The sequence below is a fragment of the Nyctereutes procyonoides genome, unplaced genomic scaffold, assembly GCF_905146905.1.
Source record: "Nyctereutes procyonoides isolate TBG_1078 unplaced genomic scaffold, NYPRO_anot_genome, whole genome shotgun sequence".
Classification (NCBI taxonomy): Eukaryota; Metazoa; Chordata; class Mammalia; order Carnivora; family Canidae; genus Nyctereutes; species Nyctereutes procyonoides.
In genome coordinates this window covers 24517657-24589745 of record NW_026575024.1, presented here as the reverse complement: position 1 = coordinate 24589745, position 72089 = coordinate 24517657, and the positions used below count along the sequence as shown (strand labels likewise).

The 72089-nt window shown below is 40.5% G+C and overlaps 1 protein-coding gene across 3 annotated transcripts; it reads left to right on the top strand.

Moving 5' to 3' along the window:
• Window positions 1-17610: 17610 nt before the first annotated feature.
• Window positions 17611-71118, top strand: ASIP (agouti signaling protein). Of its 3 annotated transcripts, none has more exons than XM_055305132.1 (4): window positions 17611-17695; window positions 66421-66587; window positions 67850-67911; window positions 70704-71118. In XM_055305132.1, exons 2-4 carry the CDS (start codon window positions 66431-66433, stop codon window positions 70878-70880), a joined length of 396 nt encoding a protein of 131 aa, XP_055161107.1. In that variant the 5' UTR covers window positions 17611-17695; window positions 66421-66430; the 3' UTR covers window positions 70881-71118. The 3 variants fall into 3 exon arrangements, with proteins under 3 accessions (XP_055161107.1, XP_055161115.1, XP_055161100.1); XM_055305140.1 differs by lacking the exon at window positions 17611-17695 and adding an exon at window positions 33317-33356; XM_055305125.1 differs by lacking the exon at window positions 17611-17695 and adding an exon at window positions 56181-56257.
• Window positions 71119-72089: the final 971 nt, after the last annotated feature.

The window sequence follows — 72089 nt, the reverse complement described above, 5'->3', positions numbered from 1 at the left end:
CAGAGGGGTTGCATGTGTAAAGATTCAGAAGTGGGAAGACAGCTTGAAATATATAGGAAACTGCAATTAATTTGAGATACCAAAACATAATACAGGAGAGGAACACAATGAGACAGGACTGCAGGTACAGTCAGAGGTCTGACTAAAGAGGAGTTGGGGGTCCAAGGATCTTGGGTTTAGTACTGAAAGATCAACATTTTGACTATTATCATAGCAGCTCTGCACTTATATATTTTTTTAATCTCACCTTTTTCTTTTTCTTTTTTTTTTAATCTCACCTTTTTCAAGGCATAATTTATATATAGTAAAGTGCACATATTGGTGACTTGACAAATATATACACTTCTATAACTACCACTACTCAATCTATAGAATTTTACTATTACCTCAAAAAATTTCTTTGTGCCCCCTTCTCAGGAGCAGCCACTATAGATTTCTTTCACTATAAATTAGGATCTTTTCTAAAGTTTAAATTAAATAGAATCACATAATATATGCTTTTGTGTCCAGCTCCTTTTGTTCAGCATGATGTTTTGAGATTCACCCATGTTATTATTTATAAAAGTAGTTAATCTTTTTTATTGCTGAGATTTCATTTATATCCCACAATTTGTTTATGTAGTCACATATTGGTAGACATTTGAATACTTTCTAGTTTCTGGCTATTACAAAGCTGCTGTATATATGTGTGTATAGGGCTGTTGTTTTTTTTTTTTCTCAGAAGAAAGATAATCTTTTTTTCTCTTTGGGATGTAAAACTGAGACTATGTAAGCTTGAAGATGCTGCACCTTTCTCCCCTGGTGGCATAGAGGAAGTCCTTATATGATAAAAGAGATTAAGAAAAATGCATAGGGAGAAGTGGGAACAGGGGGAGAGAGAAAGAGAATCCCTACATACTCCAGGAATTACTTATGCCTGATAGGAACACACACATTTAGACAGAATTGGAACTTGTAAGAACCTAATAAAGAAGGAAATGGAGGCTAGAGAAGGACACAGTGGAAACAACTGAAATTCATGAATCATGTTCTCAATGTCCTGAATTCCATAGTGTCAGCCTTTTCTTTGAAATTAGACATGAAAACTGCCAGCCAGAGGCCTTGACACAGAGGGATAAATCGACTTCTCACTGTGAAGTAAGGAGATCACTAAGACAGGGGAGGTGTTTCCCTACCACTCTCCTCTCCACCCATCCTCAATTCAGTTAAACAGATATGTATATATTTTTAAGATTGACTGATTGATTTGAGAGAAGTAGGGGGGAGGGGAGAGGAAGAGAGAGAGAGAGAATCTCTAGTAGGCTCCCTGCTGAGCACAGAGCCCAACATGGAGTTCATTGCATAACCCTGAGATCATGACCCAAGCTAAAATCAAGTCAGATACTCAATCTACTGAGCCACCCAGGTGCCCCTCAACAGATATGTATTAACATCTGCTTGTGAATGGACTACTGTGATGGAGTTTGGGGACATAAATATACACTCTCTCCCTTCACAAGACCTCACATTAGTAAAGGAGGGATAACTTCAGCCTAAAGGTGAGGGCAGTAAGGAGCCAAATCTTAGAGAATAAAATGAAAAAGAGATAAGAGTGCTACAGGCAGAGGTATAGAGACAAGAAACATTTAGTGTTCTAGAGTATATGGTCAAAGGGGAGTAGCCAGAAATAATGCTGGAGAAGGAGTTGGGTCATCAAGGATCCTGAATGCCACACCAAAAAGTTTCCATTTTATGTTGTAGGCATTGGGAAGTCATATTCATTTTTGAAAGATGCCATAACAGGGACGACTGGGTGGCTCAGTGGTTTAGCACCTGCCTTAGGCCCAGGGTGTGATCCTGGGGACCTGGGATCAAATGCCACATTGGGCTCCCTGCATGGAGCCTGCTTCTCTTTCTGTGTCTCTCATGAATAAATGGATAAAATCTTTAAAGAGAGAGAGAGAGAGAGAGAGAGATGCCATAACAAAGTACCACAGACTGGGGGACTTAACAGGAAGTTTATTTTCTCACAATTCTAGAGGCTAGAGGTCCAAGATCAAGGTATCGACAGGTTTGGTTTCTTCTGAGACCTTTCTTTGGCTTGCAGTTGGCTGTCTTTCCCCTCTCTGTCTTCATATGGTCCTCCCTCTACTTGTGTTTGTGTCTAAATTTCTCACTTAAAAAAAAATATTTATCTATTTGACAGAGAACAAGCAGGAGGAGAGGGGAAAAATAGGCCCCCGACTGAGCAGGGAGCCCGAGGCAGGGCTCATTCCCAGAGCCCCAGGATTATAACCTGAGCTGAAGGCAGAGGCCCAACTGACTGAGCCATTCAGGTACCCCTAAATTTCCCCGTTTTGTAAGGACATAAGTCAGATTGCATTAGGGCCTAATTTTGACTTAATTACTTCTTTAAAGACCTGTCTCAAATACAGTCATATTCAGAGGTACTAGAGGTTAGTATTTCAACATGTGAATTTTTAGGGGACAGAATTCAGCCCTTAAGAAGCCATTGAAAGATTTTAAGTAGAGAAGGGCATGAACATGGGCAGCCCGGGTGGCTCAGCGGTTTAGCGCTGCCTTCAGCCCAGGGCCTGATCCTGGAGACCCAGGATCGAGTCCCACGTCAGTCCCACAGGCTTCTCCCTCTGCCTGTATCTCTGCCTCTCTGTGTGTGTGTGTGTGTGTCTCATTAATAAATAAATAAAATCTTTTAAAAAGAGAGAGAGAAGGGCATGAACAGATCTCTACTTCAGCAATGTTACTGGTAATAGTATGGAAGATGGACTGAAGAAGGATAAGACTATAAAGGTATAAAAGCTTATTAGGAGGCTTTTGGAGTTATCCCAACAAGAGTTGATAAGGGCTTGAATTAGAGAGCCTATTTTCAGACTGCTATTCAGTTAGAAGACAGATTACCTGTGGAGAGAGTGGCCTGTGAATAGTTGATGACTCTTCCCACTAGGACAAATTCTATGTCCTAGAATTTGTAAACTATGTAAGATGTTTATTCACATAAGCTTTGAAGGAGAAGGGTAGGTAGAATGAGGCAGTAGGAAGTTCCATAAAGGATTCCTCAACCAGGGATCCCTGGGTGGTGCAGCGGTTTGGCGCCTGCCTTTGGCCCAGGGCTCGATCCTGGAGACCCGGGATCTAATCCCACATCGGGCTCCCGGTGCATGGAGCCTGCTTCTCCCTCTGCCTGTGTCTCTGCCTCTCTCTCTCTCTCTCTCTGTGACTATCATAAATAAATAAAAATTTAAAAAAAAAAGGATTCCTCAACCATATGGTTTTATAAGGTTCCCTAAGTTTGGATCATATTTCTTTAATCGTTATTGTTTCTATTCCTATTCTTAACTCTTCTTATGCAGATTTATTTTTGATGTGGTAAAAGATCAGAAGTTATAGAATTGAGGTCCTACTTGGAGCTGTAATTCTGGCAGTTACTAGGGGAGTAACCTTGGAAAAGTCATTTTATCACTCTGAACTTCAGTTTCCTTTTATGTAAAATGGAATGATAATAATATCTGGCTCACAGGTTTGTTGAAAGAATTAAATGAGATCATGCATGAAAAATATTTTCAAAAGAGCTGTACACTTATTATTTATTCTACTTGGTACCCCTAAAGGATATTTTTATGTCTATAGGTGGGAATGGGAAAAACAGAATCTTTACAGACCATAGTGATGGCTTTGATTTATTGAGTTATCTGCTATGAGCTTTAGATAGGAGCCCTAGAGTATCTTTCTTCTGGAAGAGAATCCCCAGCTCGTGGAGTTGTTGGGCAGTAGTTATACCAACATGTGAGAAAAATATGACTCTTCTATGGGCTATTTGGATCTGATTACCAGGAAAGAAAAAAAATGCAGTTTGTTTTCAGCAAATGCTAGAATTTGGGGGACATGTTTAATATCACTAAAACAAAGGGAAAGAAGCAAATGGACAAAAGCAGGTAAAAAGAGGTGAGAGCCACAGAGGGAGTATGAAAACAAAAGGCAAAATAAAAAAAGAAACTAAAAAAGGAAAAAAACAAAGACTTTCCCCAAAATGTGTCTTACTTCAGATTTCTTATGTTTCATTTCTTTAAGTAAAAGAACCTCAATCATAAGGAAATGAAATATTCTTTTTAATATAATTTATGTATGTGTCTGGTCAATATCAACTCATTAATAATACTATTGTTCACAAGAAACAATTCCTGGAAATTTTGACTTGGGTTTTTAAATATATAATAATGAATATTTATGTGTATATACTTTCTACAGTGCAAACATAGAATATATATATCCCTTGATGTAAGATTTTATTTAACTTTTTTAAAAAAGGATGATTTACCCCAGGACATAATTATGTCTCTGATAAATGTTTTGAAGTGAATAAAGTTTTAAAAACCCAAAAAAATAAAAAAGACTGTTTAGTTGATCAAATATAATGCTTCTAAAAACCATACTGCAGAAGGGAATGTTTCTTCAAAGAAGTCTGACATGTTTTCACATAAGAAAACTATACTTAAACTTGAAACTGAATACTAACAAGCCTCCCTGATAATCCACCAAGTTCTTATGAACTAGAAAACATGGCAAGAATTGGTTACCGGATGAGGAACACCTGGGTGGCTTAGTCGGTTGAGCATCTGACCCTTGATCTTAGCTCAGGTCTTGATCTCAGATCTTCAGTTCAGGCCCCACACTGGGCTCCATGTTGGATGTGGAGCCTACTTTTTTTAAAAAAAAAGAAGAATTGGAAAAAAAAAAAAAGAAGAATTGGTCACCAGATGAGATCAGGGATCCATTTGTCATTCATTCAAAGGTATATATTGAACATGGGGCTTTTTGTCGGGTGTTACGTATAGAGTGGTTGAATCAGGCTTAATTCTTGCTCTCATGGAGCTTACCTCTATGTGGGAGACCTAAACAGTAAATAAATTATAAATATATAAGCAACATATAATTACAAATTGTGATAATTTTTATGAAAGAAAAGAACACAGTGCTATGGATGAGAATTACAGTGGAAACTTGAATGTGGATGACTGAGGAAATGACATTTAAACTGAATCTCAAAAAAAAAAAACTGAATCTCAAAGGATGAGTGAGAGTTAGTTCTGAAAAGAATGAAGAGGAAAGTAGCCTAGACAGAGGTAACAACATGTTTGTAGCCCTGAGATGAAGATTTCTTTGGGGGTTCATCAAAGCAGGCTTGTATGGCAGATCTTGGGAGTCTAGTGCAGGTAAAGCTCAGTAAAAAAAAAAAAAAAAGATCCTCCTTTTGTTTTCCCATCCTTATAGTTCATGTTGACTAATTGCTAAGTATCTTGGGTATGGTCAAGGCTAAAATAACTGCTAACATTTGAAACAGAGGTACTCATGAGACCAAGGCTAATTCCATCTCTGGTGAGGACAAAGATTGGGAGTAGGGATCTAACTTAAGAATTGTTCTGTGCTGGCTCAGCCTATCAATAATCAATGTTGTGGTCGGAAAAGCCTTCTGGTTCTTATTATGATTGCAAAATGCCCTTCAGAAACAACCATCAGGAAACTGAAAAAATAAAAGTTTATTACTTATAGAACCTGGAAATTGTACAGCACACCTAAGGCCACACAGGAAGGTTTTGCTTAGAGAGCATACTGGCTTGAGGTTCTGCTTTCACTGGGGTCTTCGTGGGTAAGGGCTTAGAATTCACAGGCTCATGCATTCCTGGTGAATGTAAAACATAAGAATGAGAGTTTATTTTTTTTTATTTTTTACAAAAATTTTTTAAAAAGATTTTATTTATTTATTCATAGAGACACACAGAGAGAGAGGCAGAGACACAGTCAGAGGGAGAAGCAGGCTCCATGCAGGGAGCCCGACGTGGGACTGATCCCAGGTCTCCAGGATCACGCCCTGAGCTGCAGGCGGCGCTAAACCGCTGCGCCACGGGGGCTGCCCCAAGAATGGAAGTTTAAAGTGTAGGAAGAGAAAAAACAAGTGGTCCAAATGGTCAGTTGTCAGAATCAACCAAGATGTCTAAAACAAAAGAGACTCAGTTTTGGGGATATAGAGACAGCTTGGCTTTTTATCTTGCTGTGTGGTTGGCAATGTGTTTAATCACAATAGCTGTCTTTTATTATTTATTATTATTATTATTGAAATATAGTTGACATACAATATAATAATAGTTTCCATTGTATAATATAGTGATTCAACAACTGCATATATTATGAAATGCTCACCTTTACCATATTTCCAATGCTGTACTTTCCATCCTTGTTTATTTTTTAACTGGAAGGTTGTACCTCTCAAATTCCTTTCATAGAAAAAAAAACAGGCAAGTTTATGGAAGGCCTTGAATATTAGGCTAATGAGTTTTAAACATGGTTTGTAGACAATGAGTAGGTATCTGCTGTTTCTGATCCCTTCTTTTTTTAAAGATTTATTTGTTTATTTTAGAGAGAGAGAGAGAGAGAGAGAGCAAGTGAGGAGAGGGAGGGGCAGAGGGAGAGAGAATCATGAAGTAAACTCCCCGCTGAGCCGGAAGCCCGACACAGGGCTCTCTATCCTAGGGCCCCCAAGATCATGACCTGAGCCAAAATCAAGAGTCTGGCTACTTAAGTGACTGAGCCACCCAGGTGCCCCTCTGATCCCTTCTTAAAATTCAGATTCTAAAGAACCACCAGCTTTCTTTATATCCCGCCTTCTTCAACAAAACTAGAAAAGGTATTAATCTTTTTTTTAAAAAAAGATTTTATTTATTCATGAGAGACACAGAGAGAGAGAGAGGCAGAGACATAGGCAGAGGGAGAAGCAGGCTCCATGCAGAAAGCCCAATGTGGGACTCAATCCAGAGATCTCTGGGATCATTCCCTGAGCCTAAAGCAGATGCCCAACCACTGAGCCACCCAGGCATCCTGAAAAGGTAATCTTTATACTTGGTGACTAATGACCTACACTTGAGGTTGCTTCTTTTAATATTTGCATTTTAGCCAGCTTCTGTAATTTTACACCTCTTCACCCCAATAGTGAGATCAGTGGCAAAAGAAATGTTAGAAATCAGAAAGTCAAACCATAAAATTCCACATTCACATTCTTCCCAGGTTGACCAAACTGGAACCCTCCAAACTTGTTCCCTAGAACCTCCTGGGTCAGAGGAACATGTGTCTTCCTATTCCTCTATATTTGTTGGTTCCTCTGCTTTCTGTGGCATGAGCAGTCTCCTCCAGGGCCCTCAGCTACTCCTCTGAGAGGAAAGCCTAGGAAAAGCAATCCCTCTTCTGCCTTTATGTGTACTTTTCCTCCCCTGTCCAAGTCTCCAGTGTCTATTTGGTGCTATTTTAATTAACATTTAATGACATATTCATTCCACAATCTTTTTTAGCTGGCATCCTGTAACAATATCTAGTTGCCACCTCTATTACCTAGACTAGTAGTAAGGAGATTTTTAAAAGAGCCTTGTTGGAATTAATCCATTTTCTATAGAGCACTATTACAGTACCCAATTAATTGGCAATTAGTTATGAATGCAGTCATATGACTTCAGCTTAACATGGATTTACACACACATCATGCTTTTATACTTATTTCTAAACAACCTCCTGTCCATTCAATTTATACCAGAACCCCACATGGAGCTCTTCTAGTCACAGTTAAAGTAGCAACTTCCCAACTATATTCCATTGCCATTTCTAACTTCTAGATTTAAATGCCCTCTACAGACCCCCTTGAACCCCAACTACTAACATACCACTTGGATTTTTTCCTTTTTAAAATTTAGAATCAATTAATTAACATATTGTTTATTATTAGTTTCAGAAGTAGAGTTAAGTGAGTCATCAGTTCCATACAACACCCAGTGCTCATTACATCAAGTTCCCTCCTTAATGCCCATCACCCAGTTACACCATTCTCTCATCCATCCCACCTCCAACAACTAATGTACCACTTTGAAATCTGCCTGCAAAATGTCCAACTTACCATTTCCTTCCCTGTCATACAACTTAACACATGTGTTCCCACCATATTCAGGCCCTTTTCAAGTCTTTACAACTTTTTCTAAGAAAGCTTCTATCACCTATGAAGCATAGAGCGTTATATATTCTGTTGTTCTTATTGTCACCTCCATTCAAATGTTAGGATAAATACCAGTTAGGACAAAAACCTAAAAGACAATTATATTTTAATTATCTTAACCCTAGACAGACTAAGATTAGTCACAACCCATACATAAATCATGTATAATTGGGAGAGAAAGGTCTAGTTTTAGCACAAGAAGAGAGGCAGCAGGGCAGCCCTGGTGGCTCAGTGGTTTAGCACCACCTACAGCTCAGGGCGTGATCCTGGAGATCTGGGATGGAGTCCCACATCAGGCTCCCTGCATGGAGCCTGCTTCTCCCTCTGCCTGTGTCTCTGCCTCTCTCTCTCTCCTCTCTGTGTATTCTCATGAATAAATAAATAAAATCTTTTTAAAAAATCATGGAAAAAAAAGAAGAGAGGCAGCAGAGAAAAGGATAGGATTTTTGTCACATCCCTAGATTTAAGCTTCTTTTGCTAAAACTTCATAAAAGCATATGTCAAGAGAATTTAGACCATGATTGTCCTGGAAGTTGATAGCAGGGCTGCACTTCATTCTGGGCAGCTCACATCTGGGAATTAACATTGGAAAAATGTCTTTGTCTTGTCCCTCTTCTTCCTCACAGACATCTGCTTTTGAAGGGAGATTTGAATGGTGTAAAGTTTCTAAGCAAATGGGGAAGGTCTAGAAACAAAACACTTCAAAGTGCAGATCATGTTTTTTTGTTTTTGTTTTTTTTGTTTTGTTTTTCCTGATGTAGAGAATTCTATGAGATTTAAACTTTTTCCTCTCTGGAAGCTGGTACCAGTTTTCTCCCTTGTAGAAAAGCTGCAGCTCTTTAAAAAATGAAGAAATTCACTTTGACTAGAAAACATCTGAGGAGAGAACAGCTGGTCTTCAAGGTATGAAAAACATTCGTCAGATGTTCTTATGCCTTCCTACAGGGTAACTGAGCATTTGACAATTTCCTTCTTCCCGCAGCTGAGTCAAGTAGACATTAAAACACCAAACATAGCCACCCTCCTCTCCCACCCCCCACCAAAAGAAGGCCTAATAGAAAAGTGGGCTTTTTTTTTTTTCTTGCTTTCTGAGCTGTCCTTGCTTGTCTTCCCTCCTCAGGCTTGCTGGAATTTGACTACTTTGGTGTTAAATGTAGTGGATGGATTATGGGAACTTTGAAGCTTCCACTATTTTAATTTCTTTTTTAAATTTGCTCGGATTGTAGCTGCTCTTCTATGCAAGAAAAGAAAAAGAAAAAAGTCTTTGGAAGAGTATGTTATTTGAAATGTATATTCATCATATTCTAGGAATAGTTTACATTTTCTCATACTTTACATTTCTCAAACTTTAATAATAAGTTTAAAATTAAGGAATTAATACACTTATATTTGTCAATAAAAATTATCACTGCCAAGCTACCAAAGATGTATAATGTTTTAGCTGAAAATAAGATATGCAAGAAAAATATTTTCTTCTTCTAACTCATATAATGAAATATGAAAATCAAATTGGTGTCTCATGAATAAATAAAATCTTTAAAAGAAAAAAAAAGGGACACCTGAATGGCTCGGTGGTTGAGAGTCTGCCTTTGGCTCGGGTAGTGAACCCAGGGTCCTGGGGTCCTGGGATGGAGTCCCACATCGGGCCCTGCTTCTCCCTCTGTTCATGCCTCTGCCTCTCTCTCTGTGTCTCATGAATAAATAAAATATTTAAAAGAAAAAAAAAGAAAATCAAATTGGTCCCTTAGGAAAGCAAGATTAGAATTAGACAAGGTTATCATGTATAGATTTAGAAAGTAAATGTTTTAGTACTAAAACAAGGTTAGCACTTGGTCAGTGCAAGCAAGGCAAGGATTCCAAAATAGAGCCTAGGCAACTTATTTATGTACTGATTTTTTTACCCTTCGCATTATTGGCTGTGCCCTACCCTTAAGACTTGATCTTTCTCTTCAGTCCTTTTAGTGTATGGGGTCTATTTCCTAAAGATATTCTAGAAATCCTAGTCAGACCCAGTTCTGTTAGCCTAACAATATGAGAAGTCCAGCTCACTTTTTGAGCTTTCACCCCTATGTTTCTTTTTTTTAAAATTTTGTTTATTTATTCAAGGGGGGGGGGCAGAGACACAGGCAGAGGGAGAAGCAGGCTTCATGCAGGGAGCCTGATGTGGGAGTTGATCCTGGGACTCCAGGTTCACACCCTGGGCAGAACACAGGTACTAAACCACTGAGCCACCCAGGGATCCCTGACCCTTTATGTTTTTTATCCTCCAGTCCCCTCTCTGAGATGATAAGCCCCTCTCCATCTTTCTGGATTTCAATTTTAGTTTTTCCTCTGAGGAAGCTTCTCTAACATTCCCTCTGTGCTACCAGTCTGTTCTTCATACTTCACTCTATTTTAACACTTATTAAGCTGTATGTCGATCCTTGTTTATTAGACAGGGAATTCCCTCAGGGTAGAGGCTCTCATTCATATTTATGTCCCCAGATACTGGTATTTAAGTGTCCATTGAATGAATGAATGAATGAATGAATGAATGAACAATCAATAAGTCAATGAAGGTCGTTATACTAATGAAAAAAAAAAACTTTCTCTAAGGTCACCAGTGACTTTCAAATTGCTAGAAGACAATTTTCTGTCCTTATCATAACTGACCTTTCTGGAACATTGGACACGATTGAATATTGTCTCCTTTTTGAAATTCCTCTTGTCCCTTGGCTTTAATGACAGGTCTCTCTTGGCTCTCCTCGTCCTTCTCTTTGTTCCCTCAGTTTCCTTTACTGACTTCCTTCTCTGCAGCACTTTAAATATTAGAACACTCCATACTTATATTTTCCACTCTCTTTTTTGTTTGTTTTCAGTATGTGCTCCCTGGATGACAGACTCTGTAGCTAGGGCACAGGGGTACAAGAGCAGCTGGCTCTAGGGCTCCTAAACAGACTAGGTTTGACCACTCACTACTGACAAAATCCAAAGGGTGAGACACAAAAGGTGGTAAAACAAGAAAGGAATATTTCAGCAAGGCCAGCTCCAGGAAGACAGCAGACTAATGTCTCCAAAGTGCTGAAAATACTTCCAGGTTTATATAAGGAAAATGTGAGACAGAAGACATTGGGTACCTGCAGGTGAGTGGTGAAGGTCAAGTTGATCTTTGTCTGGGGGGTCAGTTATGGGCAGGAGTTTTGCTGGCTCAGGGCAGTCCTTATTGCTTGAGGGAATAGTTTTGGTTCCCATTAGGGGACACTTTGCCCTTGGGGTCTTTAGCCTGAATTAAGAGATCAGTTGGAGAGAAGAATTTAACCAATTAGAAATTTTGTGGTCAAAATGGAAGTAGATGAAGTCCTCTTTCAACTCTATATTCATGCCTCTGAAATCTCCATCTCTAACTCATTTATTCCCTCTGAGCATGAGATGGTTATATACAGCTATCTATACCCATAAAGACCTCATCCTTAATTATACCCTAAACCAAGCTCTTTATCTCCCTTATCCTGTCCAGCTCCCAGTCCATGTTTTTTTTTTCCAGTCCATGTTTTTGTTCATAAATCCCCCAACTTGGGAATGACACCACAATTCAGACTGTCAGCATTCTCCATTCCTTCCTTTCTAATTGTGTATCAAGTCTTGTTTATTTTATTTCCATGGTATGTTTTGACCCTAAATCCTGCTATTGGAGAGAGCCCACGTGGAGCTCAGCAATCTCCCTGAATTAAGAAGATGGAGCTAGAGATCCAGGGTGGCCAAACCAGCTAGAATTCACAGAGCAGAATTCTGAGAAGAGAAGAGGGCTGCACAAAGACAGAGCACTCCAAAGATCTACAGAGAATCTCCCTTGAGTCTTCAGCTAAATACTGATTAGAAGGAAACTACCTGAGGCTGGGTAAAGTACCATGGGAAAAGAACAAAGAGAATAATCCTGATTCTGATTGTAGGGGAGAAGGATTTGCTCTCTGATGGAAATGTGCTGCACACAAACACCCAGTGGTAAGGGAAAAAACCAAGATGTTAATACTAAATTATAATATTAACAACCATGTAAAGGCTACTATAAGAGTACCCAATTATACCTAGTAGTAGTCAGGAAATATGTGTTTTGGAAAAAAGTCTCAAACACTGGAGATACTGATTTAAGAGTCATCAATTTGTGTATGGGAACTGAAACCCAGAGAGTGGGTGAACTCACATAAAGAGAGTCTATGAACTTACACTTAAAGAGAATGAACTCACTTAAAGAGAGGTTGCAAGAAAATAGTGAAGTCATTGTTGTCACCACCATCACCATCATTATCATCCTAACCTTTACTGAGTGATTTTTACCATATGCTGGACATAGTGCCAAGAAATTCATATGCATTATCTCATTTAAATTTCACAAAAGCCTTACAAGTTTAGGTGCTCTGGAACCTTTGGCAATGGTAACATTTAGAAGGCTAAATTAAGATGCTTTCCATTAAGTGGATCTGAAAAGAGAGCCATCAGAGAAACAAAACAAGGAAAGAGTTGGGATCCCTGGGTGGCTCAGTGGTTTGACAACTGCCTTTGGCCCAGGGGTCCCACGATCGAGTCCCACATTGGCCTCCCTGTTTGGAGCCTGCTTCTCCCTCTGCCTGTGTCTCTGCCTCTCTCCTCTCTCTGTCTCTCATGAATAAATAAATAAAATCTTAAAAAAAAAAAAAAGGAAAGGGAAGATGTCATAGAAACCCAAGCAGAATCATGCTTTGGGAAGAGAGAGGTCAGCAATGCCACATGCTGCAAAGATACCAAGGAATCAGGGTGCCTGAGTGGGTTGAGCCTCCCTCCAACTCTTGATTTGGGCTTAGGTCATGATCTCAGGGTCATGAGATTGAGCTCTGCAATGAGGGTCAGGCTCCATACTCATGGAGTCTGCTTGAGATTCTCTCTCTCCCTCTGCCCTCTGCCTCCCTACCCCATCCACACTCATGCTCTCTCATACTCTCTCTCTTTCAAATAAATAAATCTCAAAAAAAGAAAAGAAAGGGGAGTGGTGGAGAAAAGAACAATAGAAAAGACAGACTGAAGAGCTTAGCCAAGTGTCTTATTTCCAGACAGAAGGTAAGAATAGAAGAGAGAGAAAGGATGGGGCCAAGAGGTCTAGTGGAAGAGTAGGTCTTGAGCAGGGGGAGGGACTCCTAGGTTGAAAGAAAGGAGAAGCAGAAGAAATAGAAGTTAGGGGAGTTTACTACTGAGGGTTCTGTTTTGGTCTTAAAAGTAGGAGGCAAAGTCATCTGCTGCAAATTAGGTGGGCAGGAGGCTAGAAGAGAGCAAGGAAAGTTTGTGATGTTGGGCAATAACTACTTAAATTCAAAACAATGTATCTGATCTTCTGGAGACTCTCTGTGGAGACTTTAATCAGAGCTGAAAACAGCATGAAATATATCCTAATAGCTTCTCTTCTTTTGCAAAAAACATGTACCCAGACTCTTTAGACGGATCCCTGCCTAATAAGATTTTTGTTATAGGGTTTTCTCTGTGGAGGGGGACAGGAAAAAGTGATATATAAAGGAGTAAAAATCATGAATACAGGTAGAGCAAAATCATGAATGAGTGTTGAGTTCTCTTTAACTTTTTGATACATATTGAGATGATTATATAGTTTTATTTTTTTATTTTTTTTAATTTTTATTTATTTATGATAGTGAGAGAGAGAGAGAGAGAGAGAGAGAGAAGAGAGGCAGAGACATAGGCAGAGGGAGAAGCAGGCTCCATGCACCAGGAGCCCGACATGGGATTCAATCCCGGGTCTCCAGGATTGCGCCCTGGGCCAAAGGCAGGCGCTAAACCGCTGCACCACCCAGGGATCCCGATTATATAGTTTTAAATTACATTAATAAATTTTCTTTTTTAATTTAAATTTTAGTTAACACAGAGCGCAATATTGGTTTCTGCAGTAGAATTCAGTGATTCGTCACTTACATATAACACCTAGTACTCATCACAAGTGCCCTCTTTAATATCCAACGTATATCTAGTCCATCCCCCACTGACACATAAAGTTTCTAATGTGGAACCATTCCTGTGGTAATATCCTTCTTGATCATGAAATTGAATTTTATTTGTTTATATTTTATTTGGGATTTTTGCACCTATGTTCATGGATAAGATTAGCTTGTAATTTTTTCTTCTTCTTTTACTGTCTTTGTTTTTTTACCTTAAAGGGTATGCTAATCCTATAAGCTAGCATGATGTATCATCTTTAACAACTTTTTTTCACCATTGCTTCTTGCACTCCCCTATTTCCTTTTTGGTTCCTTTATTCTGGTTTGAGTACATTCCTTAATAGTTCTTTCAGTAAGAGTATTTTGGTGGTAAATGTTCTAAGTCTCTGTAGGTCTTTAAATATGTTTATTTCACTTTCACTTCTAAATTAGTTTGTCAAAGTATAGACTTTTAGATTTACCCTGTCCCTGGACACCTCTGGACTTCATCAGTTCTAAACCCACTTTAATGTTAATTTCTCAGTTCAACATTCCTGAACTACATAGATAGTATGAATTTGAAACACATGGCTAATGTAGTGCATGCTTGGAGAAGTAGTTTCTCTCCAGTATCTATTTCCTATCCACAGTACTGGTTTATGAGCCATAATTTCCTTGTGACCCCAGGGTGCCAGAATAAAGAAAGGGTATAACTACTTTGGAAAAGTTTGGCAGCTTCTCAAAATGTTAAATATAGAGTTACCATATGAACCAGCAATTGTACCAAGAGAAATGAAAACACATGTCCACATAAAAATTGATTAACCAAGTATATAGTTCACAGTTCTGCCACTAACTAGCTGAATGAATCACTTAATTGCTCTGGGTTAAAGGTTTTTTTTAAATATGTAAAATGAAATATATATATTATATATATTAAATTATATATAGTTTAATATGTAAAATAAAATATATATTATATATTAAATTATCTCAAAGAGCTCTTCCAATAATAAAATTCTGTGAAATGGAAATGGAAATTAAATTGGAGATGCATTGCTTAGTAAAGGTCTCCCATAGTCGTATGTGCTCAAGGATAGAAGATAGAAAGCTTTAGCATGCTTATTTATCTCATTTGTCCTTAGAGGGCAAAAGTCTCCCTGGAATATCTTTCACCAGAGGAGCTAGAGAGCTCCTTGGCTGGTGAAGGAAATGACACTGTAAACTCCAGAATGCTGTCTGGACAGCTTTCAAGTCCAAAGGGAGGACTATACAAGTTAGTAGAAAGAAGGTAACTTACAGAGGGAAGAAAATTCTTTTATGTGCATCATGCTCTGTGCTAATTTTTTAAAAATATTTTGTTTGACAGAATGAGAGAGAGAGCACAAGAAGCAGGCAGAGTGGCAGGCAGAGGGAGATGGAGAAGCAAGCTCTCTGTTGATCAGGGAGCCCAATGCAGGACTCATTCCCAGGACCCCAGGATCATGAGCTGAGCTGAAGGCAGCCACTTAACCGATTTAACCACCCAGGTGCGGCCATGCTAATTACTTTCTATAGCTATATCATTTATTCTTTATGTATGATGTAGATTTACTGGCCCTATTTTTTAAATGTAAATTTTTGAATAGAGGGAAAACTGAGGCTCACAGAGTTTAAGTGATTTGAAAGCCCATATGGCACTGATGAAATGGTACTGATGAAATCCTAGTTAAGAAATCTGTTGGTCTGGAAAACTGTGTGGAGATTCTTCAAAGAGTTAAAAATAGATCTGCCCTACGACCCAGCAATTGCACTGCTGGGGATTTACCCCAAAGATACAGATGCAGTGAAACGCTGGGACACCTGCACCCCGATGTTTATAGCATCAATGTCCACAATAGCCAAACTGTGGAAGGAGCCTCGGTGTCCATCAAAAGATGAATGGATAAAGAAGATGTGGTCTATGTATACAATGGAATATTACTCAGCCATTAGAAATGACAAATATGGGGATCCCTGGGTGGCGCGGCGGTTTGGCGCCTGCCTTTGGCCCAGGGAGCGATCCTGGAGACCCGGGATCGAATCCCACGTCGGGCTCCCGGTGCATGGAGCCTGCTTCTCCTTCTGCCTGTGTCTCTGCCTCTCTCTCTCTCTCTCTGTGTGTGTGTGACTATCATAAATAAATAAATTTTTTTTAAAATGACAAATACCCACCATTTGCTTCGATGTGGATGGAACTGGAGGGTATTATGCTGAGTGAAATAAGTCAATCGGAAAAGGACAAACATATGGTCTCATTCATTTGGGGAATATAAAAATTAGTGAAAGGGAATAAAGGGAAGAGGAAAAGTGAAAATATCAATGAGGGTGACAAAACATGAGAGACACCTAACTCTGGGAAATGAACAAGGGGTAGTGAAAAAAGGAGGTGGGTGGGGAGTTGGGGTGACTGGGTGATGGGCCCTAAGGGGGGCACTTGGCGGGATGAGCACTGGGTATTCATGCTAAATGTTGGCAAATTGAACTCCAATTTAAAAAAAAAAAAGAGGGATCCCTGGGTGGCGCAGTGGTTTGGCGCCTGCGTTTGGCCCAGGGCGCGATCCTGGAGACCCAGGATCAAATCCCACGTCGGGCTCCTGGTACATGGAGCCTGCTTCTCCCTCTGCCTATGTCTCTGCCTCTCTCTCTCTCTCTTCCTCTCTCTCTCTCTCTCTGTGTGTGTGTGTTACTATCATAAATACATACATAATACATACATACATACATACATACCTGTTGGTGGCGCCTGGCTGGCTCAGTCAGTAGAGCGTGCAACTCTTGATCTCAAAGTTGTGAGTTGAAGCCTTATGTTGGGCACAAAGCTTGAAAGGAAGAAATAGAGCGGAAGGAAAGGAAAGGGAAAGGAAAGGAAAGGAAAGGAAAGGAAAGGAAAGGAAAGGAAAGGAAAGGAAAGGAAAGGAAAGGAAAGGAAAGGAAAGGAAAGGAAAGGAAAGGAGGAATCTGTTGAATTCTGGCTGTACCAGAGATCTGTCATGGCTAAGAGATGTTTCAAATTATCAAACTGCTCCGAAGCCATGAACAGGAGGCCCCTACATAGCAGACTTAACTCCAGGGAGACCCAGACAATGCCTGGAATTCAACTGCACCAAATCCTTTTGGTGTCCAAAATTAAGTTTTGTGCATTTTAATTTCAAGCTGCTTCCATATTATAAATGTGATAGAAAAGTAGCCTTAAAGGGCAGCACCGGTGGCGCAGCGGTTTAGCGCCGCCTGCAGCCCAGGGCGTGATCCTGGAGACCCAGGATCGAGTCCCACGTCAGGCTCTCTGCATGGAGCCTGCTTCTCCCTCTGCCTGTGTCTCTGCCTCTCTCTCTCTCTCTCTCTCTCTCTCTGCATCTCTATGAATAAATTAAAAAAATTAAAAAAGAAAAGAAAAGTAGCCTTAAAGCAAAATAAGTCACACCAGGGAAACTCCTGCTGAGTTGTAGCACTCTGGGAGGTAGAGATCCTTGAGTCAGAGGAGGCCAAGGAGCAGGAGAATTTAGAGGCCCTTTAGCCTTAAAAGTGCTGTAGATCTGGGAGGCCAGATAAAGTAGTCTGAGGGGTGGCGCCACAGCTTGAGGTTATTAACAGCCCAGTGTTGCATAAAAAGGAGTGGGAAGGCAAGGGATAACTTTGGTCAAGCTACCAAAGTCACCAAACCAAAGCTTGGTCTCTGATTTCACAGACCCTTCCAACTCAGCAATTTTCACAGGTAAGTCCAAAGGAGAATTGCTTCAGGAATTGGACAGTTTAACTCTCTTCTGCTAATAGAAGGATATCATCACTAAAATCGGAAAGAAAATGGACCAATGGTGATGACATGATTTACTAATGAGGTCAACTTATTTTTCTACAAGGAGCTTGGCAGAAATTCTCTAAAACAATAGACAACCCCCAAATCCTTTATATCTAACTTTGAGATTTGGGGTGGCATTTGGCAGCAGTAAACTTCCTCATTATGTTTAGCTTGGATTGAAAAGCAAAATGTGTAGTCTTTGGAAATGCACTGATTAATGAATGAAGGGAACAAAGAGGAATCAATTGCTTATTTAAATGTTGCCATTGATGATCCACAATTAGAAGGGGAGTCAAATAAATAATTATAGCCACAGACATTTGTTCTTTGTTAGAATCTAGGCATAGAGTCTCAGCACTAAACTAGGGTGGGCAGAAAGATTCATTGGTAGAAGATTTCTGAAATTCTGAAATCTTTTCCATAGCTGACTTATATCCTTTCAGAGAGGAGTTTGTTTTCAATCTTTGTTTTCCTTTGGCATCTAAAGGCCCTTCTCAAAAGAAAAGTAAATTCCCTGCTCCAGACTAGGACAAAGTATGTAAGGTTTGTCATTTTCATCTCTGCAAGGCTGAGTGTCTAATGATGGTGTTTTTACCTTTCTCTTAGGATAGCCTTGAATTTCCTAAACTGACTTTGAGAGACTCAGATTTTTTTTGAAAGATTTTATGTACTTACAGAGAGGCAGATTTTATGTACTTACAGAGAGGCAGAGATATAGGTAGAGGGAGAAGTAGGCTCCCCATAGGCAGCCTGATGCAAAACTCGATCCCAGGACCCCAGGATCATGACCTGAGCCAAGACAGAGGCTCAACTACTTAGCCACCCAAGTGCCCTGAGAGACTCAGATATTGTATTTTATAAATATTAGTTACAGATTTTATCTATCACTCATGTTATCTGTGCAAAATCAAGAAAATATATTTGAATGGATACAAACTTAGAGTACCAGTCCCTATGGCAGATAAGAAGTGATCCTTGATTATTTAAATACAAGGCACACCTGGAACACTTTATTAGGAGGGAACTAACTCAAGTTGTTTCACCACTTGAAAATGGGACAGGACCATTGCAAGAGTAAAGAAAGTTATTTCTCAAAAGCCAGATCTCCAGATTCAAAAGAGGAGAAAGCATTATTCTTTTCAAGGTTCAATCCTTAGAACTGATTCTACTTTGCTGGTTTATGGCATTTCCATACTTTGCCTACACTTTAGGTTGAGCCTGGATCGGTTGGAGGTGGGAGATAAAGGAAGTACCTTTTGGAAAACCTGTCTTCCTCTTGGGTTCCTAGGGTCATATTTGCATGATTTGTTCTAATAATAACACTTTGTTCTAATACCATTTTATTCAGTCAGCCAGCTCCAGGTATTTATTGAGCATCTATTATGTATGCCGTCCTATCCTAGGTGCCAGAGAGGATGCAAAAAGAGAAATCTTCAGCAAAATTTACAAAATGTAAAAGTGTTTACACTTGTAAAGGAAGTGAAATTGGCCTTTGAAAATTCTCTTCTTGGTTTTGTTGATTTACATCTAGTATCTAGTAGTCCCAGTTTTAGCTCCCACATCCTATGGCTGATTTACTATCATACATCAAAACTTTGGTTCCCAAAAGTTTAGGGCATATACCGGTGATAGTACATGAGATGACACTGACTTTAGGTGGTAAATGGACAAGCATAAAATAACAAAGAATTACATCATGAGAAAATAATTCCCTTGCAGTCCTCTTTCAAGCCTAGATTACCTGTGGAAGAAATTCTCATTTGGGCCTAATAGGTCATGAACATAATCCAACACTTACTAATCTCCTTTTCAACCAAAAAAAATAGACCTCAGGCCTGAAGTTTTTTTTTAATCTGGCAACAGTAGCTATTTAGAGCTTAATGACACTGCTTTGTTCATTTTTTTTCTAGGATTATATTCTTTTTGTGACAAATGAACTGATATGATATAAATTTTCTCCTCCTCCTAGCCTGCAGCCCTTCCTCAGCTGAGGCTGGTAGACTGCTGCCTTTGAGACACACAGAAGCAGAGAGACTACCTCTGGAATAGGCAGGGAAACCTTTGGTAGAATTGTCTGGTCCATTTTTCTGGGGCTACCCCTGCTTCTACAGACAAGCTACCTTGTCTACCTCTGCTTCTACAGACAAGCTACCTGCAGAGCTTCTGTCAGCTTTGCCACTGTCTCTCCACAGCCTGTCTAACTCAGAGTCACAGGCCAGCTCTGCTTTTAACCAGGAGTCTAGGCAAGAGTTTCAAGTCCCTTTAGGATTCCATTCGTCATGTTAACCCAGAGCTTCGAGTCAATAGCTGGGAATTTCCTCTGTGACACCGTGTCAGGGGGAAGTGCTGGGTGCCACATTGTGCCCATCCAATGGATTGAATCTGTTGCACCCTTGCATCATCACAATCACCCCTGACTTTACCAGGTGCTTTACAGAACTCCCCAGATGAGAACTGAGTAAGGTATAGATATGAAAGCAGTTGGTAAACTCCAAAGCCCCAGAAAAATATATAAGACAATTCTACCAAAGGTTTCCCTGCCCATTCCAAAGTTTAGTCCTTGAATCTCTGTCCTTTTCTTTATTCCTGTTCTCCTTGGGCAGTTTCATCTGTTCCCCTGGTTTTAATTATGGTCTATATGTAAGTAACACCCAAAATCTGCATGTCTAGTTTATATCTCTCCCCAAAATGTTAGCTTTTATTTTGAACAGATTCCTACATATCTCTATTTCTGTGTATCCCAGAGATACATTAGAGCAAACAGAACTCACCTCCTTCCTCACTAAACCCTGCTCTTCCTCTGGAATTTAGCATCTAATTGGTAATACTGTCAGCCACACAGTCACCTGAGCTAGACACTGGAGAGCGTTTCTTGATTTTTCCTTTGCTTCACCCACTTCCATCCAAGGCCCTTAGATCTGTTGTTTCTTCCCTAAACTCACTAATTCAGGTGCTTATTTTTCTTTCCCCTCTATGATTCTGCTTTAAGTTAGAGTCTTTTCTCTGTTCTCCTTGTCTCCAGATGTGTTATGCCAATCTCCCCTCCACACTTCTGCTAGTGGATTTGTAAAATTAAATCTGACCATATGTATCCTCCATTTGAAACCTTCAGCAACTCTACAGGATATGATCCAGGCTCCTTGATCTAAAATGTGTAAGGCCCTCCCTGTCTGCTTCCTCTGACCTTAGAGTCCCTCCTGTCCCTACAAAGGTAAGGGAATCTAATCATCATCTTTGGAATGGGCATCTCATCATCATCTTTGCTATTGCTGGCCTTTCTGTCTCAAATGGGGTCTCCTTCTGTTGTCAACCTCCTGCCCCTACATAGATACTATTCATTTACAATTCAGCTCAGACATCACTTCTTCTAGGAAGGAAGCCCTCCCACTCCCTGGCCCATTAGGTGCTTACATATCTTATATATATCTCTACATGCATCTCATTCATTAACGTTATTTATAATTTATTATAATTACACTATACTTATGTGTCTGTTATCCTGAACTGTAAGCTCTTTGCAGACAGAGACATCTTTATATCCTCCATTTCTAGTATAGTGCATGACATAAACTAAGTCCCTAATTGTATGAATGATTGAATGTCAGAAAAGTATTCTTAGGTTTAAAAAATGTCTTTGATAATAGAAACGGAAAAATTGTTTTTTATTTTTTTAAAGAACTATTTTTTTATTTTTATTTATGATAGTCACAGAGAGAGAGAGGCAGAGACACAGGCAGAGGGAGAAGCAGGCTCCATGCACCGGGAGCCCGACGTGGGATTCGATTCCGGGTCTCCGGGATCGCGCCCTGGGCCAAAGGCTGCGCCATCCAGGGATCCCGGAAAAATTGTTTTAACTAAACCTCAATTACCTGATGTTCTCGTGCTCCAAATCCCTGAGCATTTTAGCTAGTGAACTGAATTAATTTTTCTGAATATATTTATGCCAAAATTACATAGTGACATTGCAAAAAGACATTCTTAGACATTTCAGTGCTCGATTTGGTGATTACAGATCTTGGCTTCTCCTCTTGTCTCCACACTACTGGGTCTCCAAAGAGCTCCAGCTGGAAGAGACACACACATCTCAGATATTCTTCTCCCCAAACCAAGTAGGGGGCAGAGCTCTAGTATGGCCACCTGGGGGAAGTGCAGACTTGCAGATGGGTTTCACAGCTGCGCTTGGGGAGTCCCAGTCCCAATCTTGTGTGCCACTCTGCCCAGCAACCTTTCCTCCCACTTCCAGGGGATGTCCTTGGCTAAGTCTACCTTTGACTCAGGCTCCCATTGAATTGGTAAGGGAGGGACTGGAATAGTCATGTTCATAGAGCAGCATGCACACCCAAACACACATATCCTGGAACACTTCCAGCTTTGAACTCCTGAGAGGCAGGTTAAGAAATCAAATTGGAGGTTTCTTTGAGCCAAGAAACCTAAATACTTTAAAGGAAGGGGTGAGGCTGGTGTTAAATACTGTTAATAGGTAAAGTTTTGTCCCACAACATGTGGATCATGGAAATATCACATTTCTTTAGTTTTCTAGATTAAATATCCTTGGCTTCCATCCACCAGTGGGTAGAAAATCCAACCTTGGTCCTTTTTCAGGGGCTTATAGGTATTTGGGGAAACTCTCTAATCAGTGCCTGCCACCCTTGGAGCTCTTTGCCCAGAACAATTGCCTATTCTAGGACCTTTTCTCTAAGCCTAGCTGGGGCATGGAGACTTCTGCCAAGGCTCCCAAATAGCAGTGCCTTTGCTCACCTCCCTGAGCACATGGTCCTCCCCATTCAAGGTTTTACCCTCCCAGAGGTCTGTGGGAGAGTGGGAGCAGGACCTGGCTGCACAAGGAGACTGCCGTGCCCTTTAGCACCATTTACTCCAGAACCAGGCTCAGGAGATTCTCTCTTCTTTGCCCTCCTCTAATTCAGAGTGCTTCTTTTTCAGTAAAAACAGCTTTCTCACCTCTGAGACTTTGAACTGATTTTAAAAACAAAAAGCCTGTTAAATTTTTTTTGTTTCCCTGAAGTGAGAAAAGTCCTTGATCTCCAGAACAAAAGGCCCTGGTCACTCTTTTGGAATGGGGAGTATAAAGAAAGGTAGAAAATATTCATTCTTTCACAAAGAAAAAAATGGCTGAAACCACAGAAAATACGACCATTAATTCCCCAAGCAGGTTAGCCTGTCAAACACTGAAAAACAGCCTGTCTCATACTTTGTTCCCAGAATGTAGGGCATCTCTAGGAAGAGGCAGTAAGCCTCTTGGTATGGAGATCCATACTGATACTATACCAGCCTCAGACTGGGTAGTGTTTCAAGTTGGAAGTAAGCAGCAAATTTAGACTCTGCCATCTTCTGCTAGGTCCTGGATTAACTGGGGAGGGCGGCACTGGTACTCCCAGGTTCCAATTCCTGGGAGCTGTTCTGGTTTAGGCCTTCTCATGTCCTGATCTGAGGAAGGAGTTTGAAGAACCATGAGAGAATTACCCCAAGATCACATCTAACCCTTGAATAATTAGTTGGATAATGAAATAATAGAAGAGAATCCCTTTGGTCATTGATTTGCATAAATTTTTATCTTAATAATTCATTAAAATATTGCTTTATTGATTACCAAGATTTTTTGCACCCTCTTAAATTTTAAAGATTTTATTTATTTATTTATTTATTTATTTATTTATTTATTTATTTATTTATTTAATTTTATTTTTAGGTAATCTCTACACCCAATGTGGGGCTCAAACTCACAACCCTCAGATCAAGAGTCATGTACTCCAAAAACTGAGCCAGCCAGGCACTCCAGTATCCCCTTAAATTTTACACCCTTGAAAAAAAAAACAAAAACAAAAACAAAAATTTTACACCCTTGATGTGTGTTTTGCTTATCTCACCCTAGTCTGTCCATTGGCAGCTGCCCTTGCCTTAGCTACCTGGAGCACTTGTAGCTTGGGGGAGGTATGGAGTGGCCTAGAACTGGCTAGGCATGAGACCCCTGGTGGGACACAGTCATCTCATCCTGACCTTGGGTCAGCATTGGGGGCCCAATATTCTGGCCTAGCACTTTTCCCAGACCTTCAGCTGGACTGTATTGAGGCTTTACCTGTGAGGTACAGTGAGACCTCTGGGCATCAAGCCAAGAGTTCTTTGACTGATTTTTCTCATGGATGGAGAAAATTTGCTACCATACCACCATTCATCAGGAGTCATATAAGATTACTACAGAATCTAGGTTATTCTGTTATCATCATATTCTTTTTTTTTAAGATTTTATTTATTTATTTGACAGAGAGAGCCAGAGAGCACAAGTAGGGGAATGGCAGAGAGATAAGGAGAAGCAGGCTTCCTGCTGAGCAGGGAGCCTGATGCAGGACTCCATCCCAGGACCCTGGGATCACGACCTAAGCTGAAGGCAGATGCTTTAACCAACTGAGCTATGCCCCAAGCCCATATTCTTTAGCATGGCCTATAATAAGACCAGCCTTTCACCATTTCATTCATGTTTCTAGCTTTATCTCTAGCCATTTTGCTATGTACACTCTGCGCTCATCTCAGGGAACAACTTGATTTGCCTTCTGTTTTCCAGGTATAACAAATACTTTCATGCTTCCACGCTTTTGCTCATGCTTTTTCCTTGCCTGGAATATCCTTTTTCTTCCTCTCTGCCTGATGAATTCTTTACTTATCTTCAAGACTCAAATCATATGTATCTCTCTAGTTTCCCCTGAATATTCCCCTTACTGAATTCCATAACACTCCTGATAGACTCTGTCCCATTTTCAAGTAGTAGTTTTTTTCTGTGTCTCTTTATCAGATGGTAAACTCAAGGAAGTGAATGGCTTGAAAACTTAAGGAAGAGCAACTCCTAATTTTACTTCCTCTTCCCATCCTCTTCGACCTATGAGTTAATTCATCTTTGTATCCTCAACTCTTAGCATAATGCTGGGTACACAGGGAGTATTTAAAGGTTTGTTGAGGGATCCCTGGGTGGCGCAGCGGTTTGGCGCCTGCCTTTGGCCCAGGGCGTGATCCTGGAGACCCGGGATCTGGTCCCACATCAGGCTCCCGGTGCATGGAGCCTGCTTCCCGGTGCATGGAGCCTGCTTCTCCCTCTCCCTCTGCCTGTGTCTCTGCCTCTCTCTTTCTGTGACTATCATAAATAAATAAAATTTAAAAAATAAAAATAAAAAATAAAGGTTTGTTGACTATGATGAAAGCTGGAAGGCATCAGACAAAATGTGGTTATTATTTTATTTTCACTTTCTATTTCCCCTTCTCAGAAGATTGGTTACTGGTCCCAATTTCCTCTCCTGATCATTTCTGTTCTTCCTGGCCATATGTATACCATTCCAATTTTACCTAGCTTTCCTTGGCTAGCTCTCCCAATCCTAACTCTCCACTCATTTATTCCATTGTTCAGCACATATTGATTGAACATCTGCTGCTCTGCCGACACTATTCTAGGCACTGAAGATGTAGCAGTGAATGAGATAGATGGGATATTTTCATAGAGCTTACATTATGGTTGTATAACTCAGACCAAAACAAGTAAACAAATAAGATACAGGTATACCATGGGGATATTGAAGGTTTGGTTCCAGACTACCATGATAAAGGAGTATCTCAAAGCAAGTCAAATGAATTTTTTGATTTCCCAGTGCATATAAAAGTTATGTTTACACTATACTATAGCCTATTAAGTGTGTGTTATGTCTAAAAAAAGTACATACATTAATTTAAAAAATTTTTTTTACTAAAAGGATGCTAACCATCATCTGAGCTTTCAGCTAGTCCTGATCTTTTTTTTTTTAAGATTTTATTTATTTATTCATGAGAAACACACAGAGAGAGAGGCAGAGACACATGCAAAGGGAGAAACAGGCTCCATGCAGGAAGCCCGACGTGGGACACAATCCTAGGTCTCCAGGATCAGGCCTGGGGCTGAAGGCGGCACTAAACCGCTGATCCACCTGGGTTGCCCTAGTCCTGATCTTTTTACCGGTGGAGGGTCTTGCCTTGATGTTGATGGCTGCTGACTGATCAGGGTGGTGCTGAAGGTTGGGGTGGTTGTGGCAGTTTCTTAAAATAAGACAACCATGGGGATCCCTGGGTGGCTCAGCGGTTTGGCGCCTGCCTTTGGCCCCAGGGGCGCAATCCTGGAGTACCGGGATCAAGTCCCGCGTCGGGGTCCCAGCATGGAGCCTGTTTCTCCCTCTGCCTGTGTGTCTCTGCCTCCCTCTCTGTGTCTATCATGAATGAATAAATAAATAAATCTTAAAAAAAAAATAAGACAACCATGAGGTTTGCCACAACAATTGATTCTTCCTTTCACAAACAACTTTTCTGTAGCATACAATGGATGCTGTTTGATAGCATTTTATCCATAGAACTTCTTTCAAAATTGGAGTCAATCCTCTCAAACCCTGCCACTGCTTTATCAACTAAGTTTATGTGATATTCTAAATTCAGCAATCTTCACATCATCCTAACCAGTAGTTTTCACCTCAAGTAGCCTCTTTCTTTGGTCATCTGTAAGAAGCAAGTCCTCATCTGTTTAAGTTTTATCATGAGCTTGTGGCAATCCAGTCATACCTTCAGCTCCATTTCCTGTTCACTTGCTATTGCCACCACATCTGCAATTACTTCCTCCACTAAAGTCTTGAACCCCTCAAACCATGATGGTTGAAGTCAACTTCTTTCAAATCCCTGTTAACATTGCTATTGTGACCTCTTCCAATGAATCACAAATGTTTTTAATGGCATCTAGAATGGTTAATCCTTTCTGGAAGGTTATCAATTTACCCATATCCATCAGAGCAGAGGGATTACCATATATAGCAGTTATAGTCTTATGAAATGTATTTTTTAAATAATGACTTGAAAGTTAAAGTTACTCCTTGATCCATGGGCTGCAGAAGGATGCTGTGTGGGCATGAAAACAACATTAATCTCATATATCTCCATCAGAGCCCTTAGTGATCAGGTGCATTGTCAATGAACAATAATATTTTGAAAGGAATCTTTTCAAAGGATTGAAGCAGTAGGTCTCAACAGTGGGCTTTAAATATTCAGTAAACTTTGTAAATAGATGTGCTGTCATCCAGGCTTTGTTGTTCAGTTTATAGAGCACAGGCAGAGTAAATTTAGCATAATTCTTAAGGGCTCTAGGATTTTTGAATGGTTGGTGAGCTCTGGCTTCAACTTAAAGTCACCAGCTGCATTCACCCCTATCAAAAAAAAATCAGCCTATCCTTTGAACCTTTGAAGCCAAGCATTAACTTCTCTTCTCTACCTATGAAAGTCCTAGATAGCATCTTCTTCCAATATAAGGCTGTTTCATCTAAAATCTGTTGTTTACTGTAGCCACCTTCATGAATTTATCTTAGCCAGATCTTCTGGATAACTTCCTGCAGCTTCTACATCATCACTTGCTGCTTCACCTTATACTTCTATGCTATGAAGACGCCTGCTTTCCTTAGAACTTTTGAACAAACGACTACTAGCTTTGAACTTTTCTTCTGCAGCTCCTCACATCTCTCAGCTTTCATAGAATTGAAGAGAGTTAGAGCCTTGCTGTGGATTAATCTTTGGTTTACGGAAATGTAGCTGGTTTGATCTTCTGTCCAGATCACTAAAATTGTCTCCATATCAACAATAGGCTGTTTTGTTTTCTTATCATTTGTGTGTTCACTGAAATAGCACTTTTAATTTCCTTCAAGAATTTTTCCTTTGCATCAAAACTTGGTTAACTGTATGGTGCAAGAGGCCTAGCTTTTGGCCTATCTCAGCTTTTGACATGCCTTCCTCACTAAGCTGAATCATTTCTAACTTTTGACTTAAAGTGAGACATATTTGATTCTTACTTTCACCTGAGCACTCAGAGGCCACTGTAGAGTTCTTAATTGGCCTAATCTACACATTGTCGTGTCTTGGAGAAAAGGGAGGCCTGAGAAGAGGGAAAGTGATGAGGGAATAGCCTGTTGGTGGAACAGTCAGAACACACACATATATCAGTTAAGCTTGCCATCTTTTTGTTTGTTTGTTTGTTTTAAAGATTTGGTTTATTCATGAGAGACACCGAGAGAGAGGTGACATAGGCAGAGGGAGAAGCAGGCTCCCTGCAGGAAGCCTGATGCAGGACTCAATCCCAGGACCCTGGGATCACGACCTGAGCCCAAGGCAGATGCTCAACCACTGAGCCACCCAGGTGCCTCTAAGCTTGCCATCTTATATGAGCATGGTTGGTGGTACCCCAGAATAATTACAACATCAAAGAACACTGATCACAGATCAACATAACAAATATAGTAACAAAATTTTTAAAATATTGTGAAAATTGCCAAAATGTGACATAGTCTCAAAGTGAGCAAGTGCTATTGAAAAAATTGAACCAATAGACTTGCTCAATGCACGGTTACCACAAATCTTCAACTTGTAAAAAATGTAATATCCACAAAGTACAATAAAGTGAAGCACAATAAAATGGGAGTGTGCTTATAATATCAAATAATGATGAGTTCTAAGAAGGAAATAAATGATGTGACAGGGAGTGAAGTAGGGATCACCTGAAAGAGGTTGGTCAAGTAAACTCTCTCTGAGGAGGAGACATTGAAATCTGGAGGACAAAAAGAAGACAACTAATAAGATAAAGGGGACACTTGATGTCTTTGCTAAATAAAAAAAGGAGAAGGAGAAGAAGAAGGAGGAGAAGCAGAAGAAAACAACTATATGGGGATCTGCTTAAAAAAACATTCCAAGTATAAAGGTCAGTAAATACATGGGTCCAGAGACAAAACCAAATAACTGATAACTATAAAGCATTATGTAAATAAACAAAATGTTACCTTAAGGTTTTTCTTAGCCTGTCACCATCCCTTCACCCCTTTCACATAAGAGTATCTGTGATCCTTCTGAGAAGTGATTAACTTCCCCTAACTTTCACCTTCTTTACCACTCAAATCATAGAATTTTCTTCCAGCGAATCCCATTGAAGCTCATCTGAAGTTAATGTGACTGCAGCTGTCTTGGTGACTGAAGCACCAATCTGTGGGATTATAAGCTTTGTGTGGTCCTTTATGTTAGATGATACTCCCTTTCCTATCTCTTCCAGAAGTACTAGGTCCTACTCTTCCATCTTCAGAGAGGGTCATCTCACCAGAAGACACAGATGTTAAATCCGGGGGTAGTAGCATCGAGGGGAGTAAGTCAGTTCTCTGGACAGAAACCCACAGGTGCCTAAACTTGGAGTCCATCTCTTTGAGTCCCAAGAATGTCTCCCCACCCTTACAGCCATTCTTGGTACCCTTCCTCCACTGGCTTTTATGCCTAGCTGGTGAGAGAGTCCAAAAGAGATGCCAGAGCAGCTGCCTAAAGAGGCCAGAGGGCTTCCTGCCACCGGAGACATGAAATGCTCTTAGTAAGCCAGGAGCCAGAATCAAAACCATATGGTTTGCTTTGCAGTAAAGATCACAGGGCCTGAAAAACTAGAGGAAAGAGGGCCAGCCAGGAGACAAGCTTTTTGGGGGGTAGGAGGAGGAGCCTCCCCTAATCCTGAAAGCTCTGTACTCAAAAGTACAGCCCTCCTGCCAAGGGGCCTGCTGTCCTTGGACTTCTGGCCCACTTGGACTCTCCTCAGGCCCAGACTGGTGAAAGAGCAAACAATAAAGGCTGGAAGAATGGGACTACTACTCCTTGAAACATCAGGAGCCTCCTGATCAGATGTCCCTAAAATGGAAACTGTCCCTATTTGTTTGTCTCTAATGAACTAACATATTCCACATCTTAAAAATATTTCAAAAGCAGCCCTTTATCTGCTGGCTTACCATGTGTCTAAACAGATTCAAGTTTTCTAAGAGGGGATCTTAGATTTTTCCAAGCTGCTCCTGAGAGAGAATCCACAGCATTAAAAAGAAATTCATGCTAATAACCCCTTCTAAAAGGGTAGACTACATGAACCGAGTGTGGCAAGCCTGGATTTGGATCTGCTTGCAACTTTTTTTTTTAAGATTTTATTTATGCATTCATGAAGGACACAGAGAGAGAGGCAGAGACATAGGCAGAGGGAGAAGCAGGCTCCTTGTAGGGAGCTCAATGCAGAACTCTATCCCCAGACTTAGGATCACGCCCTGAGCTGAAGGCAGATGCTCAACTGCTGAGCCACCCAAGTGTCCCTGCTTGTGACTTTAAATGCTTTTGTTAGTTCCAGTGGGTTTCTGTCCTTACTGAAATAGGAGCAGGGATTATTTATGGACAAGCTGGGGAGGAGGTGCTGCATGTCTGGAGCTAGGATAGCCAGAAGTGTCTTTTCCTTTGCAGACCAAGACCAACGTACCTGAGAAAAGGTTGAATCCTAATTCTTGCTGCCCTCCCACTACCTCCCTGCTCCCCTATCCAACCCACAGCTTCAGTGGAGCTGAAGAGCAGCATTTGTGGGCAAAAGTCTATGTTCACATGTCCCCATGTGCATGCAGAAGAGTTTGGGGCAGATGCCTCTGCTTTAGGCCCAGAATGACCCATAAATGGGAGGAACATTCCAGGCAGCCTTTGATATAAGAAAGGGATAGACTCTCAAGTGTCTTAGAATTGATAGCCTCTCCCATAATCTCTTCACCCAGGGCAGATCTGCAATATGCTGGGTCGTGGAAGAAAAAGCAGAAGCAAAAAATTAATAAACATTGGGTTTTCCTAACTTTCTTCTACAGCTATTTCCTTAGCTGGGAAGGGAAACAAAGAATCTAATAAAGAGAATGGTTCTCCTTCCGGGCTGCTGTTGAAAGTCAGTGTTTATGAAGTTCTTGGTGATGAGCAATTTGAGGGTAGGACTTTGTCTTAAGCTTCTCAAAGTTGCAAAGTTGACTCCTTCCTTGCCTGCCAGACCTCCTGACTTGCTCCACTGTATTTTAAGGTCAGAGCAGGGAGCAAGCTCCTGAAGCCATTGGGCTCCAAACATGCCCTTGAATGCTAGCCATCAAAGACATGGCTTAGAAACTTCAAACATGCATCCACAGGAGATTTAGAAAAGCTGGAGCCAAGCCTTTACTCATCTCCTAGCATTATTTCTTATTGCCCTTCAGGGACTATACACAGAACCCAAGGGACTGGCTATTTGGGTGACTTCAGTGAGGGCATTGCTAGTTACGTTCTGGTCAGCCACAAAAATAGGATTAAATTAAATTTCAGACAAGCTTGCAGGAGTATATGAGACACTGCTGGGTTGGCAGGATTCTTTTGAAGCTTTTGACCCATATAAGTTATGTTTTTATTTTCATATGTTTTGTATTTTCTTGTATAGACCCCATCTTACTTAAGCTTCACAATTACACTATGCTTTGGAAAGGGAAAGTATGATAGGTGTTAGATAGGTGAGAAAACCGACACAAAGAGATTATATGACTTGCCCAAATTTACCTAGCTCTGTTACCAGAATCAAGACTAGAACACCAATTTCCTAACTTCTGGTTCAATGTCTTTTCCGTTCCACCTTAAAAGCAAATATCTTCCAAAAAGCTGCGTTTAGACAGGAGTACTCGGCAATCATTGGACTCCTTGGCTGGGTTCCCATTGTAATTATGAGGTCTTCCTTTTTCAAGGCAGAGTTCTCCTTTGCCACAGTGTGCTCCCCTAGGTTCATACGCTGTTCATGTATGCGGAGCCCCACCATCACATTACATACCATTATCTCAGTTCACTCCCCAGTATCTCCATTGAGGATATGATTTACCCACATTACAGATAAATAAGCTGAAGCGCAGAGAAAGCAGACAAAGTAGCTTAAAATCCCAAGACTTGTAAGTGGCAGAGCTGAAACCAGGTCTTCTAACATTTTAGTCCTCTTTCCTCTATACCTTAGGTATCCAGAAACATGAGCCATAACTGGAATCAAACATAGATCTTCTCCTCAAGACGTGAGCTTGTTTGTGGACTTTGCCTGCATGAGTCATATTTTAGGGCTGGGACACCACACAATACAGTAGAGAACCTCCAGTTTCTCCAGAAGTAGCAAATACTCCTTCTACTGGGTATCCACACAGAAATATGTGAGCATGCTTATGTGGCATGTACTGCCCACCTCCCCCTGCCAGGGGTTTGGTCACAACTATAGCATGTTGACAGCCTGTTTAAACCAACTTGCAGTAACTTGCAGCATAGTATTATTCCCTGGCAGGCTGAGTCATTGAGCCTCTGCAGATTTTGGAAGAGAGAATCATTAGCTGAAACATTGAAGAGCCAGGGCGTCCCAGAGAGGTATGTAATAAATTCCATCCAGATGTTGGGATTAGTTTTTTTTTCTTTTTTTTCTTCCTTTTTTTTTTTTCCTTCTCCAATCACATTGAAAGAGCGAACAAGTTGTTTTCACCTTATCAAGCAAGGTGAGAAGAATATTGTTTCCTTTATACTTGGGTGGGCCTGCACCAAAGAATCAAGAGGGCTAACAATCGGTGTAACTCCGGATGGCATCTGAATGATCAGAGAACACTTTGTACACATGAAGAAATTATACAGATAGGTAAATAATATTGCAAATCCTTCAGCAAAATCCAATTAGAGGTCTCCAAGTCCATTCCAACTTACAGCTTCCATACCACTTACCTCTGGTGTAGGTAGCCTGTTTTGAAATTTTCCTAAGAAATTATGGCTATGCAAATTGGTGCAACAAATAGCTGAATATGTACATTGCTGTTAGGGAAAGGCAGACCTAGCCATAAGCACTAAATTTTATCTCATGGCCTGGCAGCTTTGTCATACTTTATGGCTAATAACCTGGTCATTAGGAACTCAAAAAGTCCTCTCCAGCAGTCCAGGACCTACTGGGGTTAACTTTTACTGTAGGGCTAGGATGAGGAAAAACAGATCTTCCCAAGCTGCAGCCCCAGTTGATATCTCCTTCACCCCACACCTGAGCTCCTGCTCCCTGGAGGAGAAACTTGAGTAAAGACAGCTGTGGCAGCAAGAAAGGGTTCTTCCTGGCAGTAGCTGCTTCTGACATCAGGGATGTGGGCACCAAACTAAAAAGCAGTGCTGAAAGAGGACCAGAAAGTAAATGACACTGGGAAATGGGAAACAGGGATGAAAGGACCTGACTTTCCTCCCTTCAAAAAGGTGTGCTTTGCAAGGTTCACCTTTTCATCTGGACTGGTGAGTCTTAGGAATTTTAGTCCTTAGACTATTTGAACAGAACAAGAGTCTTACCTGTTTAGTAGATTAAATAAATAAGCCAGCAAACAAACAAAACATTTTTGAGGTGTTTTTGCTGAATTCCTGTCAATTATTTGTAGCTCCCTTTAAACATGCTTGTTTTGGTGCTTTTAAGTTTTGATTGAAATCCGCAGTGGAAAATATGTCTCAAAGAGGGGGGAAAAAAAAAAACACCCAACACACTTCTGCGCCTTGCATTTTGACCCAGCCCACAAAACGATTGGAAGAATCTTTGCAGACCCACCAGAGATCCCTGGATTCACTTGGAGAATCATTGATCTAAAAACAACATTTTGATTTAAGAACCCTTCTTTTGATCTGGAATTATCTGTTATTGACCACAGAGAGCTGCTACTGACGATTCCTGGGACAGGGCCCTGTATATTGAGAGGTGAGCCCCAGTGTGGGAAGAAGAAATCTCTTTCTCTTTCTCAGCAGATGTTTTGGTATGGTACGATACTATGCTTAGTATATCTGTGGACTCAATTTCTTCTCTTCTCCTCCTCCTCCTTCCTTCCTCCTTTTCATCTTCTTCTATTTTTTGTTTTCTTCTGTAGTAAAAATTTTCTCAAGCCGTTGGTGCCTAGATGATTTTGTCTGGCACATTTCACTAATTGGAGTTTCGGAATCATAGTTTCTTATTTGGGTGCAGAATTTTTCTAAATATTTAAGCACCTAAATTATTGTAAAAGCACCTGGCCACTGCTCATGCCTTGTAGCCTGGTAGGTGGGATGGTACCAGAGAAGAGAAGGCTTCAGGTCTCTACCCTTCACTGTGCCAGAACTCAGAGCTCTATTGAGATACATGTAGGAAAGAAGAACCTCCATGGAGGGAGCGGCCATGTTGCAATGAGCCGACAATAGGGACAATATGAAAAGCAAGTCCAGGGAGTAATGGAACCATACCCTAGAAGCATGAAGTTAAAATTTTCCCAACCAAGCTGAGCCCTGAGAATGACATAGTCCAAACTGCTCTGAAAATAAAGGAAAAGACTGACTCACATTGAAGGTAAGGAGAGTGTCTGCGTCTCCTCTGCTTAAACCATGGGGATCTCATTAAGGACCGGGACACTAACACCGATGGCTTCACTTTGAGTACAATTCTCAGCAGGAAGGCCTCATGCAAAGGTAATTACCAGGAATGGGGGGCCCTATTATAGCCTTTTGATTTGGTCACTCAAATATCCTGTCAGACAGATGTAGAAAGGAGATTGACCCTTACCTCAAATGAAGTAAATTGTAGGTTGAAGTATTTGGTTTCAGTATGTGTCAGGTTGAGGCTTTGAAAGGCAGACCTGTGGTCCAGGAAACCACATACAGGATTTTATTGCTTTGGAGCTTTGAAAATTCAGCGATATAAGGCAATGTATAACCCAGATTGAGACAATTACTTTTAATTGACCATTTTACTGGCGAGTGCAATAACGCCCATTTTGTGTAAGTGGTTCTGGGTTAGAATGTAACCTTTCTGGGGAAAGGGCTGTTTCTGGTTCTTCAAGACCATCTGGAGGAATCTCAAAAGTTAAAATAACAAAACTTGTCATCTCTTGGTTTATACTGTGAATGTTTCTTTCTTCCAAGCACTTCTGCATGTAGGTAAGCATTCTAACCGAAGATGCCATTACAGTCTAACACAGGGAATCAAAGAAGCCAAGTGTTCAGAGTTGGGCAAAAGAGGTAAAGAACCAGAGCCACAACACAGTCAAAAAGAGAGAAGAGGTCTTATAAAAGATAAATAGAAAATGGAAACCAAAAAGACCAGATGGGGGGGGGGGCGAGGGTGAGGGGAAGGGCCCACAGTGTCATCTTTGATTGAACTAAGAAAGAATGCAATTCAGAGAGAAAAATATACACAAAGAGATAGATTATGATTTGGGAGAAAACTGACTTCAGTTGGATAGGGAAGATTTATTCAGATTTTGGGGAGGAAATTGGAAAGAACTGTAAAGCTAGAGCCTATCCAATTTAAATACCTACGTCGCTGGGTCTGGGGGCCTAAGTAGTCCCTCTAGCCATTAGAGGTCTATGTGTTGATCATAGAGCAGCTATCTTGAGGAAAAAGAAGAAAACTGGGGCGTGGCAGAGGGTGGAGAGTTTTGTAAGCCCCTCTGATGGCCCCCACAAGGCAGGATTCAGCCATAAATTGCCTGCTACAGCCACCAGTTCTGTCTCCATCTGTTCCCCAAACCCATGCTTACAGATTCTTTTTAAATTCAGGTGTTTTTAAAAAGAATCAGCTTGAAGCAAAAGTACTAAATTCAAAACATTCTAAACCACAACTTGAATCTTGTTTAAAAGATGAAAGAGTAAGAAGTGTAACTCTATTCACTTGTTTAGAAATGGTCATTGCAGACAGGATCCCAGGCATTAGGTATTTTACTCTCCCCTTGGTTTATTCTGCTTTCAGGTGCCATCAGGCTTCATTCAATAGTCAGTAATTGGGCTTTTAGAGGGGAGAAAAGTAATTATTTAAAATTGTCTCCTTGTGTTCTACAGCTGCACCATTGACATTTGCTTCCAGGGCAGTGTACACAGTGATAACTGACTGGATACCTGCTTTAAGTCAGTTCAAATAAATTAAGAGCCCATCCCCATCTTTGCCATCTGTAAATTAAGGACACAAAGAAAAACTCACTGGACCCTAGTGAAGGCAGTCATGGCTTAGAGCCTAGCCTCAGAGTGGCCAAGTGGCCTGGCTCACAGGAGTGGCAGGTCCTGGTTCACAAAGCTCAGGATCAGAAAGTAGGGACCAGTTTCTGGTACTGCATGTACCCCTGACTGACTGTGAGGCTTTAATCTAGTCATTGACCTCGGGTCTACCATCCTCCTGTGCATCCAATGAAAAAATGAAGACTAGCTTCCCCTACTTGCAAGGATGCTTATGGATAAGATGACAACCAAAAATATCTGCCTTAGCTGAGGTAGAGAGAACTGGATCAGAGAAAGTACATTGTAGTAGCTGATTTTATCACTTCATTGCTTATTTTTTTTTAATCCTCATCTTCCCCTTCCCTGGGCTCCCGAATGGTCAGGAAATATTTTGTTTTCTTTTAACTGAGGTTTTCATTGAAAGTTTTTCTATTTTTATCGAACAAAAAAAATCTTCACCATGTAAACACACCCAGAAAAACAGAACCTAGATACAGAAATAGGATATGCGGTACCTAGGTGGCTCAGTTGGTTCCTCTTCTGACTCTTGATTTTGGCTCAGGTTGTGATCTCGAATGATGAGACTCAGCCTCTGTGTTGGGCTTGGTATTCTGGGCTCAGCACTCAGTAGGGAGTCTGCTTCACTCCCTCTGCCCTTCCCCCAGAGCACGTGCATGTATGCACACCCTCTCCCTCTCTCTAAGATAGATGGATAAATCTTTAAAAAAAAAAGAAAATAGGGGGATCCCTGGGTGGCTCAGCGGTTTGGTGCCTGCCTTTGGCCCAGGGCGCGATCCTGGAGTCCCGGGATCGAGTCCCGTGCCGGGATCCCGGCATGGAGCCTGCTTCTCCCTCCTCCTGTGTCTCTGCCTCTCTCTATCTCTCTCTCTTTCTCTCATTCTATCATAAATAAATAAATAAATCTTAAAAAAAAAAAAAGAAAATAGAAATAGGACATTATCAGCACCCAAGTTCCGCTTAAGCCCCTTTAAGTCTCTTCCTTTCCAAGGGTAACCATTAATCAACTCCCAACACTGTGATTAAGTTTTGCTTTGGGGATGCTTTATATATGTGTGTATGTACTTTTTTAATGTGTGGCTTCTTTTGCTTACTATTGGTTTGTAAGATTTATGTTACTTTATGTTGCCAAAATGTGTTTATTCTCGTTGTGTAGTATTTCATGAATTAATATGCCATAGTATGTTTATTCATTCCCTTATTGGTGGATGGTTAGATTTCCAGTTGAAGACTATTATGAACAGTGCTACCAGGAACATTCTTGAACAGTTTTTTGATGAATATATGAGTACATTTCTATTGAGTTATCTAGAAGTGGAATTGCTGAGTCACAGAACATATGTAAGTTTTGCTTTAACAGATACTGCCAGTTTTCCAAAGTCATTTTCCAAAGTCCAAAATAATTTTACACCCCACCAGCCATATCTGAGACTTGTTTCTTTTCTATATCCTCATAAACACTTGTTATTGTCTGTCTTTTACATTTAGCCATTTTAGTGGGCATATTGTGGAATACTTTTGTTTTTAATTTTAGTCTTCTTTAAAGAATGTATCTCTTTAAAGATTTTATTTATTTATTATTTGAAAGAGAGAGCACAATTGGGGGTGGGAGCAGAGGGAGAGGGAGAAGCAGACTCCCCACTGAGCAGGATGCCTGATATAGGGCTCCACCCCAGGAACCTGAGATCATGACCTGAACCAAAGGCAGACTCTTAACTAAGTCACCCAGGTGCCCCTTTTAACATTTTCTTGATGACTAACAAAGTTGAACATCTTTTAATATAATTATTGGCCATTTGGATATCTCATTTTATGAAATATTCGTCTTGAGCCTGTGTCTTCTGTTCAATTGACATTTTTATTGATCTATAAGAGTTCTTTAAATATAGATATTGGGACGCCTGGGTGGCTCAGTGGTTTGAGCATCTGCCTTCTGCTCAGGGCGGGGATGGAGTCCTGCATCAGGCTCCCTGCGAGGAGCCTGCTTCTCCCTCTGTCTGTGCCTCTGCCTCTCTCTCTCTCTCTCTCTCAAATAAATAAATAAAATCTTAAAAATATATGTATTATAGATACTTGTGTACATATTGCAAATATCATTTCCCATAATGCTGTCAAATTATATTGAGGCTTGAGGCAAAAGGAAACATCAGAAATACTGATACTTTGCTTAAATTTTTTGTATTTTCTTCATCGTGAGAGTTTTTTGCATTAATTATGATTTTTAAAAATATTGCATTAACATCTCATTTGTCTTGATTACTTATTTTCGGGTACCCCCCTTAAAAATTTGTGTCTAGGCCAAGTACTTCACTTGCCTCACCCTACTTCTGGTTCTTATCCCATTCTGTGTCTTGTATTTTCACTCTCTTTATAGTGTTATTTGTTGAAAAGGAGTTCCTAATTTTAATGAGGTCCAATTTTTCAAGCTTTTCTTTTACAGTTAACATTTAAAAAAAAAAAAATTCTGGGGATCCCTGGGTGGCGCAGCGGTTTGGCGCCTGCCTTTGGCCCAGGGCGCAATCCTGGAGACCCGGGATCGAATCCCATGTCGGGCTCCCGGTGCATGGAGCCTGCTTCTCCCTCTGCCTGTGTCTCTGCCTCTCTCCCTCTCTCTGTGACTATCATAAATAAATAAAAATTTAAAAAAATAAAAAAAATAAAAAATAAAAAATAAAAAAAAATTCTGTTTAGGACATTTTTTTTTCTTACCTAAATTTTAAAGATATTGTCACTTCTTATCTATTTATTTCTTAGCTATCTATTCTTATCTATTGTCACTTATTATCTATTTTAAAGATATTCAGCACTTCTAGACAGTGCTGTCCAATAGAACATTCTGCAATGATGGAACTGTTTTGTAGCTGTGCTGTCCAATATGGTAGCTACTAGCCACACATGGCTTTTGAGCACTTGAAATGTGGCTAGTATGTCTGATGCACTGAATTTTAAATTTTATTCACTTTTAATTAAATTAATTAATTGTAGCTAGAGGCAATATAGTCTGACAGTGCTGTCTACGTGGAACCAATTTGGGGGTATGGCTTAATGTCAGATTTCTACTTTATAGATATCCAATTGACTCAGTATCATGTACTGAAAAGACTGTTAATTCCTCACTTTCATAATTAACCATTTGTTTATATGTAGATCTGGTTCTGGAATGTCCATTTTTTTCTGTTTGTCTGTTAGTCTGTCTTTGTGCCAGTTCCATACTGTGACAATTATTATACATGATAGAATAATTTCTTTTCGGGTGTTCCCCAAGATTGTATTGACTATTCTTAAACTTTTGCATTTCCACATAAATTTTATGATTTTCAAATTCCACCAAAAAAAAGGTCCTCCTGGGATTTTTATTGGGATTGTATATCTATATATCAATATGGGAATCTTTACAGTATTAAAATTTCCTATCCATGAATATGGTATATAGCCCTCCATTCACTGAAATCTTATTAAGATTTTTTTATAATGTTTCATACTTTCCTTGTAGAGATCCAGTATATCATCCATTGGATTTATTCCTTATTATTTTATATTATGGTTATATAAGTGGCATATTTAATGTCTAGTTTTTTTGTTTTATTAAGTTTTTAATTTTAATTCCAGTATAGTTAACATACAGTGTTATATTTGTTCCAGGTGTACATGTAGTGATTCAACAATTCTGGATATGATGAAGTGTCCATCATAAGTGTACTCTAATCCCCATAACCTGATTTCACCCAACCTCTCCACCCCCACCTTCCCTCTGGTAACCATCAGTTTGTTCTGTATAGTGAAGAGTCTGATTCTTGGTTTCTCTCTCTGTGTGTCTCTTTTCTTCTTTGTTTGTTTTGTTTCATAAATTCCACATATGAGTGAAATCATATGGTATTTTTCTCTCACTGACTTATTTTGCTTAGTATTATGCTCTACCTCCCTACAGATTGTTGCAAATGGCAAGATTTTATTTTTTATGGCTGAATTATATTCCATTGTATATATACCACATCTTCTTTATCCATTCTTCCATTGATGGACACTTGGGCTGCTTCCATAATTTGGCTATTGCAAATAATGCTGCAAAAAAATTAGAGGCGGGATCCCTGGGTGGCACAGCGGTTTGGCGCCTGCCTTTGGTCCAGGGCGCGATCCTGGAGACCCGGGATCGAATCCCACGTCGGGCTCCCGGTGCATGGAGCCTGCTTCTCCCTCTGCCTGTGTCTCTGCCTCTCTCTCTCTCTGTATGACTATTGTAAATAAATAAAAAATTTAAAAAAAAATTAGAGGCTTATGTATCCCACTGAATTAGTGTTTTTGTATTTTTTGGGTAAATACCCAGTAGTGTGATTACTAAATCATAGGATAGTTTTATTTTTAACTTTTTGAGGAACCTCCATACTGTTTTCCAGACTGCTGCAGTTTGTATTTAGACCAACAGTGCACAAGGGTTCCTTTTTCCCCACATCCTTTCCAACATGTGCTATTTCTTGTGTTTTTTATTTTAGCCATTCTGACTGGTAGAGGTGATATCTCATTATAGTTGGTTTTCTCTGATGATGAGCATCTTTTCATGTGTCTTTTGGCCATCTCTAGATCTTCTTTGTAGAAATGTCTATTCATGTCTCCTGCCTATTTTTTAGTTGGATTATTTGTGTTTTGAATTTTATAAGTTACATATTTTGGATACTAATTCTTTATTGGATATGTCATTTGCAAATATCTTCACCCATTCCATAGGTTGTCTTTTAGTTTTGCTGATGTTTCCTTTACAGTGCAGCAGCTTTTAATTTTGATGAAGTCCCAATAGTTTATTTTTCCTTTTATTTCCCTATGCCTCAGGAGACATATTATGAAAAATATTGCTATGGCCAATGCCAGAGAAATTATTGCCTGTGCTTTCTTCTAGGATTTTTATGGCTTCAGGTCTTACATTTAGATCCTTAGTCCGTTTTTTTTTGTGTATGCTGTAAGAAAGTGGTCCACTTTCATTCTTTTGCATATAGCTGTCTAATTTTCCTAATACCATATGTTGAAGAGAGTTTTTCCCATTGCATATTTTTGCCTCCTTTGACAAAGATTAGTTGACCATATTAATTGTGGGTTTATTTACATGTTCTCTATTCTGTTCCATTGATCAGTGTGTCTATTTTTGTGCTAGGACCATACTGTTTTGATTACTATACCTTTGTAATATAACTTAAAGTCTGGAATTATGATACCTTCAGTTTAGTTTTTCTCTCTCTTGAGAGAGACTATTTGGGGACTCTTGTGATTCCATATAAATTTTAGGATTGTTTGTTCTAGTTCTGTGAAAAATCCTGTTGGTATTTTGGTAGGAATTGCATTAAGTCTGTAATTTGCTTTCAGTAGTATAGACATTTTAACAATATTTGTTCTTCCAATCCATGAGCATGGAATGTCTTTCCATTTGTGTTGTCTTCAATTTCTTTCATCAATGTTTCTTAGCTTTTTGTTTTTTAAGATTTTATATATTTATCCATGAGAGACAAACAGAGAGAGAAAGAGGCAGAGACACAGGCAGAGGGAGAAGCAGGCTCCATGCAGGGAGCCCGATGTGGGACTCAATCCCGGGACTCCAGGATCACGCCCTGGGCCGAAGGCAGGAGCCAAACTGCTGAGCCACCCAGGCATCCCAACAGGACACACTCTAAAATGAGTAAACTACTCTCCCTCCCTTATGCCCCAGGTGTTTTGCACACTACTGCTTTACACTGTATACTATATTCCCTGGGTTGTTGTCATTCCCTGGGTTGTTGTCATGTGGTTTCTTTAAAGGGGAGTACTCAGCTTCCTATCACCCTCCAGACTCTTCCAGAAGCAGCCACTGATTTTAAAATTCCAGGTTTTAAGTCCCACTGATTGTAAGACCTTATGAAATTTGGCCCATCACTTTCAGAGCCAAATGTTATGGGGACTTGTCTTCTCTGTGTGGGTGCTCTGGTGTGATAGTCTTTTTCTCCCTTCTCCATGTACAAGGCCCACCCACACACACACCTGTAGTTTTCTTTTTAAAAGATTTTATTTATTTCTTCATGAAAGATACAAGCAGAGACACAGGCAAAGGGAGAAGCAGGATCTCTACAGGGAGCCTGATGTGGGACTCGATCCCAGGACCCCGAGATCATGAGCCAAAGGTAGACGCTGAACCACTGAGCCACCCAGGTGCCCCTCTGTAGTTTTCTTGTAGTGTCTTTGTCTGGTTTTGCTATCAAGGTAATACTGGCCTCATAGTTAGGAGGCCAGTATTCAATTTTTCTCTTCAATTTTTTGGAAGTTTGAGAAGGATTGGTAGTCTCCAATGTTTGGTAGATGCACCAGTAAAGCTATCAGGTTCAGACCTTTTTTTGATGGAAGATTGTTTATTACTGATTCAATCTCCTTACTAGTTATAGATCTATTCATATTTAGTATTTGTGATTTAGTCTCTGTAGGTTTCATATTTATATGAATTTGTCCATTTTATCTAGGTTATCCAATTTGTTGGCATACAATTGTTCATAGTACTCTCTTAAATCCTCTTTCTTTCTTTCTTTCTTTTTAGATTTTTATTTATTTATTTATTTTTAAAGATTTTTTATTTATTCATGATAGACACACACAGAGACAGAGAGGCAGAGACCCAGGCAGAGGGAGGAGCAGGCTCCGTGCAGGGAGTCTGACATGGGACTCAATCCTGGAACTCCAGAATCATGCCCTGGGCGGAAGGCAGGTGCTTAAACCGCTGAGCCACCCAGGCTGCCCAGATTTTTATTTATTTATTCATGAGAGACACAGAGAGAGAGAGAGAGAGAGAGAGAGAGAGAGAGGCAGAGACACAGGTAGAGGGAGAAGCAGGCGCCACACAGGGAGCCCAATGTGGGACTCAAACCCAGAACTCCAGGATCATGCCCTTGGCTGAAGGCAGGCTCTCAACCGCTGAGCCACTCAGGCATCCCAATCCTCTTTATTTCTATAGAATTGGTGGTAATGTTCCTACTTTCATTTCTGACTTTAGTAACTTAAACTCTCTCTCTCTTTTTTCTTATTCCCTCTAGCTGAAGGTTTGTCAATGTTGTTGATCTTTTTGAAGAACTAACTTTTGGTCTTGTTAATTGTCTCTATTGTTTTTCTATTTTATTTCTCTGCTCTAATCATTATTATTCTATTAAATTTGTGTTTAGTTTGTTCTTTTTATAGTTCCTTAAGTTGTAAAGTTAAGTTGTATTTGAGTTCTTTTTTGTTCTTAATGTAACCATTTATAGCTATAAATTTTCCATTAGCACTGCTTTCATTGTGTTCTGTAAGATTTTGTGTGTTGTGTTTTTTTTTTTTTCATTCATTTCTAAGTATTTTCTAATTTCCCTTGTGGTTTCTTCTTTGATCCACTGGTTGTTGTTGTTGTTGTTGTTGTTGTTTTCCACTGGTTGTTTAAATGTGTTGTTTAATTTCCACAGATTTGTAATTTTCTAGTTTTACTCTGTTATTTTTTTCTAATTTCATCCCATTATGTTCAGAGAAGATACTTCGTATGATATCTACCTTTTTAAACTTCCTGAGACTTAATTTGTGGCCCAACAAATGGTCTATCCTGGTAAATGTCCTATGTACACTTGAGAAGAATATCTGTGCTCTTGTTAGATAGAGTGCTCTGTATATGTCTATTAGATCTCATTGATTTATTGTGTTGTTTAAAATGCTGTTTATTTATCTTCTGTCTGGTTTTATCATTTATTGAGTGTGGGATCTTGAAGTCTCTATTTTTTTTTAAGATTTTATTTATTCATGAAAGAAGAGAGAGAGGTAGAGACACCGGGGACTGTTTATTAATCTATTTCCATCTACTTTTATTGTAAAGCTGCTGTAGCTTTATGATAAACTCTGAACTCAGGTATATAAGTACTATAACTTTGTTTTTCCTTTTTTCAATATCATTTTGCTTATTCTATAGCTGTTTTCTTTGTGGTTACCATGGAGATTATAGTTCAAGAAATGGGTAGGAAATATCAGAAAGGGAGACAGAATATGAAGACTCCTAACTCTAGGAAACGAACTAGGGGGAAAGGGGAGGAGGGCGGGGGGTGGGGGTGAATGGGTGACAGGCCCTGAGGGGGGCACTTGACTAGATGAGCACTGGGTGTTATTCTGTATGTTGGCAAGTTGAACACCAATAAAAAATAAATTTATTATTAAAAAATAAAATAAAATAAAATTGTAACACTCTAATTCGAACTTGAACCAGCTTAATTTCAATAACATGCAGAAACTGTGCTCCTTTACAGCTCCATCTCTACCCCTTTCAGTTGTTGATGCCACAAAACTTTTTTTTTTAAGTAGGCTGCACACCCATCGTAGAGCCCAACACAGGGCTTGACTCATGACCATAAGATCAAGACCTGAACTAAGATCAAGAGTCGGATGCTTAACCGACTGAGCCACCCTGGCACCCCACAAAATTACATCTTTATACATTGTGTGCCCCAAAACATAAACTATTAATTCTTTCCAATTCATTAGTATCTTAAATTATGTAGAAAAGAAAATGCAGAATTATAACCCAAAGTTACACTAATAGTAGCTTTTAGACTAATAATTATTTTCAAATGTCTCTTAAATCATCTAGAAGACAAAGAATCACAAACCATTGTCACAATAGTATTAGCTTCTATAATACCCATGCATTTACCCTTATTGAAATCTTTATTTCTTCATATATTTTAAAGATACTGTCCAGTGTCTTGTCTTTTTACCCTACAGGCCTCTCTTAAGATTTCTTGCAGGGTAAGGTCTAGTAGTAACAAATTTCCTCAGCTTTTATCTATGGAGGAATGTCTTTATTTTTACTTTTGAAGGACAGTTTCACCGAATATAGGATTCTCAGCTGATAGTTTTTTTCTTTTAGTACCTCAAATATATCTGCCCACTGTCTTCTGGCCTTTAAAGTTTGCGATGAAAAATATGCTAATTATCTTGTTGAGGATCACTTGTACGTGATTAGTAGCTTCTCTCTTGCTAATTTCAAGAATCTACATTTGTTTTATCTTTTGCAAATTTGATTCTAATGTGTTTCTTACCTGACCATCTTCCTGAAATTCTCTGTAGAAATCCTTTATATTTTGTAAATACAAATCTTTTGCAATGTAATATATGTATTGGAATATCTTCTTCTTGGATGGTTGCTTGCTTTCTCATTTTCAAAATGGTGTCTTTTGATAAGCAAAAAAAATTAATTTTCTTAAAGTGCAGTATTTCACTTTTTACCTTTATGGTTCATACATTTTACCTTATGCCTAAGAAAGTTTCGCCTATTCCATGGTTGCAAGGATATTCCTTTAGCACTTTTGTGGTTCTAGCTTTTACATTTACATTTATGATCCATCTTGAATTATTTTTGTGTATGGAGTGCAGTAGGGGTCAGAATTCTTTCCATAGCGATATTCTGTTATTTAAGCACAATTTGTTAAATAGACTTACCTCGCCCAATTGAGTTGATTTGGTGCCTTGGTATATGTCTGTGTCTATTTCCAGTCTTGACTCTGTTAATTAATCTATTTCTATCTACTTTTATTGTAAATCTGTAGCTTTATGATAAATTCTGAACTCAGGTGTATAAGTACTATAACTTTGTTTTTCCTTTTTTCAATATCATTTTGTTTATTCTAAGTTCTAGGTCCTTTGCATTTCCATCTAAATGTTAGAATCACATTGTCAATTTTTTCAAAAAAGCTTGCTGAACTTCAGAGATAATTGGAGGTTCTATATGATGTTATATCCCTCCAGAGAAGATTTACTTTTATTTCTGTCAAATAGATGGGATAGGGCCTGAATACCTTCATCCAATAAATGTCTGAGAAATTAAAAGCTGACCTTCAGTCCTTATGAGAACTGATCTACTTATAGTTCATCTTTATCTCTAGGGTAAAGTCCTTCGTGGTCCCAGTTGAAAGCCTGGGGTGTTTACCAGAGGCCTTCTCTCTTCTCATGCTCTTTACGATAATTTATGTCTTGCCATTCCTGGCAGGAAAATTGCTGAAAGCTCTTTTCACCTTCTCAGTGCTGTTTTTGTTTTTGGAATCAGCAATTATCTTCAGGGTAAAGTCTCCCCAAACACCAGCTTACCTTTTTTAGCTTCTCTTTTCTTCCAGATCTTGGACCAGCAAATTATCATTGCTTTGTTAGCTCTTGTATGTCTTCAAATTGGTGTTTAAAAAATAATAACTTGGAGGCACCTGAGTGGCTCAGTCAGTGAAGTGTCTGCCTTCAATTCAGGTCATGATCCCAGGGTCATGGTATTAAGCCATCAGGCTCCCTGCTCAGTGTGGAGTCTGCTTTTCCCTCTGCCCCTCTCCCCTCTATTTGTGCTCTTTCTCTCTCACTCTGCTCTCTCTCTCTCAGATAAATAAAATCTGGGCAGCCCTGGTGGCTCAGTGGTTTAGCGCCGCCTTCAGTCCAGGGCATGATCCTGGAGACCCGGGATCAAGTCCCACATCAGGCTCCCTGCTTGGAACCTGCTCCTCCCTCTGCCTACATCTCTGCCTCTCTCTCTCTCTGTGTGTCTCTCATGAATAAATAAATAAAATTTTTAAAAAACAATAAATAAAATCTTTACATATAATAAATAATTTGTTCAACTTTCTTAATTATTCTCAGCAAGATATTTGTGTGTAGCATCCTAACTAGTCAGCCTTTGCTAGAAGTAGAACTCTCTGATAATACATTTAAGTATATACATGTTAATTAAAATCAACTTTGTTTTAGAATATATTTTCAGATTTTCCTATTGATTCTGGAGATAATTGGCAATTACCTAGAGGGATGAAAATTGCTAGCATGGAAGTTTGGCTTCCGCATATTGGGGGTGGGGAGGCATCTACTATAGGCCCTCAGACCAGAATGAGTGCCACAAACAGGATTGATGTTTGGAGCTACTCACCAAAACTACTTGATATACCTTATAAATTTTCCACTTACCTACCCTCCCCAGAAAATGGGAGGTTGGAGACAATATCCTCTTGCTCATTACCTTTACTCAGTCCCACTGAAGCAAAGTAGTATCACCCATTCATCATTTTTCCATTGTGAGCTAAAGCAGCATCTAGGTTTTGTAGCTTGATAATACTGGGGAGTACTCCTATTTGCTTTTACATGTTGTTAGTAGAATCTGCTCACTGTAGCTTAATCCAGCAACTTCTCACTATACTTCTTTTAACAGGGGATATCTAGTAAATGGAGGTGAAAGCAGCAAGAGGAGAGGAGAATGTGGCCTATTTGTGATTTTAATTTAAGCCTCTGAAGTTTCTCAAATCAAATGGAAGGATAACTGGAAGCCTATGGCTCTTGCACACAAGATGTACACACAGAGCCATATAGATGTCCATATATACACATTCCCAAGTAACACATACTACACACTCAAATGTATATAAAAATATACTAATAGTTCTTATGGAATAGGTGGCATGAGAACAGGAAACCTAACTGTAGACTTGCTAATATCTTGTAATCTAGTAGATATTGTGTGACCCAAGTGACCCTCTTGAGGAAGGACAGGATCAAAAAGTAAGAGTTAACTTTGCTTGATGCTTATTATGTGCCAACTACGGTGCTAAGACACCTTATATATATTATATTCAGTCCTCATGATGATCCTACAGAATACATACTGTTATTTCCATGTTTATTTATTTATTTTTAAAAGATTTTATGTATTAGAGCACAAGCGGGGAGAGGGACAGAGGAAGAAGCGTACTCCCCACCGGGCAGGAAGCTTGACACAGGGCTCGAGCCCGTGATTCTAAGATTATGACCCAAGCAGAAGGTAGACGCTTAACCAACTGAACCACCTAGGTACCCCCTGTTACTTCCATTTTTATTTTTTTTTTAATTTTTATTTATTTATTCATAGAGACAGAGAGAGAGGCAGAGACACAGGCAGAGGGAGAAGCAGGCATCATACAGAGAGCCTGATGTGGGACTCGATCCAGGGTCTCCAGAATCACGCCCTGGGCTGCAGGCGGCGCTAAACCGCTGCACCACCGGGGCTGCCCTACATCCATTTTTAATGTAGGGCTCTAAAAGGGCATATCAAAAGTTAAATAGTGTATTTGCAGAGCCACAAGTCTAATAAGCTTCGGAGCCAGGCAAATCTAATTCTGCCTGGCTCTAAAGCCTATTCTCTGAAAGTATAAAAAAGAGGCAGAAGTTCTTATTTAAACAATTAGACTATGCACAAATTTCTAAACAAAAGTATAATTAATCAATTTGTTTATTGTTTCTGTCACAGTGGCTATCGGTATTAATCTCAATTAAGAAGAGTCTGTTGAACATTTACTAAATGCTCAGTAACTAGAGTTTGATGGAAAAGGGCAAGGTTATGAGTATGTAGTGAGAGGAGCAAAGCACAGAAATGTTAACATTAGAGTCTTCCTGTGAGGTTTAGGACTCAGGACCTGTGAAGCACTTTTTCAAAAACTGGTTAAGGACTCTGAGAACCATTGTTTAGAGGACAGTGTTTATCAGATTGAGCAACTCTGAAACTAAACACAGAGTAGCAGGCATTTTAGAACACTTAGCATGGAGAAAAACTTGTGAAAAATAGGTTTTAAAGGCCTAGGTCCTGAGATCCTAACTTGTAGGTCTAAAGCAGGGCCCAGGGATCTTTAACAAGCTCTGAAGGTGATACTAATTCAAAAGATGCTCAGGAGAAACAAATGTGAGAAACAATTGGGAAAAGATACACTGCCTCCCCAAGAGGTTTGGGCTAGTATTTCATGTATGCCTTCTCAAGATCCATGTGACTTCCCCACATCCAGCTTCAGGATGGCCAGACTCTTCTTTCTGACCACAGCCACTCTGCTCCACTGGCCATGAAATAGAAGGAGGTATGTTCCAAGAGACTGGTGTAGACAGGCCTATTGAGTGTCTAAATGCATGTAGACGTCAAAAGAGTTTTGAAGAATGATCATCATAACGTAGCAATGAATCAGAAACAACCAAAAAGGACTCCTGGGATTATCCTACTAGGACTTCTTAAATGAAATGATGTAAAAGGGTGGTAGAGTAGCCTCTACGGCTCCCACACTGCCTAATCCCAGTTGAAATTGTACAACCAAGATGGGCTGACAGTCTTTGGAACATAGTTTTCTCAAATGAATCTCAGAGGCAATTTAAAAAATAAAAAAATTCATTGGGGTTTAGGTGGAGATTATGTTAAACTTTTATATTAATCTGGGGACAATTTTTGTTTATCATAATAATTCTTACCATCGAGGAAAATAGCTTGTCTTCCCACCTATTCAAGTTTTTCCTATGTCTCTCAGTAGAGATTATAGCTTTTTTTCATATATATCCTCGTAATTGCTTAAATGTGTTCCTAATTATTTTTGTAATTCTGCTGTGAATGACATATTTTTATTTTGGCATTACTGTCTTTGTATATTTTTTGTTTTTTTTTTAAGATTTTATTTATTTATTCATGATAGAGAGAGAGAGAGAGAAAGGCAGAGACACAGGCAGAGGGAAGCTCCATGCAGGAAGCCCGACGTGGGACTCGATCCCAGGACTCCAAGATCGCGCCCCAGGCCAAAGGCAGGTGCTAAACCACTGAGCCACCCAGGGATCCCCACTGTTTTTGTATTTTTTTTAATTGGAGTTCAATTTGCCAGCTTATAACATATCGCCCAGTGCTCATCCCGTCAAGTGTCCCACTCAGTGCCCATCACCCAGTCACCCCAACCCCCCCACCTCCCTTTCCACTACCCCTTGTTTCCCAGAGTTAGGAGTTTCTCATGTCTGCCACCCTCTCTGATATTTTCTACTCATTTTCTCTCCTTTCCCCTTTATTCCCTTTCACTATTTTTTATATTCCCCAAATAGATGAGACCATATAATGTTTGTCCTTCTCCGAATGACTTACTTCACTCAGCATAATACCCTCCAGTTCCATCCACGTCGAAGCAAATGGTGGGTATTTGTTGTTTCTAATGGCTGAGTAATATTCCATTGTATACAAAGACCACAGCTTCTTTATCCATTCATCTCTCGATGGACACCGAGGCTCCTTCCACAGTTTGGCTATTGTGGACATGGCTGCTAGAAACATCGGGGTGCAGGTGTCCCGGCGTTTCACTGCATCTGTATCTTTGAGGTAAATCCCCAGCGATGCCATTCCTGGGTCGTAGGGCAGATCTATTTTTAACTCTTTGAGGAACTTCCATACCGTTTTCCAGAGTGGCTGCACCAGTTCACATTCCCACCAACAGTGCAAGAGGGTCCCCCTTTCTCCACATCCTCTCCAACATTTGTTGTTTCCTGTCTTGTTAATTTTCCCCATTCTCACTGGTGTGAGGTGGTATCTCATTGTGGTTTTGATGTGTATTTCCCTGATGGCAAGTGATGCGGAGCATTTTCTCATATGCCTGTTGGCCATGTCTATGTCTTCCTCTGTGAAATTTCTGTTCATGTCTTTTGCCCATTTCATGATTGGATTGGTTGTTCCTTTGCATTGAGTTTAATAAGCTCTTTATAGATCTTGGATACTAGCCCTTTATCTAATAGGTCATTTACAAATATCTTCTCCCATTCTTTAGGTTGTCTTTTAGTTTTGTTGACTGTTTCTTTTGCTGTGCAGAAGCTTTTTATCTTGATTAAGTCCCAATAATTCATTTTTGCTTTTGTTTCCCTTGCCTTCATAGATGTATCTTGCAAGAAGTTGCTGTGGCCAAGTTCAAAAAGGGTGTTGCCTGTGTTCTCCTCTAGGATTTTGATGGATTCTTGTCTCACATTTAGATCTTTCATCTGTTTTGAGTTTGTCTTTGTGTATGGTGTAAGAGAATGGTCTAGTTTCATTCTTCTGCATGTGGCTGTCCAATTTTCCCAGCACCATTTATTGAAGAGACTGTCTTTTTTCCAGTGGATCGTCTTTCCTGCTTTGTCAAATATTAGTTGGGCATTACTGTTTTTAAGTTATTGTTGGTTAATACAAACACTATTGATTTTTGAATATTTATTTCGTAACCACAATAGATCTATAGCTACTTTAGAACATATGTCTCATATGTCAACTGACCATATAAGCAAAAACATTCTACTGTGTATTATGTACATAATTTATATTAACTAAAGTGCATTTTCTTGGGCCATTATGAATATAGATTTGGTATCATCAAGAAGTACAATTAAAAAATATTATCATAAATTGTCTGCAAGACAGTGCCATCCAAGAAAGCAACAAAATTTGATTTTAAGACAAATGACAGCTTTGGCAATAAAGGAACAATGTCCTCACATTGGCAAATTGGCTTATAATTTATCAAGTTTGAACATCTATGCAGAAACTGATAGTAAGACAAGTGCCTTTGATAATAACAGCTACCATTTATTGAAAATTTACTATATACCAACCATTAGGATACACATTTTATATTATTTCAACAACTCTAATAATTAGGTATTATTATTTTCATTTTCCGAATGAGAAAACTGAAGCTCAAGGAGCCTGTCAGTGGTTATATAACTAGCTAATTACAAAGACAGAATTTAAACCCAAGTTGTCTAACTCCAAAGTCATGCTTTTGACACTTGATTACTTCTCCTAAGAGGTAGAATACTATAAATTCATCAATTACATTGGTGATAAGAGTTTAGAATAGTACATACTTCACTCACGTAGATGGTTAAGAACACAGCATACTTCTGTTCAGGACCTTAATTTTGTTACATCAAAAAGAATGAACACAACCAATCAAGATGGAATAACTTGTACTGAATTTACCCTTCCCCCTGAAACAACTAAAAAATGGGACAAAATATATGAACAGTGGTTTCAATGGACACCAGGTTATGAAACCCAGTGATCGCTGAAAGATGGAAAATAAGTGAAGCTTGCAATTGTTATAACTTAATGACTGGAGAGTTTCCAGCCCATGGTGCAGAAACTGGAGAAGGAACTAGAGAAATGTTCAGAAGATCCTCCTAGGGTATACAGCACCGTATGAAGAAACTACCTGAGGCTGGGGAAAGAGCCACTGAAAAGGATTAGCAGGAAAAAATACCAATGATCACACAGGGCTGAGACTAATACCTATTCTCACCATTCAGGGTAGAAAACCTGCATAATTCACAGAACATCAGGAAGAATATTCAGAAGGATTGTGCCTGAACACTGAGGGGGAAAGTAGTCCTAAAGGCTGCTCTAGTCCAGTCTAAGAAAGCCTAGAATCAAGAGTTTGAAGAATAGGGGTGCCTGGGTGGCTCAGTGTTGGAAGGTCTCTGCCTTTGGCTCAGGTCATGATCCTGGGGTCCTGGGATCAAGTCTGGTTATCCAAAAGAAATTACCACACATTTAAAAAGCAGAGAATAGGGACGCCTGGGTGGCTCAGTGGTTGAGCTTCTACCTTCGGCTCAGGGCGTGGTCCTGGAGTCCTGGGGTTGGGTCCCTCATTGGGCTCCCTGAAGAGAACCTGCTTCTCACTCTGCCTATGTCTCTGCCCCTCTCTCTCTGTGTCTCTCATGAATAAATAAATAAAATCTTAAAAAAAAAAAAAACAGACTATGACCTATAATTAGGATAAAAACCAGTCAATAGAAACCAACCCAGAAATGATACATATGATAGGTTTAGTAGCAAGGACATTAAAATAGTTATTTTTACTATATCCTTATGTTAATAAGCTAAAGAAAGGATTGACCGTTTTTTTTTTTTAAAGATATCTTTTTTTTTTAATTTTTATTCATTCATGATAGTCACACACACACACACAGAGAGAGAGAGAGAGGCAGAGACACAGGCAGAGGGAGAAGCAGGCTCCACGCACCGGGAGCCCGACGCGGGACCCGATCCCGGGTCTCCAGGATCGCGCCCCGGGCCAAAGGCAGGCGCCAAACAGCTGCGCCACCCAGGGATCCCAGGATTGACCGTTTTAAATGGAGACATGGAAGATATAAAAATGACCCAAATCAAATTTTAGAGATGAAAAGTGTACTGGATGAGTCAAACTATTTTCTTACTCACCATACAGCAAGCAACATGTGCATTAATTTTTTGCCTCCATTCTTGCTCTCATATTCACCAGGGACAACACGGAGGACCCAAATAGATACCTGCAAGCATAGTGAGATGTTTTACATTAGAGGAACAATGAGCTTGAGAAACCCACTGTTTTGTTGTATTGCAATATCTACAGTTTATTTTACTTATATATCATGTAATATTTTATTGCGGTATAGTTGATATATAGCATTATATTAATTTCAGGTATATGACATAATGATTTGATATTTTTATATATTACAAAGTGATCATCACAATAACTCTAGTTAACATTCATTTAGTAACAGGATTTTTTTCTTATGGTAAGAATTTTTAAGATTTACTCTCTTAGCAACCTTCAAATATGCAATATAGTATTATTAACTCTAGTCTCATACCATAGATTAAATATCCTGACTTATTTATTTTATAACTGAAAATGTGTATCTTTTTTTTTCAAATATTTAATTTATTCATCTTTTTGATGACACAGAGAGAGGGAGGAACAGGCTCCGCACAGGGAGCCTGATGTGAGACTCTGCCAGGACCCAGGATCACACTTTGAGCCAAAGGCAGACGCTCAACTGCTGAGCCACCCAGGCATCCTGGAAATTTATATCCTTTGACTACCTTCTCCTACTTTACCCCCCAACTCCCACCTCTGGCAACCACCAATCTGTTATCTGTTCCTATTAGCTTTGGTAATCCACTATAAGCAAGCGTGCTTTTTGTTCTAGGGAGGGATCACCTCATACTTTAAGGTTGCTTGCTACAAAGACAATCCTGAGAAATAGAGCTGGGTAAAGGTAAAGAATACCTTGCACTCTTAGAATACTCACTCTATAAGATGAGAAGAAGGAGCATAGGAGACCCATGGCAGAGTTTATCCCAATAACATCCACCCTCTGTTCTGTATCATCTTGGCTTCTGGTGGATTTTCACATGAATAAGCCATTCTCTTCACCACTTTGATTAGTTTGATGGATAGGTGCTATAACCAAATCCTTTCAGTTTATCTCACTCATATAGAATAGGCTACTGTCAGTGGGTCTCCCAAGCAGCAGGATGAGGCCAATCGGCAGCATTAACCTCAGCCATGGCCCCCAGGATTCCAGACTCAGCCAACTATGAATAAGTCTCAGAGAAGATGATCAAGAGGTCATATTTCAGATAACCAGAATGTAGCCTAAAGCTATTCTCAATCACCATTGGCTGCAACCAAGGCCACTTGGACATCAGAAAAGGCATACGATTTTTTACCAGTCAGATTGAAACATGGCTATGCCAGTCTGTGGGTTTGCACATATATGCAGGGGGGAATGGGTTATCATCCATCTTTGGAAGCTGATGTTGATAGCATCAGGCACAAAAGACACAGTGTCAGAGCATGTCCACATGTGGTTTTTTTCTTGATTTGTTTTCATAGCACATGAATAGGAAAGACAAGCCCAGCAGGAGGTGAGATTGCCAGCCTGATAGCAGTCTGCCTCACACAAACCATATGATTGTTTTGCTAGGTTGTAGTGCTAAATCTAAAGGACAACATTAATTGAGCCTCACATTTCCTAGGACTTAAGATGTTCCTTCTCCAGTTGCTAGGGTTGTTACTCTCCTTCCTTAGCCACAAAATCAGTATGTCATCGCTTTTCACCTTTCTCCAGCTCTTCCTACTCACACTCTTCATTTCAAACAGTCAAATGTGAGTGAGACAGGGCATTTTGAAAAAAAAATTGATGAAGACACATTATGTCCTCACCTTCACCTTACCCTGCTCAGGTAGCTGCAGGAAGATTTTGTGAGTAGCACACACATTGTTCTCATGATTTAGGACCATGTCAGTCTGACCAGAGAATCCAGATGGCTGAACCAGAATTATGTTTGAATACCCCAGACATCCTTTTGGCTGGGCTATCCCCAAGAGGGTATAACAACCAGGCCGACCTGAAGCTGCTGTTGGCAGAAAGAAAGGCACATTATGCCCAGGAATAGTCATGCAGAACTCCTGAATTTCAAAAATAGGTCTAAATAACTCTTCATCCCATTCACCCTGATCATTAACCAATAAGCAGCTAAGAGGAGATTATTCCTTTCTAGAGGAAGTCTCATTCCAAAACCAAATCTCCTTTCTAAGGCATATGGACCAGGAGAATTAAGAGAGGTAAGAGTCAGAAATTGTTTTGAATTGATTTTTTTTTTAAAGACCATTCCATGACCTCTTCTATTCAGCATTGTACTAGAGGTTCTAGCCAGGGTAATTAGGCAAGAAAAAGGTAAAATGCATCCAGATTTGAGAGAAAGAGGTAAAACTATCTCTATTGACATGATTTATTCCTATATGACATCACTTTGTGCATAGGAAAGCCTAGAAATCCACAAAAAACTATTAGAACTAATAAGCAAGCATCTGGGTGGCTCAGTGGTTGAGATTCTGCCTTTGGCTCAGGTTGTGATTCTGGGTCTCCCTCTGCCTCTGTCTCTGCCTCTCTCTCTGTGTCTCTCATGAATAAATAAGTAAAATCTTTTTAAAAAGTGAAAGTGAAAAGATAACCCACAGAATGGGACAAAATAATTTGCAAATCATTGATCTGATAAGGATTTTTATCCAGAATATATGAAGAACTCAACAACAGAAAGACAACCCTGTTTGTTTGGTTTTTGTTTTGTTTTGTTTTGTTTTTGTTTTTTTATGATAGTCACAGAGAGAGAGAGAGAGAGAGAGAGAGAGAGAGAGAGAGGCAGAGACACAGGCAGAGGGAGAAGCAGGCTCCATGCACCGGGAGCCCGACGGGGGATTCGATCCCGGGTCTCCAGGATCGCGCCCTGGGGCAAAGGCAGGCGCCAAACCGCTGCACCACCCAGGGATCCCGACAACCCTGTTTTAAAATGAGTAAAGGGGGGGATCCCTGGGAGGCTCAGCGGTTTAGCATCTGCCTTCGGCCCAGGGCATGGTCCTGGAGTCCCAGGATCAAGTCCCGTGTGGGGTCTCTGTGTCTCTCATGAATGAATAAATAAAATCTTTAAAAAAAAAAAAAGAAATTTGAAAATTATGAGACCAATATTGAACGTTTCCAAAGAGATTTTACTAAAAAGACAATCGAGTCCTTAGCAATCTGCCCATCTAAGGTTTGACTTCTGCACCAAGTGCTCCTTAGCCCACCCAGAATTTTGTTAAGAAGCTGAATTAAACCCTTCTCTGGCAGAATTTTTTTTTCCAGGTTAATTCCTTAGGCTAACATTTCATTCTATCTCCTGGGATCCATTCTGAAGTAAATTCTCATTAAATTTTGGTCATGGGTATCCTCAGTGCAACCACTTTCTTTTCAAGTTCTTCTAACCTCAGTGTTAACTGCAATTTCAATCCCAAATGGAGAAGAAATATACAAGATCAGACAACAAATACAGAGAAATGTGACACCCTTGTGGCCACCAGAACCAATATGAAGACAGTTTTTGCTTGATTGAAAGCCAAAGGGTGAGATAGGAAGCCAACTACTGGGAGCTCCCCATGTCTTTTTAAAAGACTCACTGCAACACATATTTCCTCTGCTGCTTAAGGACAGGGAAGACGCTGAGCTCCAGCTTCCCGTCATTACGGAGGCTGACTAAAGGGCACTGTAAGTAGGAGGAAAACACATTTCTGCTGCTGCCTGCAAAGATCCCATCTTTTTGTCTGGGTTTAAGTTTCTGACTTGCTAGAGATCCCCTCTGTAAAGTAAATGCTACCTTTTACTTTTGCTTCTCTTGTAAAACCTGGCTTGCTCTCCAGGTCTGCTTACTACTGCTTTTCAGCTAATGAAACAGTTCTTCTTTTCATGGTGCATCAGGGAGAATCTTCCTGCCCATGAAATGGAGTGAAATTTGGAATAATTTTTGTAGTATGATTGGTTGTTCTCTTGTTCTTGTCTTTGAAATAACAAGCAAGCAAGCAGCAAGACTCTTGCTGCAGGGTCAGAAACAAAGTTCTTTTGACCTCTGTTCTTTGAGGGGAAGAGGATGGAGTTGGCAACTTAAATATCCTTTCAGAATCAGTGAAGCTGCTGCTACTTTGGAAAGTTTAAGGAACTCATTAGTCATCCCTTGTTTCCTAGTTTTGGGGAAAGCTAAACAAATCTTTCACTTTTATGGGTCAGAGTATTTAGTTTAGCATAAAGGAAGCAATCTACCCTCTGCTAACTAGTAACTTCTTACTTTTTTTTACTCTGCCGTTTCCATTTCCTAGCAGGAAAAAAAAAAAAATTCCTTAGAAGTACTCCAAAATCTCAATTCTGACTCCAGAGTCAAATTTTAACACTTCTTTAATGTCTTCAGAAAATCATCTGTAGTATCAGATTTCTAATGATTGTCACAGAGTAGAATTTAGGATTTTGGATCAATCTACCTGTGTAGAACTGGTTCATTTCATATTTATTAAAGCCAAAACAGGGATGCCTGGGTGGCTCAGCAGTTGAGCATCTGCCTTTGGCTCAGGGCATGAACCCAGAGTCTGGAATCAAGTCCCACATCGAGCTCCCTGTGAGAAGCCTGCTTCTCCCTCTGCCTATGTCTCTACCTCTCTCTGTATGTTTCTCATGAATAAATAAATAAAATCTTTTTTAAAAAATGAAGCCAAAAAAAAAATGAAGCCAAAACAGACAACCAAAAATCCATTTATGTCAAAACTCCTTTCCCTTTCTAAATGTTCAAATTTTCAGAGTGAATGCCCATTTTGGCACATTATATTGGCCAAGAGGAAAGCTCACGCTAATATTTTCAATTGTGGATGAATTTGCTCCACTTCAGCAACATTGGACATTTGTTCTGCCATTTCCATTGAAGTGATGCTAGGAGAAGGGCACGCTGGAAGCATTTTTGGTTTCATTTTGGAGGACTTTGTGGGATCAGAAGATCTTGACCCACTCCAGAAACACTTGCATGAGCATCTGTTTCAAAACTTTTTCTACTTTCCCTTGGAACTAATTCATACATAGTCTTAAGATTTGTTCGGCTCTGGGGCACCTGAGTGGCTCAGTGCTCAGTTGATTAAGTGTCCAACTCTTGATTTCAGCTCAGGTCATCATCTCAGAGTCATAAGTTCGAAACCCACATGGGGCTCTGCACTCAGCATAGGATCTGCCTGAGACTCTCTCCATCTCCCTCCCCCTTTGCCCCTCTCTGTGCTTATGCCTGCACATGCGCACGTTCTCGTTCTCTCTCTCTCTCTCTCTCAAATAAATCTTTTATATATAAAAAAAGATTTGTTCAGGGCAGCCCGGTGGCTCAGCGGTTTAGCGCCACCTTCGGCCAAGGGCCTGATCCTGGAGTCCTGGGATTGAGTCCCACATCGGGATCCCTGTGTGGAGCCTGCTTCTCCCTCTGCCTATGTCTCTGCCTGTCTCTCATGAATAAATAAATAAAATCTTAAAAAAAAAGAGATTTGTTCAGCTGTATTTCCTTGGTTCTGCCTTGATCGTTTTCTGCAGAAAATTTCATTTGACATCAAAGCCTCTTCCCTTCCGTCTGCTGTAAAGTTGTTGAGAGCTGTAGCAGACCATCAGCCTAGCTTTAGGCCATGCTTAATGATTATAGAACACACCCAAGTCAAAGAAATTTGGAAAAGCAGAAAACAGCATTGTCTGGAGCAAAGAAATGGGAGAGAAGTGGTTTCTGGCGGACAAAACAAAACCAATGAAGTCCCCACTAATATCTTTGTTGAGTGAAGAGCATTAAATCAGGCTGAAGGGAATGATGTCAGGGAATTAAAGTAATCATTTTAGCAGCTCCTACAAGCATTGTATTCCTTGTACACTGTAGGAATGAATATCTGGGAAGCCTGGACTCTGACCTCTGTTTCAGTAGGACATGGAGACGTATTTCACGCTGACAAGCAACAGCCTGGATGATTTGTGTCTTTTTGCTTCTTGAGGAGAAACACAGCCTTAATTAAGCCTTCTCTCAAATTCTGACTCAGGGCCCTTTAGGCAGATCCTGGGCCTGCCACATGGTTTTGATCTCAGAAATAGAGTCCTGAGGTAGGCTGTCTCTACCTAAGACCAAAACCACCATTAGAATATTATTCAGAAAAAAAAAAAAGAATATTATTCAGTTTAGCCTCTGTTAGGCATAAAAATTAGACTAGTCAATTCAGTCATAGTAGTCAAATTTGTCTGTATGTATAGAAGCAGCCCAAGAGGTCAAATTGTTTTTGATATTGTTTAAAAATTATTCTGATGCTTGTTAAAATGATAAAACTTTATTCAAGACTTTTTCAATAAGGATATTGCAGTAAGGGATGGAGATCAGGCTCAAATCCTAATACAGCAAAGATAGTTGGGGATGTATAGTCAAAGAGCATAGTGAGGGTTAGTGGATGGAAAATGACTAAAAAGACATATCACGGATAGGGGGAATTCTTGCTAGCCATACCTAACAAGATTCTTGCTAAAGGTAGCCATATACATCAAAGGTGTGGGATGAAGAACTTGATCAGATATCAAGGATGAGGAGATTCTCACTAAGTCAACAGGATTCTTGCTAAAATTACACTAGGCAGACCAAAGACAGGATGAAGGACCAATATTGAGGCCTAGTTGAGAGGCCTCAGGGAAGTCTAAAGTTTGGTCGGAGAGTCTTTTTCAATATCCACAAGCTTTCTTCTCTCCTTCCCCATCCTTTCCCATTCTGCTCCTTCAATCCCAACAGCTACAAAAGAGAAGTCTCTACTCTCTTCCCCTGGCCCTTCCCTTATACTTCCCAGACTCCCTCATTATTGAAAAACAGAGCTTGCCAGACTCTTAGAACTCCAGGTTCAGCATCTCAACTAGCAGATATGTCTCTGACTCATTCCAGTTCCTGACTGCTAGGGTCAGTTTACTCCCTTTCACCCAGAGGTGAAAGAGTCAGGGCCCTCCCTGCTTTGGGAAACTTGCTTCCCAGATGTGGGGACGCATCCCTGACAGGCTCACTGGCTGCATTTGTAGTCTCCACTCCTGTGGGGAGACTTGTCAGTAGAGGAGGAAGAGCAAATGGCTAAGCAAACATATCACCCTCTCCTTAGCTGGAACACTTTTTTTTTTTTTTTACGATTTTATTTATTCAGGGGAGATACAGAGAGACATGGGCAGAAGGGGAAGCAGGCTCCCTCTGGGGAGCCTGATGCAGGACTTGATCCTGGGATTCCGGGATCACACCCTGAACCAAAGGCAGACACTCAACCACTGAGCCACCCAGGTGTCCCTGGCTGAAACATTTTTAATTAATCTGGCTGTCAACAACTTTCACTGATGGAGCACTGAGTATACAAAACTGAAGGAGCTCTAAAAGCAGGGCTTGAAACGCAGGGTAAATGCTATTTTGTTTGGTTTTATTTATTTCTACTATAGCAAGCTGGACTGGGCCAGGATGGCAGGCCCCCAAACCAACGGGTTTGTAGTATTCCTCCTTTCCACATTAGGAAAAGGTTCCAACCTTCTTGTGTGACTCAGGTCAGGCAGACTTGGGATTGATGTCTCTCTGTGTACTCACTATTTCTGTCCTTTGGGCTAGTCTGGGTTTCAGATTCCTCAGCTATGATGTATAGTTTATTAAGAGGATTAAATGTATATAATGTGCCTAAAGCAGAATTTGGCATATACCTGGTATTCAATAAATGGAAGCTATTATGGTTCACATCCTTGCCTTTGTTACTAATTAGCAGTTTCAGTTGTCTTGCAGTGGAAAGAGTAACACAGTGGAAGAAGTTCTAGTCTTGCCTCTTACTAGTTCAAGTGTCTACTTAGGGAACCCCTTTCCTACTCTCAACCTCAGTTTTCTTATCTGTAGAACCAAGGTGATCAATAAAATTTGTATTACATGGCTGTACATCACAATCGCCTTAAAGCTTATTAAAAATATGTCTCCCAGTCTCCATTCCTGGAGATTCAGATTCAGTGAGGTTGGACAAGATTTGGGTTTACTTATTGTAAAGCCTCACCAAGAGAATGGATAAATGAATGTGATATATTTACAGTGAAATACTAATCAGCAAAGAAGAAGGGGGAGGGGGGAGGAGGGAGAAACTACTTATGCATGCAACCTCAAAAATATGTTGAGCAAAAGAAGAAATAAGTCCCACACAAAAGATTTCATTCAATATGGTTCTATTTAATGAGTACAAAAACCAGAAAAATTGATCTGTGGTGGTTGGAGTGAGAATAGAGATTACCTCTGAGGGGTAAAAATAGGTTTTGACTAGAAGGAGGCATGAGGGAACTTTCAGGAATGAAAGAAGTATTATATACCTTGATCTGAGTAGTAGTTACATAAGTGTATACATAAGTTAAAATTCATCAAGTTGGATACTTAAAATTTGTGCATTGTATTGTGTGTAAATAAATTGTCTCTTATTTTTATTTATTATTTATTTATTTTTAAAATTTATTTATTTATGATAGTCACAGAGAGAGAGAGAGAGAGGCAGAGACACAGGCAGAGGGAGAAGCAGGCTCCATGCACCGGGAGCCCGATGTGGGATTCGATCCTGGGTCTCCAGGATCGCGCCCCGGGCCAAAGGCAGGCGCCAAACCACTGCGCCACCCAGGGATCCCCAAATTGTCTCTTATTAACACAGTATTGTGGGCATGGTGGCAAAAACTCCCCTGATAATTCTAATGCATAGCCAGGCTTAAGTTCCTTGGACAAGATCCCTAAAGTCTCTTCCAATTCTAAGGTCCTAAGATTCTTATATCACCATCTTGGCCCCCTTTCCAGGCACTTTTATCCACAAAGTAAATGGTCTCTTTTACCTTTTTTGGTCAAGCACAAGATCAGAAATATTAAGAAAAGCCAGAGTCCTAGCCTAGCACTCAAATAAGGGATACTGATGAAACCTAAGAGTTGTCTAAGCCCCAGTATGATAGAACAAAGGCCAAGGAAAAGACATTGAATCACAATCAGATTTGACTTGTAACCTGTTCTTGTCCTGTTGGCCTGAGGGGACGAGCAAATCTAAAGATTTTTTGTTGTTGTTTTTCTTTGCTACCCATTCATTCACTCAGTCATTCACCAAATATTTATTGAGTGTCTACTGTGTGCCAGGCATTGCTTAGCAAAATCAATATGACAACAATGTCCCTATGCTCTGGGAGATTAAATTCTACAAACGAGGGATGCCTGGATGGCTCAGAGGTTGAGTGTCTCCCTTCAGCCCAGGGTATGACCCTGGAGTCCCAGGATCTAGTCCCACATTGGGCTTACCGCGGGGAGCCTGCTTCTCTCTCTGCCTATGTCTCTGCCTCTGTGTGTGTGTGTCTCTCATGAATAAATAAATAAAATTTTTAAAATAAATAAATTCTACAAACGAAGGAAAGCCATTATGAAGATAAACATAGATAATTGGTCATTTGTAAGAGCTATGAAAGAAATGGATGATAGGATAGACAGAAACTGGAGAAAGGATGCTTTCAGATAAAGTGGTCAAAGAAAGAGGTGATGTACAAAGATCGAAAACTTGCCAGTGATCCAGCCTGGTGAAATACTGAGGGAATCAAGCTCAAAGCCAAGGAATGAACATTTAGGGTTAAGAGAATGACAGGTGTAAAGTCTCTGAGATAGGAAACAGTTTAGCATGTTCTAGGAACAGAAAGGAGTACAATAACATCTAGAATACAGTGATTAAACAGAAGACTCTATCAGATGAATCCAGAGTAACAGGGCTTTGCAGGAAATTTTGATTTTATTTCAAGAACAATGGGAAGCTGTTAAAGGAAGCAGGGGGTGATGTGTGATTTGAATCATGCCCCCCCATCCTGTCCCCAATCACTCTGGCTACTATTTGGGGGAACAGATGAAACAGGACAAGAAAGGAGGCAGGATGTCAATTAAGAGACATTCACAGTTGTCTAGGCAACAGTGTGGGTGGCTTGGCTTAGGGTAGATTTGGTTGGCAGTTCAGCAGGGATGCTGAACCTCTGGGACTGGGTTAACCAAAGATAGAGCAAGAACTAATTATGAGATTGGTGAATTCCTCATGATCCTTTGGCTTTGTCTTTCTAATGTTTTCCCTATGTGTTATGGATGAGGTTGATTAAAGAGGATCCCTTGGAATTTTAGGCTCAGTCCCTTAAGTGACTTTCTTCAGGCCCTTTCCATTAGTCCCTTCCTCCCTTTTGGTGTCCCATCCCTACCCTCAGCAAAATCTGCTCTCTTGAAACCATGTCCCAAAGTTCTCTTCACCCTTCTTTCTTTGCTTCTCCTTCTCTTGCCCTTCTCAGAGGTATGCCTAATCCTGTAACACAACTGTCATAGGAAGAAAACTCCCATGGCATTAAAAAATATTTGTTGCTTGATTGGCTATTCTAGGACAAAGCTAAGTAGGTAAAACATATTGATATATCATATATTGCCATCACTGATAAGCCTAGGGGAACCTTAAGGAATGAGCCTATAACCCTAATGGAGCCTCCTAAGTTCAGCACAGCCAGGCACCTGTCATGGATACATATTGTCTGTTGCTCAGATGGGTCAAAGATATGTGGGATGGTAGGATCCCTATGCAGCCACTGAACATCTGGTGTGGGGAATCTAGATAATGACGAATGACAGATATTTCTCCCCTGGCTCTGAACTTCAGTATTTGGTATAGCTCATTTGGCTGAGAAACAAAACCATAACAAAAATTGTGCATTACCTCTCCCATATCAAAACAGTAGCTGATGAACCAGAAGGGTAAAAGGCTTTGAGAGCTTTCCAGGACAGAGAAGGGGTAAAAGGAGGATATGCTATGAGAAAGCCCTAAATTTGGTAACAAGAGCAGTAGGTGCTGAGAGCAGACTGTGCCTTGAATCTGAGGCACAAAGACGGAAGAGGGCCCTACAAATTCCACAGCCTCATTGTCACAAATCAAACATAACTCTCCATCCATGTTCCTTAAATCCTTTGATGTTATGTCAAGTTGCATTTAGTATTTATTTCTATCATCTTTTCTTTTTTTATTACAGTGTAATAACATTCTTGAAAAATTCACATACGGGGCAGCCCAGGTGGCTCAGTGATTTGGTGCCACCTTCAGCCCAGGGCCTGATCCGGGGTGGATGGAGTCCCACATCGGGCTCCCAGCATGGAGCCTGCTTCTCCCTCTACCTGTGTCTCTGCCTCTCTGTGTGTGTGTCTCTCATGAATAAATAAATAAAATCTTTAAAAAAAAAAATTCACATACAGAAGTACATGAAGAAGTGCATGTCTCAACCTCACTCCCCAGCCTCAATTCCACTCCTAAGAAGTATTCATTATTAAAATTTTAATGTGTAACCTTCCACTCTTTTTCTTTGCATATGTAAGCATATTTACATTTGAGGAAGTTTTGATATTTGTTCACAAATGGGACTATAGTGTTTATATTCCTTGGTTTGCTTCATTATTACATTTCTTTATTTTATACCAGTGCTGGAGTGATATGTCCCTTCCAACAAGCACACTTTCCCAAGTATAGAACTCAATTATTTGCCTAAACAGAAAAAAAAAAAATTGACAGTATCCTCTGTTCTCATATGCCTGTGGCTCTGGGTGAGCCCCATTCAGGTTGCAAAGAAGGGGCTCTGAGCTTTTTAGGGGCCAGAGGCCCCCTTATAGATCCAGAAATAGCTATGGACCTTCTCCCCAGAAAAAAATGTGCATATGGGCAAAGGTTTGCAGACAGTTTCAAGGCTAAGATTCCCTCCTTTAAATTCCCTTTAATTTCCCTTTCTTCCCAAGTATATGTTTTGTTCCAAAAGATTGATCAGGGGCACGTCTGCCTCCAATACCATTGGCCTTTATGAAATGCTCCTCCATGGTAAGCTTCTACTAAACACTACTTTGCCTCTGGTAACTTTTTTTTTCTTCACAAAGATGAGCTTCACTCAAACTCCCATATCCCTGGCAATTGGTGGTTAGCAGGACTGGTAGAGGCCACTATTACAACCAACAGAGCCCAATCACATTCCCAGCAATGCCAACTTGCTGGCTTCCCAGAAACCCTGGTTTTCCTCATTGATGCTACTAGCAAAACCCCAGCAGGCTATCAGGGCTGTACTTCATTAACAGCTAGTATGGTCAGCAACTAATATTGTTCTCTCTTTTCAAGAAGACTCTGGGGATCCCTGTGGCTCAGCAGTTTGGCACCTGCCTTCAGCCCAGGGCATGATCCTGGAGTCCCGGGATCGAGTTCCACGTCAGGCTCCCTGCAGGAAGCCTGCTTCTCTCTCTGCCTCTCTCTCTCTCTCTCTCTCTCTCTCTCTCTCTCTCTCTCTGTGTGCTCATGAATAAATAAATAAAATCTTAAAAAAAAAAAACTCTGCTGCCTTCGCCTCTTCCTCAGTTCTTATCTCTCACTATGCCTCTGTCCCAATAGGTGGTTAGCCCTTCCTCATCAACGGGAAATTACAATCCTTTCCTTTGCTTTGGGGACCAAGGCCTTGACCCAAGAGGATTAAGAAATCAGGCTAAGTGCCATAGCTAAGGGGATGTCTGCGGTGCACACTGACTGTGCACTCTATACTGATATACTGTCTACTCATTTTATCATACTCAGAGATGATCCGGATACTGTTATCTCCCATATTCCCTTAATTAGAGCCTTTATACTTTATACATTAGTACTTGTTTGCTCGTGCAACATACATACATACACATGTACGCACACACACACATACACACATCAACAAGACTCCTGAGGTACACAGCCAATTGGATTTATTTTTTTTTAAGATTTTTTTTTTATTCATGAGAGACACAGAGAGAGAGAGAGGCAGAGACACAGGCAGAGGGAGAAGCAGGCTCCATGCAGGGAGCCTGATGTGGGACTTGATCCTGGGTCTCCAGGATCACACCCTGAGCTGAAGGCGGTGCTAAACCCCTGAGCCACCTGGGCTGCCCAGCCAATTGGATTTAACCATGGCTTTCCATGCCCTCTTTTCCAGAGTTTAATCAGATTCAGTCATATTTTTTATGCATTTGCAAATCCTTCAACTCTTAAGGATACAAAAGTGGCCTTCACAAAATCTTTGTACAACTGTTTAACCTGTTCCAAAGCCCAGGAAGCAAGAATCAGAAATCACTGATTCATAGAATTTTAGAAAGGAAAGGTCTCAAGATTCTTTCATTCATTAAACAAATCTTTAGTAAGTTTCAACTCTGCACCTCATAATGTGTACTAAGTTATGTAGTCCTATCCTCTCTTTTTATAGATGAAAAAGTAGAGGCCCAGATGAGCCCAGGGTCACACAGCCACTTAAATAGCAGGTACATCCAGGTGGCTTGACTCCCCTTTCTGGATTCTTTATATCCACCATGCTGAACAGAAACTCATCTTAAATCCTAAACAGTAACTTAAAGCAGATGATGAGTATAAGGGAAGGAATTGTCATCAGTGATACCACAGATCAAAGAATAGTCTTCACCACTAGAGAATGGAAGGACAAATTACTCTCGAGAAACATAATTGCACAGGTAGTCATTGCTGTCAGCATTATTATCCTGTATTAATAGCAGGAAGTGTGTGTCCCATGTTGAGTAGTAACAGCAATGAGGGTTTGTTCAGATCCATAATCCTTTACCTGAAATCTCCCTTCTTTCCTTGTCTTTCTTGCTCTCCCCATCTCTCTTTTTCTTCTTTCATCAGCTCCCCTTTCCTGTCCCTAGCCTTGGTATCCTCCAGCTCTATTGGGATACTTATAAAATGGAGTCAAAGCACCACCCCCAAAGAAATACAAGGAAAGCCAGAGGGCACGGCCTCTTATCAAGACCCCTGGCGCATCAGCCTGACTGCCTTCTCTGTTCCACTCAGGCCTCCAAGGATGAATATCTTCCACTTACTCCTGGCCACCCTGCTGGTCTCCCTGTGCTTCCTCACTGCCTACAGCCACCTGGCTGAGGAAAAGCCCAAGGATGACAGGAGCCTAAGGAGCAACTCCTCTGTGAACCTTTTGGATTTCCCTTCTGTCTCTATTGTAGGTGAGTAGCATGACTTGGTATCTAGTCTCTGGACTCTGGCCCATGAGAAAGGGCTACAGGATGTCAAACATGCTCTCCAGGCTGATACCAGGATTCACTGACATACGTCAGAGCTCCTTTGTGCTTATTCTTCAAAGTAATCCTACATGAATAAAGTATTCCTTGACTCATATGGTTTGGAAAAGCCCTGCATACCACCAATCTAATATGCAGCTTCACATGTTAGGGGCTCTGAGAAATCCAGAAGTCAAGACCCTCTGTGAATTTGGTTTAACTTAGCATTTCTGAAACTGAATCACAGAACTGTCCACAGTAAAAATTCTTGAAAATGCGGCAGAATATAAACAAGTGTGGGATGAATTAGTCCTTTCAGTGTTGAGGACTGAGAATGACTGCTCAGGGGAAAACATCAGGCACATTAGAGCCTGGCATTAAACATCTTCTAGTTCAACTTCATCTGATAAAAATAATAGTAAGAGATACTCTCTTACAAAGATACACTCTTTGTGTGCTGGACACTGTGAAGTGAGTACTGTTTTTATTCCTAGTTCACAGTTGAGGAAATTGAGGCGGAGCAAAGTTAACTGACTAACATGAGATCAAACAGTTCTTAACTGGCAGGGCCAGAATTCAGACCTGGGTGTTTTAAATTCCAGAATCCAAATCCAAAACCAATCTCCCTCACTGCCTTGCTTCTCACTAGGAAAAGATAATATCAGGAAGTAACTATCACCTTTGATCAACCTTGATGTGCCAGACTTCTCACTTTATAAACATACCTTGTTTATCCTCAAGACAACCCTGCAAGGTGGATATTACAGGACCCTATTTGCAGATGAGAAAACTGGGTCTTAAGGAGATTAAGTAAGTTGCCTAAGGAAACACAGCTGTTATATGGCACAGTCAGGATTCAAATCAGATGCCTGGCTCCATAGGTCTGACAAATGAAAAATAGGAATAGAGAAAACACCGGTCCCTCCATGTACATGATACTGAGTCCATATTTCAGGGCCTTCTTGGATTTCCTCTTTGCCTTCCCTCAGAGGACATTTTTCTTTCAGTCCCTGGCTCCAGGTCAGCAGCCAGACTAATAAGAACCAATAAGAACCTGTTGGCCTAAGTCTCAAGTTGCGATTCATCCAGCCAACCCCTCTTATCCCCCACCCTGAGACTTCCTGGAGCCCCTTCCCGCTCCTCCCACTTTACTGCAGCTCCTGGCCTCCAAAAACATCTGGCTTTGCTCCTTCTGTCTCTCTTTGAAGCACTGAACAAGAAATCCAAAAAGATCAGCAGAAAAGAGGCAGAAAAGAAGAGATCTTCCAAGGTAGGACTGTGAGTTTTCTTTTTTTTTTCTTTTTTTTGACTGAGTTTTCATTGTGGGGGTGGGACCGGACTTAAAAGGAATTCTAGCTAGGAACTAAATGAAAGATTTTCCAGCCTTCCATGAACAAAAAAAGCTGAAAGCTATCTAAAGGCTTCCTGGCCTCAACCCCTGAATCAGACCCCCCACAGAAGCCCAAAGAGCTAAGGTTCACTGAGCAAAATAGTTTACCTGCTAAAAAGCATCTTATACAAGCTAGCCCTCTGACTGAAATGCCACCATCACTCATTCTTTTGACTGAATGCAATGTCTTCTAAAGTTCAATTGTTTCAGAACCACTTCCCAATTTTTTTGAAGGCTTTTATTTATTTTTTTTTTGAAGGCTTTTATTTTTAAGTAATATCTACACACTCGGTATGGGGCTTGAACTCACAACCTCGAGATCAAAAGTCACATGTTCCACCAACAGAACCTGCCAGGGGCCCCCACAATTTTTGCTGTAACTGAGTTTCACTTATTTATTTAACATATTTGTTTAAAACTAAAACTTAAAATATATATAAATCACTTGCCATAAATAGAAGGTAACCATAAAAATAAGTGTAATGAAAATAAAACATTGTTAGTGGATTTTAGCTGCATGGGGTTGCCTGGCAAATACTCTAAATCTCAGGCTTGTTCTCTGGGTTAAAAATCAGATTAGAAAGTTTTGGGAAAGCATTAATGATATATTGGCACCAAATGAGCCTTTAAAGTTAAAGGAAACTGAAAAGAATCCTTTCTCACTGTGTGATTTAATGTCTTTTAATACTCATATACCACCTAAAAATCATACTACCATGGTACAGGTTCCCATGATGTGGGAAATACTGGATTAAGGCATTGTTGAAATGCACACATTATTCCTGTCTTAGACCTGGCACAGTGTGATCTTGAGAGTCTCTGCTCCTCTGTAGACCTTCTGTAGAGTAAGTAGATGATTGACATATAAGAATACATAGTGACGAATATATTTGCATACCAGGTATGGGGAGTATAGAAGTGAACAGAGATATATCCCCACTGTCATGGAGTTTACATTCTTGTGGGGAAAATAGACAAACAGCAAGTAAACCAATAAATAGGTAAAATAAATTCAAATAATGAAAAACATTGTAAAGGAATTAAAGCATGGTAGTAAAAGTGAAGGGAAGAGTGGTCTCAGAAGCCCTCCCAGAGGAAGGAACACTTAAATATTGAAAAATTCAGTATCTCAAGCAGCAATAGAAATACAATGTGAGCCACATATATAAATTTAAATTTCCTACTAGCCATATTAAAAAAAGTTTTAAAAAGTATGTGTAGTTAACTTTAGTAATATTTTATTTAACCCAACATATCCAAAATATTACCATTTTAATATGTAACCAATATAAAAAGTTAGTGAAATATTTTACATTTGTGCGTGTGTGTGCTAAGTCTGAAACCTGGTGGTGCATCTTTACACTCACAGTACATCTCAATTCCGATACTAATTTTTAATAGTTAAAGTCAACTGTAGTCCTAACAAAAACAATTGTTTTTTTTTTTTAAGATTTAATTTTTATTTATTTATTCATGAGAGACACACACTGAGAGAGAGAGGCAGGGACACAGGCAGAGGAAAAAGGCTCCACGCAGGGAGCCCGACATGGGACTTGATCCCAGGTCTCCAGGATCACGCCCTGGGCGGAAGGTGGCGCTAAACCGCTGGGCCACCGGGGCTGCCCCCAAAAATAATTGTTTAAAAATTTTTCAGGGGATCCCTGGGTGGCTCAGCGGTTTAGCGCCTGCCTTTGGCCCAGGGTGTGATCCTGGAGTCCTGGGATCAAGTCCCATGTCGGGCTCCCGGCGTGGAGCCTGCTTCTCCCTCTGCCTGTGTCTCTGCCTCTCTCTAGGTCTATCATGAATAAATAAATAAAATCTTAAAAAATAGAATAAAAATTTTTCACACTGTTTCTATTTTAAAATGTAAATTAAAATTTAAAAAAATTTGAAGATTCAGTTCTTCAGTTGTCCTAGACACCTTCAAAATGCAGTAGCCTCATATGGCTAACAGCTACCTGTATTGGAGCACAGCAAAGAATGATTTCAGGAAAGTGGCTGACCGCTTTCAGAGGCTCTGCAGCAGGAACTTAATTTCCTGGTGTTGGGTGCACAGAACCAAGGCACTGTGGTAAAAACTCAGCTCAGAGAAGTGGGCGGGGCCAAACCAGAGGGTCTCGAGAGCTAAAGTGAAGTTTATGGTTTATCCCAAATTCCAAGAAAATCCACTGGGGGCTTTAAGCCAGTGTGGTTGCCATCATAGGTCTTCGGAGGGGCCCGTTTGTTTGGTGCAACAGAGGATGGACTCTAAATGGGCTAGATCAGCAGGCCAAAGATAGGGCCCTGGCCCAGGGTAGCAAGGTGGTGAAGAAGTGGGTGGATCCGGATTCAATGTGAAGGCAGAACTGATGAGAAATTGGAGACATGCTGCAAAGGGAAAGACAGAAATAGTGAAAACTCTAGAACTGAGTAGGATCACCTAGGGAGAAAAGTGGGCCGCGCGCCCAGCCAGGTAAGTAAGTGTTCATGGGTTTGGAGGCAGGGGGTGGATGACTGGGAGAAGCAGGGATCCGCTGGGGTCCCCTGTGGTCATGAAGTCCAGCGGACAGTCGGGAGCGGGTGGGGATGTCTAGTCTGGGGCCTCCATGGACAGCCCAAGGAGTTCCGAGACAGACGTGAGGACAGGTGGGGTGGGCGTGGCCGGCTTGGGCAGCCCTGGCGTTTCCCTGCAGAAAAAGGCTTCGATGAAGAACGTGGCTCGTCCCCATCCCCCGCCGCCCAACCCCTGCGTGGCCACTCGCAACAGCTGCAAGTCCCCGGCACCCGCCTGCTGTGACCCCTGCGCCTCCTGCCAGTGCCGCTTCTTCCGCAGCGCCTGCACCTGCCGCGTTCTCAGTCCCAGCTGCTGAGCGCGCCCAGCGGCCTCCAGGGGGTTTGCTGAGTATCTAAGAAGTACGGCTTTGGGGATCCCTGGGTGGCTCAGCGGTTTGACGCCTGCTTTTGGCCCAGGGTGCGATCCTGGAGTCCCGGGATCGAGTCCCATGTCAGGCTCCGGCGTGGAGCCTGCTTCTCCCTCTGCCTGTGTCTCTGCCTCTCTCTCTCTCTTTCTCTTTCTCTCTGTCTATCATGAATAAATAAATAAAATCTTAAAAAAAAAAAAAAAGAAGAAGAAGAAGTATGGCTTCCTAGGACCCGGCGCGGGTGTGGTTACTTAGGTTGGGGCGGAGCTTTCAGGAGGCGGGACTTTGAGGAGACTTGGCTTGGGCAGGGCTAAAGTCTAAATAGATGTAGGCTGCTCCAAGGTGTGTGGCTCTTTCTTTAAAGGACCCCAAAGAACCTTCTCCCTTCCTCCTGTCCCCTTCACAGCACAAGAGCCGTGTACTGCGCATGCTCTGTCTCCTGGGCCCAGGCCCTAGGGCTGCACTCCCTTCAAGGGCTTCTCCGCTGGAAACAAATGTTGCTCGATACCTTTAAACGTGGGAACACACGAAACTAACTGTCAGGAGCTACTATGAAGGGGCGCACGTGAATTGTGCCTTTTCACAATATCAGCTTTATTCAGACATAAAGCAAGGTTAACGTAATTATAAAGCAGTTTCTGTATTCTAGACTCAGTAACATCTCACCACGTGTTTAACTTGACTTCTTAAAGGTCACAGAAAGCAAAGCACAAGACAAGTCACACAACAAACAACGTAGAACGGGGTAGGAAGTTAAGGAACCAAAGATGAAGTTCAATCTGTGAGTGGGCAGTTAAGATAAGGCCATCGACCAGTCTAGGTCAGCTCTTGGCACTTACTGCTTATTATGTTCAAGCATAGCATAACAAGAAGGATCTCTGATCTCCTCCAGAGATCAATCAGGCAGAACCTTTAGTGGCAGCTGTGTTTTTGAAATGGTCAGACAGAGAAGTCAGTGTCTGAGGAGTCTGACAGTTTGCTGCAAATACCCTCTCTTTTTAAAAGGGATTTAATCACTCTTGAAGCTTTGCAGACCTTCTTTGTTTCTATTGGTTATCACTCCTCCGTGTGTCAAAAGCTGGTGCTGGTCTCAGTGATACCTGGTCTTAGCTGAAATGCCCTTAGCTGCTGGCATCGTTGCTTGTCAGTCCCCTGCTT

Excerpts from the sequence above, each read along its gene's own strand:
- ASIP (XM_055305132.1), top strand. The coding sequence starts at position 66,431 with ATGAATATCTTCCACTTACTCCTGGCCACCCTGCTGGTCTCCCTGTGC. Across the intron at positions 66,588-67,849 it reads CCCTTCTGTCTCTATTGTAG|CACTGAACAAGAAATCCAAA; the intron begins GTGAGTAGCATG and ends CTCTCTTTGAAG. Across the intron at positions 67,912-70,703 it reads AAAAGAAGAGATCTTCCAAG|AAAAAGGCTTCGATGAAGAA; the intron begins GTAGGACTGTGA and ends GTTTCCCTGCAG.